Source organism: Dermacentor albipictus, chromosome 7 (assembly GCF_038994185.2).
Source record: "Dermacentor albipictus isolate Rhodes 1998 colony chromosome 7, USDA_Dalb.pri_finalv2, whole genome shotgun sequence".
NCBI lineage: Eukaryota > Metazoa > Arthropoda > Arachnida > Ixodida > Ixodidae > Dermacentor > Dermacentor albipictus.
The window spans coordinates 65,030,160-65,102,248 of NC_091827.1; the positions used below are offsets into that span (position 1 = coordinate 65,030,160).

At 48.6% G+C, this 72,089-nt stretch overlaps 1 long non-coding RNA gene across 1 annotated transcript; it reads left to right on the forward strand.

Moving 5' to 3' along the window:
- The first annotated feature begins 333 nt into the window (after positions 1 to 333).
- LOC135904764 (uncharacterized) lies at positions 334 to 15,538 on the forward strand. The gene is made up of 2 exons (XR_010565203.1): positions 334 to 1,363; positions 15,078 to 15,538. It is a non-coding gene; the product is annotated as an uncharacterized lncRNA (long non-coding RNA).
- Positions 15,539 to 72,089: the final 56,551 nt, after the last annotated feature.

Genomic DNA, 72,089 nt, shown 5'->3' on the forward strand with positions numbered 1-72,089 from the left:
GTATCTGGGCATGCGGCACTTATCGCGTGACGGTGCAAATGCTTGCTGCTGGCCGAGCGCTGCGGCCCTTGTTCAATAAAGAACAAGCTCGAAACAAGTTCGTCCATCGCACACTTGAGAGCAACACAATAACAGTGCGCAGGCGCCCCGTCACGTGGTACTTTTCTTCATATCTCGCGGCGTTGCTTTGGCACGCAAAAAAAAAAAAAAAGACCACGTGAGATATGTCGTGTTGGAAACAATTTATTGAGAGGTTTCTCAAGACGCTGTACAACTTTGCGTATCACGCTTCGGGTCTGCAGCTAATACTTCGACAGTTGATTAATTTAACATTACTAATCCCTTAGCTAAGGGGAAAATAAATAATAGTCTGAGTAACTCTAGACCAGTGCCAACATTATGCATTCGTTTCAGCTGGCGTCCAGAGTGCCTTTCATGTTTAAAACTTTGACTCGAATTAAGTGGGGCAACCTGTATCTCTCTTACAGAACGACTAATGTGAACGCGATACTATGGCGTTTCGACATGCGATCACTTGTATCCGGCATTCAGTTCACAAAATGAGGGTACGCATGCACTTCACAATGCTTTTATTAGGTCTAACATAAAGAAACACTAACGTCCCCGTAAAATTAAACAATAAAAATCACTACAATATTCACAACCGCTGGCATGCGCTATGTCACGCTGACCCGTGGTTCGCGAATTCGTCACCTGTGCGGCGCGCGCCTGCCTCTGCAGACGCTGCCGGCAACCGGCCCACCGTATATCTGCATCCATCCATGTTTTGAACTGAAACGCCTATTGGCTTCGGCGGGTGCCTGGCGCTGCCGTGCTTCGCCCAGAGAACGGCCGTTGGAGGGCGAATCTGTCGCGCGTCACAAGACGCACTCTCGCCCCGGGTCCCTCACGGCTTTAAATACCAGCCGCAGCTGGTCGCAGGCGTCAGAACCCACGCTGAATTCCTCCGGAAACAGTGGCAGACGACAGTGGCAGCAGACGACAACAACCCTGGCGTCCAACCACCTCCAAGCGTTCCGGTACCGCCTGCAGTCTGGGAGGCCCCGTGGTGCTGGCTTGCTCCGTGCCGCCTGATAACCTGGCTTGGCAAGGCAGTGACGCGTCCGGCTGATTCGGTGACTCGCTCGGAGCTGCGCGTTTTCTGCGAGAGGGTGGCGTCGAACACCTCCGCCTTGGCATCGCATCTGAGCGACTCGGAGGGCCTGGTTACGACGCAGCGTGTGCGGCAGGTGCTCGAAGTGACGGGTGGCCTCGGACGAGAAGCAGCCTGCAGTGACGGTGACAGCGAAGCGAAATGGAACGTCTCGTGGCTCGTTCTACCGCACCATCAGGAGAGAATGAGGTAAGTGCAGATTACGATTATGCTAGTTCGCCGCGTAAAGGAAAATGAAATGAGTGATTCATAAGTAGTGCTCTCAAGGAGGCAGATTGAGAGCTTGGAATGCTGATAGTTCTCGTAAAAATATTTGTTCATACATGGTAGACAAAATAAAAAGTGCATGTAGTGCAAACCTCAATAGGGTATCTTAGAGACAGATAACCAATTTTCATGGCACCCATTTTCTTTAGTGCAACGGAAAGTTTATTGATCAGAGTGTCTAGTCATGTAGTGCTCACGCGGAAAATGCCATGGAACATTTTTTTGTAGGAGGTGGTGGTGGTGATAAACTTTATGAAAGGGGGAAGGGTAAAGAGGGACGTGGCTGAGGGTTAGGGCTAAAGTAAGGCCCCGGGCCTGCTTGGCCTTTTCCGCCCAGTCCACCAGTTCAAGTTGTCGGTCGACGTCCCCGGAACTGAGCCAGGCTGTCCAGTCAGTCTCGCTGCTGACGGGGGGATGAGAGAACGGGAGCGAGGTGCATTCCCACATTATGTGTGTGTGTTCCTGTTTCCGAACAGAGCCTACATTTGCCGCTTTCCCTGCCCCCTGTGATTTTGTTAATGTATTTTGGGTGTGGGTATGTGTTTGTCTGAAGTCGCCGAAACGAGACCGCTTGCGTTTTGTCGAGTTGCTTGGCCGGTGGTGGGAGCGCGCGACGCCTCAAGCGATACCGATTTTTCGAACTGCACTAAGGATGTAGTCGTTCTCCGGAAGCATGCTGAAAACAGCGATAGGTCAGCGCGGTAGCGATTATACCGGCATTAGCATCGAGAAAGGAAAATACTAGGAGGGAGCGGGACATGACAATTTTGAAGCCTAATGCCGCGTTCAGACTAGTCGCATCCGCTATAAGTGGCGTGTTTATTGCAATTTGCGCAACTGCTGGAACGACTGTTTACGCAGCTCGCAACCGCCTATGTTCACATAGCGCCTTTCGATAAGCTACGTTTTTTTTTTACGACAGGCCAATCACCGTTCTGGGACAGCCGTGTTTCGTATTTTTCAACATGGCGCCAATCAGCAAGTGGTTGTTAGCGCAGGTCGAGGCTCTTCAAGCCCAAAGTTTTCAGGCGCTGGTCATAGAGTATCGGCCTCTGTCGCACTTCTTCAATTAGCAATTCATCGCTGCACAGCGAAGAAGCTTCCGCACGTAGCATCATCACTAGCCACGGGCAGTGCACACAACACAATGAGACCGGAAAACCGCACTGCACTCAGGGAAACCGCGCTCGTTCGGCGCGAACCCCGGAAAACGCGGATGGCGTCGGCAGCAGCAGCAAGGAACAGCGTTGCAACGCCGGATGGCTGGGATGGCGGTCAGGCAGAGGCTTCCGAAGCTGGCATAATCGCCAGCCACGAGCACACAGCACAATAATAATAACTTCTTTATTTCCATCAGTGATGGAGGAGTGATAAGAGCGTCAAACCGCATAGACACACAAAGAATAACGGTGCTACGTCGGATTGCTGGGATGGCGGTCAGGCAGAGGCTTCCGAAGCTGGTATAATCGCCAGCCACGAGCACACACAGCACAATAATAATAATAACTTCTTTATTTCCATCAGTGATGGAGGAGTGGTAAGAGCGTCAAACCGCATAGACACACAAAGAATAACGGTGCTACGTCGGATTGCTGGGATGGCGGTCAGGCAGAGGCTTCTGAAGCTGGTATAATCGCCAGCCACGAGCACACACAGCACAATAATAATAATAACTTCTTTATTTCCATCAGTGATGGAGGAGTGATAAGAGCGTCAAACCGCATAGACACACAAAGAATAACGGTGCAACGTCGGATTGCTGGGATGGCGGTCAGGCAGAGGCTTCCGAAGCTGGTATAATCGCCAGCCACGAGCACACACAGCACAATAATAATAATAATAACTTCTTTATTTCCATCAGTGATGGAGGAGTGATAAGAGCGTCAAACCGCATAGACACACAAAGAATAACGGTGCAACGTCGGATTGCTGGGATGGCGGGCACCGGATGAAAACGCGTAATGTGGGGAGGCCGGAAGCTCGGTGACCGGAAGATGCAAGCCGAAACTGCTTCGTGCATTGGCGGCGTCGTAACAGGCGTATCTGCGCCTGTCGTAAAAGTAGCGGGTACTCCAACATTTACGCCCAGGCTGGTTGCGACTGTTGCGTACATTCCGCTCAATGCAACAGTATAGTGTGAACAAACTAGTTGCGCTTTTAGCGCTTACGATCCGTACGTAGCGCACGTAGTCTGAACGCGGACGTAGTCTGAAGGCTCTGTTCTCCGCACGCATGGCGGCTGCACGGCCGCCATGTTGACTCTGATTGGCTGTCGATAGTTCACGTGTCGTGTAATTTCTGCCGGGAAACGAAAGTTTTGCAAAATTCAATTATGCGTTTTCATCAAGATGACGAAACGTGACGTAGAGCTGCAAATTTTATCGACTAATTTCTTTTATGTCCTTGGCACATATATTGCGACGCTGGCGCTTCAAAAAGAAAGTGAGCGGTAGTGTACAAAAGCCAGTGGAATGCATGTGCAATTTCGCGAATATGTGGTGGCGATGGAAGATAGGCGCCATGCCAGCTTGCTGATTGGCTGAAAGAATATGCCGTGGGGAACGTCACAGGGAGGGCCGTTTCGTAAACGTCAATTTGGCGCTGCATGACTTGCGCTGGGCCGCCATTGCAGAAATCTTCCGCCATAATTTGTGGTGCGACGAGTCGGGCGAATTGTGCTAATGCGCAGCCATATGCAATGGCATCCGAGAGCAATGCGTATCGTCACATTTCCCCCCGTCATTTGGCGCCATGAAAAGCTCTTGTTCATAACGCGTGCTCATAGTATGTGCCGCTCTCGGGTGGTGCTGGCATTTGTTTGGCAGGACCGTCATATTTTTTTTTTTTTTAGAGAACGCGTTTATATGAAATAATATTGGTTGAACATAGCAAACTTTCTGCAACGTTGTCCACTTTTCACTGCTGCGTTTGTATTGTAATCAAGATTAATGTCTTTTCGCACAATCAGAATTTATGACAACGCCGTGTGTACGTATAAGGCGGCAGCTTGAATTTTCCTCGCGCGGTACGAGTAACCAGCGAAGTGAACAAGCGGATATCCCTGGCGCGCTACTCTATCCGTGATATTCGGCCTTTATCAGCCAGTCGAGTCGGGCTAATTCACTTGCGTTTCACGATATAGCGATAACGTGGTCTAGAACTAGTACACTATACCTAGAACGTGCGCGCGTCACCACTGGTAGGCCGCGTATGTTGTCTCGAGGCCGAAAACAAGCGCGTACGTTGGCGCCGACATACGATGACTCATTCCGTTTCCCGGGGACACGCATCCTTGCTGCTGAAGCAGACGACGGCTTGTACGCTGCAGACGACGGAAGCGTTTTTGACGGAATAATCGTGCGCTTTGAGCTAGCTGCTTTATTTTTTACGGCGGAAGAAAACTGTTTTGCTTTACCAAGGACCTTGGGTTCATGCCTTTATTTCAGTTTCTTAGGCAAAACGTGAAGTTTGCGTCACGTTACGAAAGCAAAATAGGGCCACCAGCGCCACGTTATACGCTTCGCGTCTAAGTCCAGCATCGAAGAAAATGGCGGTATGTCCAGAACAGAGCCCTTGGTCATAAAAAAAAAAAAGGAATGGGATGATGTTGGTCATACAAGAATTAGAGGAATGGGATTTTGTTCTGCCTCAGTCACCATGTCTTTCTCTAATGAGCAGAAGGTATAGACATGCTCTTTGCCTTGGGATCTGCAAATGGCAAGAAGAGAAAGGCCGCAAATATACATATATCAGTCATGGAAGTTTGGCGGTAGACCAAACGCTTCGGCTATTATCAGAAGTTATGAAAACCTGAAACAAAGCGGCAGCTTCAAGGAACAGCGGTGGAGGATTCCATCTTTGAGCCCTATAGCCTACGCACGGATGTTCTAGCATTTATGGCCTCAAACCCTCATGCTAGCATGCGGGGCGTGGCCGCCCAGGTACCGATTTCCAAGTCATCAGTTTGGAAGATTCTAAATGACGGCCTTTCACCCGTACCACCTCAAACTGCACCAATGCTTGAAAGATGGGGCCCTGTGGAATTGTATAGATTTCTCGAATTGGGGTCAACTGATGAGTCACCAGACGGTTTGAGCAGTATCATGTGCACAAATTAAGTCAATTTGCGCAGAAACGTCCAGATAAACTTAAATAATGCACACTATTGGAGGGACTAAAATCCACACTGGGTAAAGCGCAATCGGCACCAGTATACCAGTGGTCGCTCAATGTGTGGTTGGGAAGTTACGCCGGTGCCATAATCGGTCCCAGCTTCTTCGATCACACTCTGACTGGACAACGTTAGGTGAACGAAAGCCTTGGAGTGGTGGATGAGTTTCTCAGCGTAGTCCCGCTGTCAGATCTTTCGATTCTGTGATATCAGCAAAATAAGGCACCAGAACACAACAGCAGCCGAGCACGAAACTGGCTGGATGCGATTTTTCATGCGCAATAGATTGGAAGGCACTGGTTTGTAAATTGGCCGGCTAGGTCACATGACCTCTCTCCACTCGATTGCTTTCTTTGGGATTTGGGATTTCTTTGGATGACTCCCGTAGAATTCCTGCATCGGTCATCAAGAAAGCCAGTGAAGATGATAAAACGGACACAGTACTGCGTAGCTGCAAAATGAGACCCGTTCGAACACGTTCTCTAGGCTGGTCTTCAATGGAGCTTACGAATTCGTAGCTAATAAGGGCACACTGAAACCTGAGAAATTTTTTTGTCTTTTTGTTGTGCAAACATGATTACCAATTCGGCTCACTTAGAGTAGAGTATATTTACTTTCTCGAACGCATCGGTTTTGCATTTTCTCTACACGTTGGTCGCTTCGCGATCTGCTTATGTCGCTTTTATTTTTCGACTTGAACCTGTTTTTGCAGCACGTATACACTTTCATGAAAAATAAAACGGTCACTTTAATTCGGCTTTGGTCCGAAGCAAGTTTCTGGCGCGAAATATGGCTTCGCGCGCGCAATTTCGATGCGGTGCGAGCAAAGCCGGGATTTTTGAAACAGTTCATGACTATTACATTGCTTTTCACATTTATACGTAGTCAGAGCGGCGCTTCGGCCGCATTATCAAGGGGCTTTTGTTATCAATTTTATCCGTCGGCCTTCAGAGACGGATTATATAGCGTGACGTAGGAATGAAAGGAAGGAATAGCTGCGAAGCCTGCTGTTGGTGCTCCTTCCGTGCCATTATCAAGGCGATGCCGCTGTCCTCGGGTTTGCAACAGGGAATGCAACTGCTTTCAATCAACTTATTTGAAGGCGCTGCTTTATGGATGCGGGTGGAAGCGTACTCAAGTGGTATTTCTCATATTTCGTGATTTTTTTTTTGCCAGTCGGAAAAAACTGTTCGCAATTCGTACGTCGCTGAAAACACCGCAGTTGGATGCCGTTCTGGGGTGCCTACAAATGCCTCAATGACGCTTTGAAAATTAGTCGTGGACGTCGAAGTCATAGTAACGTTGGTGCACCAGCTCGATGCTGCGGCAACATTCCGGGTCACCAATGTTGGAACGCGCTTCTCGGCAGAGCAAGGCGAGTGAACATCACGCGTCCCAAACATTGCAACAACTGAACTTTCGTTCACTGCGATCCTCTCGAAGATAACTAGGATTGTTCTAGCGCATGCGCTTTCGGCACTACCCCCAAAGCGCCCTTCTGAGTCGCCACAAAGCGAACGACGCCCGTGCTAGCAGAAACCCACGCGTTATACTTCTGACGCGCCACCGTGCCTTTGATGGCAGGTGCCACTAATCGTTACCACGTACCAAACGAACACCAATGGTCTGGCAACAATGTGGGCCTATTCCTGCCCAAAAGGCACCGCGCACATACAAGGCCCCGGCGAGCGGGAGGGGCGGCGTCAGAAAAGGTTGGCTTGCCGAGGCTATCAGAATTACTTGACGCTCCCTCCTAGTTTTTTCCCCTTCCTCCATGGACATTACCATGGGGGAAGGAAACTGGGCATTAGTGGGAGGCAGACGACAGGTGTGGCCGTGCGGTAACAAAGTGTGATTCTGTTTACCAAATCTGTCCCTGTTCACGTTTTCCCAATTGTTAAATGATTTTCGCGATAATAGTTACGTGCTTTCTTGGTTTCCTGTCCAACTGCTTTGGTATTTAAGCAGTCAAAACGGAACCAATTGGATCGAAAACGAAACGACGCCTTTGCGCGTAATACGGAGTTCTTCGTGCTGCCGTAACCACGCGTGCGTCTTTGATTTCCAAAGCATAGAATAATGCACGATTGTCTAATATAGCAACTGGAATTTTAAGCGATAATTACGATGTACTTAATAACAGTGAACTTACGTACAGTAATCGCATGGAATAATCCGAAGTACCAAGATTTCACCGCCACGTCTCGCCACTTACTGGTTCTTGAGTCTTTCTTTGCCAATTTCAGATTATACTACTTAAATTGCGAACGGCGTGCTCGATTATATCACTATAAATCATGGTCATTTCATTTCCATCGACGTGTCGCAACACATTTCTGGCCAGTGGTCAGTCCCTTTAAAGAGACCCTGAACCACTTTGTATCGAATAAGTGGAGAAAGGCATTTCAAGTAAAAACAGGCTATTTCAGGGATTCTATGCCTCAAAAAGCATTTCAGTGCGTTCAGCCGAAGCGGAGTTATCAATAATCAAGCACAGCCCCCGCTGTGCTCCCGTTCCTTCTTCGATGCCCTGCACTGCGACGGCTACGGCGCAGTGGGGCGTGCCCTCAACGCCCCGCCTTTTAATTGTCACCGTGACGCCCAGTTCAAATTTCACTTCGGATGTTACCGTAGATGCTACGACTTCCGCCTTTGGTGCCGATGACGCGCTAAACGTAAGCCAAACGCGGTTGCCCTTAGCGAGCCACAGTGCTCTTAGCCAGTGGACTCGTGGCAGCACCCCGCGGTGGCCATGGTACCCACGCTCTTCGAAGTTAGTTTGTACTTGAATGCAAGATGGAATATGGGATGATATAGCCAGAAGAACACCGCCTCCTAGACGCTCAGTTCGATCGGAACGGTATACTGCAAAATGATTAGCGTCCTGAAAAATTTCAGGGTCGTGCACGTGGGCCGAAAGCCGTGTTTCGGTAAGTGCTATAATATGTGCACAGCACGTGTCAATAGCAGAAGAGAGTGAGTCATGTTTATTAAGTACACTTCTCATGTTAGTGAATAGTACAGTTACGCGGCATGGTGAAGTACGGCCACTACCCCTCATTAACTTCTATCTTGAAGAGGCTTGTGCAGCGTTATCACCCGTAGCGGTGCCAAAGCGTTGCAGCTTAACCTCTTCAATTTTGTCTGCCTGCGTATTGTGGCAAAAAACATATATTTTTTTATTTATAACTTGTATCGGAGCTGGAATTTCGGTGCGTTTGGTTGAGCTTTGCCAAATTCAAGTAGCCTTTTGCGAGCAGTACGAGTTGAGCCGCAGAAGTCTTTGACTACGGTGATGTCTTGTTTTTTTGTTAGGCGGTTACGACAAGCTATTTTTTTTTGAAGTTTGCAAATTTGGCTATTACCGGGTGACACTTACTCGGTTAAAATTGGCCTAGGCGATGGGCGCACTGAATTGATTCCGCCGGGAGCGTATCAAGTGCAGTCGTAAGTAAGCTTGTTAACTTCGATCCTGTTTCGTCCCAGGTCTCCCTGCTGTCTGAAAGGCCATAAAAAATTAAATTGTCCCGCCGCGACCTATCTTCAAAATCATCGAGACGTGACTGCAGGGAGGCATCCGGACGTGGCAGTTTCTTAACCGTATTTTGCATGGATGCCCCTTCGTCAGTAACACTGTCCAGCTTCTCGCGCTTATCTTCCAAAGTTTTGATTCCAGTGATCTTTAAATCCATTTTCGATAGCATTGACGCCGGAAGCCAGATCGGCCTGAGCTTTGGAGCTTCGCACGGCGGCCCGTTCACGCACGTCTTTGAGCAAATGAAAAAAAAAAGCTCGTTTGCTCAGCAGGGTCATCTGGCAGGGATTCAAGCAAGATAGAACGTGTACCGGGCCCCGGGTTCGCCTCAACGTCTCCCGAGCACAAGAGCAAGATTAACATAGAAAAACACTGGGAAACAATCTTGCAGAGCACCCGTGGGCACGCGAGAAGCAGTAAACATCGATCGTCCGATTTCTTCGTGCAAGGAAAGCTTGTTATACACACCTGCACAGAGAAGAAACGCAGATTTGCGGTAATTCTGGTAGGACTGCTCCCGTGCCCACTGAAGCGGACGTGCTGGTCATTTAAAAGCTTGGCGGAAGACGGATGTCGTCGTCGTCGGCTGGGCTGGCCGCTGACAGACGAGTTGCATCGACGGTCGCGTGTGCATCTTTCGGCGGGGCGATCCATCCGTGCTCAGGCGGTGTTGACAGGCGCATGTTCATTGGTTGCGCACAATCATGAAATAGCTCTCCAGGCACCCGCGAAGCCGCCAGTACAGGCACCGTGTGACCCGCTGTCAGATTGCCATATTGCGACTGTCGCTATCAGGACCCAAACGGCGCCTTCCTCGGATTGAACAGGATAAGCGGGCTAGTTGGTGGTCGTTATTGGAATGCATCATGTAACCGCACAAAGACAAGGGACAGGAACACACAAGACAGGCGTGGAATTTCAACAGTTGAAGTTCCGCGCCTGTGTGCTCCTTCTTTGTCCCTTGTCTTTGTGCGGTTACATGATGCATTCCAATAACTTTCTCGGACACTTCACGTGGCAGTCCACACTTCGCTTCGAATTCCTTTCGTGCATACATAGATGGCATCATGCAGCAGGCGTTTCCGTGTGGTCGCGGTGTCGGTACGGGGTACGGATTCTTTCCTCCGATAGCGTTCGAAATCGCGCAGCCACGCATATAGGTAAGAGGAGCTGATATTACGTACGCTACGTACTTTATCGTTGCAGTGTTTACTCCGTCATATCGAGCAACACGACTATCCTTGATTTTGTTATCAATTTCTTCAATTTAGTGACATGTGATAGGGTTTAGTATAATGGTGTTGGGAATGCTCAATGGTGTTGGAAATTTAACAACATATGTGGTTCATCTCCGTCACAGACATCATTGCAATCGCAGCTAGTCACAAAGTAATTGTTCATTATCGTTGGTGCACTGTGGCCGCTGAGGACACCCGTTTCTGCCTCTACAGTGGTTATACCGTTGTGCGTTTTCTGTCCCAACTATCCTCTAACCTCGTCCCAGGCTTTTCTGTGGTCATTGCTTATTCTGCCGAAAACATATTCGTAATTATTCATTTTCGCGTATTTCAACTCTGGGCTAAGCTGGTTTCTAAACTTCTTGAGCTCTATCAGTATGCCGATGTCACGTGATTTTATAAATGCATAGAAGACGCCATTTTTTTTCGTTATTTTTTTATGTAAAGCATTTGTAATCCATTGCTTCCTTATATTTCTTTACACAGAAAATTTATTACCACCTCCGAGAAAGCGAGAGCGTAACATTTTTTTTAAGGCTTGCGATCAATAGGTTATTTGCCAAGATTGGGTCAAATTCCTCAAATATGCATTCCCAGCTGTGCAGATTTTTGGGCTAGTTGGTTCGTTGCGCCAATTCAAGTCATAGCGCTGGATTGACACGCACAAGAAAGACGGCAGGACGTGCGCTAACTATCGAATTTTAGTTCGGAAAAGCATCGTATTTATACCGGTTCACACGAGTGAAAATCGTCGCATGCGCAACCCAGCATTTTCCAGATTTCCTTTCCGCTCAGCGTCGCAAATCGATGGAGCGCTGACACAGTTTGCACCTTCTTTTGCAATCACGCATGCTTCTAAAATCTCCCTCGTATATTTATCGGCATTTCTAAACACGACTACACAATCATTAAACAGCGGTTTACACCCGCAATCATCACTCAACGCATGGAGACATGTCCATCTCGATAAGTTTGATTTTTGCTTGTGTTCCCTTAGCCTGTCATTGAGGCATCCGCCTGTCTGCCCATGTGCACTTTGCAGCAAGAGAAAGGGAAGCGATATACGACATCTTGCGCGCAGTGCAGAAACGGCGTCCGATGGTTGTTCGCGCAGCCTCGGCGCATCTTTCTCAAGGGATCGATGGCCTTACATATGCTTGATAGCTTTTGTGGAGCTGAACATACGACGACCACTTCCGCTTTTTGGGCCACCTCCTTTAAACCATGTCATGTCCGATGCGTGTACGGTACAACCGCCTTATTTCTTCTTCCGTGGCTGCGCTTGCGCTTGTGACCCGGTTCAGCTAGCTTTTTCAGCGCATTTCAGTGTAGTGTCTACCTAGTTATTTTTATCACTTGAGGGCGATGTGCTCCTGCGTAGATGTTGCGTGATGCAGCGATCGTCTTGCTCAATGCGAGTTTCTTGAAGAGTCGCCGGTATTGGCGGCTGTAGAAGCGGCGCATGACTCGGTCGTTCTTAGGATCCCACGATCCAAGTGCCCCGATGATGACCGCCTCCACGGTTACCTTCTGGTATTTCCGCAGCAGGCGCTGTCGGACAGGCTTGTATTTCTCCTCCTTCCCCTGGCAGGCCGCGCCGCGTTCAGGGCTGCAGGCCGGTTCTCGAGCGGCCAGGTTACATTCACGATGATTTTTTGTTCTTGTCTTTCCTTTGTTTCCGCAAAAATGGAAGAAATTGTTTTTGTGACAGTGTTTGCCGAGGTGTGCATTGCGGTATGTTTTGTGTGACACATTTGATTTCATATATGTATGGTGTGCATTGGTAATTAGCGCTAATTCTTTCGGTTTTAATTGTACGTGAGTGCTATATGTACTGCATATACATTCTGTTTCACTTAAATCATTTTTACACTTGTATCTATGTATGTGTTCTACATGTGCATTATGCCTGACACTCGTGATCTAGCTTAATATGTAGTGCCTGGCCCTATGCGCTGTCACTGCTTGTTAGGAGGGGCTGCGGACCTTGTCAAGCCATAAAAGGCTTTTTGTTCGCGGTCCTCAACATTGTGGTGTTGAAATAAAGTGAATTGAATTGAATTGATTGCCTCCTCGCCCCTGCAAAGCACAAGGTCAGGACGGAGATCAGTATTACCTGTACTGGTATATTCTCGTGGTTGACAGCGAACTTGTTGGAGGCAGCGTCTTTCACTCGGTTCGCGATCTAGTTGTGACGGTGTGTGTATGCTTGACTGTGAGTCATGCAGTGACACGGGGCATGCGGCAGGGTCTCGGGTTGAGCGCCGCAAGTCCTTCACCGTTGGTAGTCGGCCGTAGCTCAAGGCCTCGCTGCGTTAAGGGGACGACGTTGAGTGGGGCTCGGTGACCGAAGTGCCAGTCGGCAAACCTTGTGAATTGGCCGGTACGCAGAAAATGGGAACTGCTCTGGTCGGCGGTAACGCACTCCATAACTTTCCCCTGAGTGGTCTTTTGGTGGAAATCGCGATTTGGTGCGTTCGCGAGTGCCGTCCTGAGTGTCCTCACCACCTTAGTGCTTTTCCTCGGACCAGGTGTTATGTCACCCCTAGAGATGCGGGGCCCTACTTCTTCGAACTCCTAGGTGACACGAAGACGCCGACAAGCCTTGCGAGCAGCTCAGTCCACACGGACTGGAGCTGCGCAGCCATGGCTTGGAAGTCGCCCTCCATGTCGGCGCTCAGGGGCCATGTGACCAGGTTCTGTGGGGCCTCGCAGCCTATTGCTTGTTACCACAATCAGCGCCTGCAGTGCTAGGTTCCTGAATTTCCGTCCCTGTAGAGGAGAAAAGTTTGAATGCTTTATCAACTCTCCCGATGCTGCTGAGTTCTGCCGCCGCAGGAATGCCAATCACGCCAGCCACGGAGCTACCGTAAACATGGACGTTAGCAGCGTTGGTAGGCAGGTAGAGCGTCCCTTTGAGTGGGCGAAGCGTTGTGTCAAGGCGAGACTACACTGCCTTACCAAGAGAGCAACACCTCATGGCAAAGTTGAGTGCCGGAAATACCAATGTTTTAACGGTGTCCTATCACTGCCACGGAGGAGCATCGAGGTCATCCGGCGGCGACCCACGTTGACGGCTTCTTGCACGGTAGCTCGGTCCGGTAGTACAACCCCACAGGCCGCCCGACGGTGTGTGCCTCGAAGTCACTGATTGAGTGAAATGGTGTGCCGTAGACCGTAAAGGTCGTGGGTCTTGTCCCCACGGGCGTCTTCCCAGAGAGGTGCAGTGACTTGCACTTCGCGGGGTTTAGACGTATCGCGAGCTGGCTCAACAAAGCTACCACTACGTTAATGCGGCTCTGTAGCGTATCCGGCTCGTCAGCCAGCGGCGCTAGATCATCAGTGTAGGCAAGCACGCTGTGCTGCTATAGTCGCTAGTCTGAAGCGCACGCACCAGTGGGTCGAGCAACAGGTTGAACAGGAGGCCGACCCTCAGTGGGCAACCCTGACGTATGCCAGCAGATATTTCGATCGGTCAGGTCATCCCTGCTACTGCGATGACGTTGGTCCTGCTGTCCCCGTAAATATGAACAATGATGTAACAAAACTTATCACCCGCGCCAGCTTCATGCCGTGCGTCAATGAGGGCGTGTGGGGAACAGAGCGAAATGCGTTGGCGAAGTCGAGTTGTACCGCGTACAGGTCCCCATGGCCGGCTCTTGCCGCGTCCAGGTGCTCCTGCAGTACGAAGTTGTGTTAGTACACATCACCGTATGGCAGGAACCCCTTCTGACAACGGAAGAACACTGTCTGAGAGGCGCGATCCACTCCTCCGCGTACAGTTTTGAAATCGTGCTCCCTAAGGTTGGTGCTCCCTGGGCGCCAGTTCCCAGCATCTCCAAGGTCTCCCTTCCTGCAGGTCAGCACAATCCGTGATTTCTTCCTGGCAGCAGGCATCGTCTGGTACTTTAAGCAGACCTTGAACACTGCGGTGAGAAAAACAGCCTCGGGATCAGTGCAGCGCCAGTGTTGGTAGGCGAGGCGGTCACTTCCGGGGGTGGTTTTCTCGCTCTTGCAGAGACGGGAAACTACCTCGCCGTCAGTGAACTGGGCAAGGCTGATTTCAGCCATGTCGCTTCGCTTCATCTTACTCAGAAGTTGAGCGGTATCGGCTTCACGCGGTCCCCAAGCCTCGCTGAAGTGTTCCTCCAGCTTGTAAAGGAGGACCGGGCAGAGCTGGGACCCTCCACGATCAGCCTTATTGCATGTCGGCGATTTCGTCTGTGTAGTGTCTGAATCTGCTGAGCATTCCCATGATTCAGAGGGCGGTGTCTTCCTGTTTGCGGATGCTACGGGAAGGTTTACCGCCTCGCATACTACCTGTATGGCCCCTTCCAAGATTACCGTAAACTGCTCCCATCCAATGTCCGAGACTCGCCCGCGTTGCAGCAGCCTCAGAAGTTTGGCGTAAACAGCAACTCTACACACCTCGGACCAGTGAATGTCCCAAGAATAGGGGCATAACCGATCTTTTAATTTATGCTATTTGCATACATCATAATGAGGCTTAGCAGAACCAAGGAAGAAAACGGAATTTAAGTGTTTAAAAGCTATAAATGTAAACAAATGGCTATAAAACACCGATTGGTGGTGTTAGTAATATAAAAGGCTAAAACTATAAATGTGTAATATCGCTTCTCTGAAAACATAAAATAGCTTAAGATAGCCTAATTTACCCTTTGTATATGCAAGGGAAAGCGCGGACTGTTACCGATGTACGGGCTTCATCGTTTCAAGTACTGCCTACGGGAGAGCCTGTGCATAACACGGTCGTTCCCGGGAACCCACGTGCCCAAGCATCCGACGACGATCGCGTCCACCGTCACGGGCTGGAACGCCGGAGGAGATGCTGCTGTACGGAGGCCTACATCTCTTCCTTCGCCTTCCGGGTGTCAGGAAACGCCTGTAACCTGTTATCGAAGGGACAGCAGACGTCCAGGATAAGTGCCTCCTCTCCACAGGCCGCACCAGGTCGTGCTTCAGAGGTGTGGTGCCGATGACCTCGTTCTCTGCAAGGAATGCACCTCCCCAAGGCAGCCTTTTTATTCGTTTGACGATGGCTTTTCGCCCCGGAGATAACGCCCTATCAGGGTCGTTAGTCTATTGGTGACGAACCTGGGCATCTCAGCTACTCTCGCCACGTAGAATGCAGGGACACACAATTTCGATTTAATCGATTCTGCTTTCTCGACCAGACTCGCTGGCCGGGTCCACGTTTCTTCCACAAAGTGAGCTGCTTTCTTGAGGGGTTCTTCTCAACTTTTTGCTGCAATGTCGCTTGCTTCAAACCAGATGTCTAAATCTTTAACAACTTGCACGATTTGTGTGTCTCTCAATGTATGTCTCTCAACAGAGTTTTTTATTGTGCTATAACATAACATCAAAACATGGGTGTTACAGAACCAAGGAAAAAACGGAAGAAAAGCGTACAATCTAAAAGGCAAACAAATGTCTAAAAATACTAGTTAGTGGTCTTAGTAATATAAAAGGCTAAAACTGTAAAGGTGGAAAGGGGGCAAAAACGCTTCTCTAAAAACATGAGAACACTAAGAGGTGCCTGTGTGGGCTTTAAAAATTATTGTGGAGCCGTTGATCGTGTCCCTGATGCATAGGAGTTTCATAGTTTGTAGGTGATGCCTACTACACAGCCTACGCATCACAAGATCGTTCCCCTGATACCAGGTGCCAAGGCAGCCGACGACAACCGCGTCCACCGTCACGCGTTGGAACAGCTGGAGGAGATGCCGCTGTACGGGGGCGTACTTCTCCTCCTTAGCCTTCAGGGCGTCCTGGAACGCCTGCAGCCTGTTCTTGAAAGGTCAGCGCACGTCCACAATAAGTTCCTCCTCTCCACGGGCCAGTACCAGGTGGGGCTTCAGTGATGTAGTGCCGACGACCTGGTTCTCTGCGATGACAGTAAACCTCCCCAAGGCAGCTTTTTTTATCCTTGGGACGATGTCGTTGTGATGCTCCGTCATAGCTCGTTTCTGCCGCATGCAATGGCAGAGTACACGCGGCAGCGTCTCCACCCCGTACCCGCAGCACCTGCATCGTTTGTCGGCTGCAGGTGCCCAGACTCTTCTGGAATTGAGGGGGAGGAGGTTTAGCCTGGCTCGATGGACGAAGCGCCAATCGATGAAGCGAGTGTAGCGGCCGGGCCTCATGAAGTGCGAGTTTGCCGGGTCGGCCGCTGCACACACCATCGCCTTGCCTCGGTTTTGCCTTTCATGCAGAGATCTGTCCCGTTCGGTGCACAGAAGTGCCCGGATGGTGTTGACCAGCTTGTGGCGGTTCCTCGCTGACATGGAGGCCTCTCCGGAGGTGATGCGGGCCCCATGGTCGAAAATCTCCCAAGCGACGGAGAGGCGAGGGGAGGCTTTCCGGGCCTCCGTCCACACAAACTGCACCTGTGTGGACGTTTTTCGGTAGTTGCCCTCTCGCCCAAGAGGTACGTCTCCATGTCCTCGGTGCTTGCGGGTCGTCTTACCCGCCTGGACACCACACGCTCCAGGTCCCCTGCTGCTCGCTCTCGGGCTCCCACGTCGGTCGACGTCAGGAGCTTGAAGGCCCTCGTCCTACTGGCAGCGCACGCGCAGACGGTGCATGCGCAGGTACCGTGGCTCGAAGTGCTAGAGGGTACCAATGCTTGTCTCCCTAGTCTAAAACTCTCTATTAAGGCTGTACACTTCCTCCGGTGCAGAGAAGTCTTGCCGCAGTTCGCCATTCAGGATACCGGAAAGCTCCGTCACGGAGTTGAAGGCCCATGTAACAAATCGTGAAAACCGAGATTTTCAAAGCACACCGCTTCTGCTATGCGTCGGCTGTTAAACAAGGGCGGTCGTATCCTCCAGACGTAGCTGCTTGCATGAAGCAAAGGCAATTGCGATATTTAGCTGTTTCCGAATGTTTTATAAAGTCTGTGGTGGGCCCGCACTTCTAAGGAGCAGTATTTGCATGTCACACACTGTCCAATGTTCTCGGAAGGCGCGATCCAATCCTAAACCAAACAGTGCAAACGTTTGGTTTCTCGCTCAGTTGTCCGCTTTCGTTCTGTAGTGTCCTCGTTTATGCTAACCAAGGTGGAGCCCGTCTCCGAGGACACCACAGACGGAATGTCTGATTTCATAACTCATAATTGTCAACTTCATTTATCTCGTCAGCACTTCTATGCAGCAGTTCACTTTTGCTACCCTGGTAATTTTTTTTTCACCCACTTGACCGTTTCTTGATCTTTTCCATTCGCCATTTCATCCTCAGGTTCATCTTACATCCATCAGTCCCAGTCTACCATGGGAGACAAAGAGACAAGGTCAACCACGTTATCTATCGAGAACCGTCCACTCCGAAAGCCGGTCATAGCGTCAGGCTATATTTCGTTACGCTCGAGGTACCACCCTAGGCCAGTCAGTACCATCCTCTCCATCACCTTTCCAAAACATCTGGCAAGTGCGATGGGGCGATAGGAGGCCAGGCCCAGGGGAGATTTCCCTGATTTGAGCAGAGGAACGAGGCGGCTGGGCTTCCACGAGGGAGGAACCAATGCGTTGCACCAGTTTTCCAGTGAGCTTCACGTAGGACGCAGCAATCGAGGCGCCATGGGCCTCGAGGTGACGGAGTCCCTCAGGGCAACTCTAACACTAGCTCGAAGGGACGGTCGCTTACGTATACTGGCGAATCTGGGAGTGGGCGCACCTCATCGAAATGGACGTAACCAGTCAGACGTCACGGTACATGGGGTTTGTCTAATTTACTCGACGATACCCCGCGACGCCATGTCCAAACGTAGTACGTAGTACCGCGAAGCCGTTCATACGCATCAAGAAGCGCGAAATGCTGCACCAGACGACCTAGCTCCCTAGCGTTGCCGCTTGGCCTGCCCCTGCCAGGGCCCTGGACATCTGCATCCGAATCGAGTAGGCAATTTAAATCTCCCAGAATCACTGGACGCGAATCTGGAAAATGTACATCGAATGATTTGAAAAAGCTATTAGAATTTTCACTGTGCCGGACCATGAATACACAGTAATCGAATGCGTACAGAGTGAAATGTGCAGTCGAACGCGTCCGAGCGCGTCGAAGGTTACGTGATAGGAGCGCAACACATTTCAGGTAAAAACAAGCACTCCAACACCCCTCCAACACGTGGTGGCGTACGAAATGAACCAAGCAATAGAATGTTTTAGTTCAGCGTGTTCACGCTCCGCTAAGCGGAGCGGAAGCGCGAATGCGCATGCGCCGTCCGCTTAGCCGTAAGTGGGCTAGCGGAGCGAGGAACACGGTCCGCTGAGAAGCTGCCTGAGCGGAGCGTGCTGCGCAGCGCTCTGGCTAGCGTTGGCGTCAGAAAGGATTGGATTCAGAAAGCAAGCGCACTGGTTATCACGTGGCGTTCCCAAAGACGGCGCTTTATATTCCATTGGGTAAAATAGACCGGTAACGCATCACAAGCGCACGTCTAGATACTTCGTGAAAAAATAAGTTATATATACACATATACGTTTTACTGTATCAAACTGATCAATAGGTGTTTTTATTTTCTTTCATTACCCTGAATTTGGCCAGAGGGCGCTGCAACTACGAAAGGTCCGCTCCGCTACGCTAGACGTATAGCTAAACCGTGCAAATCGCCCGTCGCTCTGCTTTGGCTTAGCGGGGCCATTCTGAGCGGAGCGTACCGTAAAGACGCTCAACTAAAACACTCTAATAGAAGATGCGCGCTTGATCCTCAAGACATCGTTTAATTAGTTTCTCTCTTGCAGGAAGAGGTCGCAAGCCGAGAAACGGGCAAAGGCCCGTTTGGGCGCTACGGAAACCGTGCACATTAAAGGTGGTCGCTCGGAGGTGAAGATGCGTATTGCTAGAAGGGTTTCAAAGTACGCTGAATTGTCAAGAGCGAGTTCAATTGCGCCTATACCGGCGCGTAATGTCTCAATTTTTCTTCGCTGGCCACCCGGCAGAAGCACGAGGCTTATGGTGCTCGGGAGGAAGCCCTCAATGGGCTACTTAGTGTCACGGGACGGAATGTCTGAGTCGCTGGCCCAACCGTAGTGCCTTTTCGTGCCAGCGTTGGTGAGGGAGGGTGGCACGAAAATGTCCGGGCTGCCGCCGCTCAAGTCAATATAGGGGTACTGTCCACATCGATTCTTGTCGACGACGCACACGAAGAGCTGGTAGATGCATCGCACACGGACGCCGCGTCGTCTTCCTGGCCTGGCGTCCCATCAATCGCAAGATGGCACGCCACAGAGTCCACGGACAAACAAGGCGACAATGTGGCCTTCGCATGTATCTAGTCCACAGCTGTGGGAGGCTGCTTTGGCCTGCTCGGAGCCGGTTGTCTAGTTGTGGCTAACGATCTGGGCAGCGGAAGTCGCCGCCAGGCGTGATCTGGTGACCACGACCGGCAGCCTAAAGGCCACCCACGGAACGGCGACATCTTGGTTATCTTTTCATTTTTTTTGGCCTTCGCTAAATAAAGTTTGTGCCACCACCGTGTGGCCTCAGGAGCGTTGTCTTCTGTGGGCTCTCGCGATGCAAGGAGCTCGATGCAGCGTTCGACGGCTATCTCCTGGGGACGCGGTGTTTCGGCCAGTTCCGGAACACTTTCGTCTTACTCGGGTTCGGGGCGCGTGGGGGGACGCTGCCGGCGTTTCAGCTGGTGCCAATTGTAGCACATCTTCCTGAGTGAAAGTTAACGCGGCTGGCGAATCGGTCGGATGGTCAGGTGATCGAGCGCGTACTCGACTGAAGCGGCGGAAAGTTCATCGGCGCTGCCTCCGAGCAGGTTGGCCACAGGGAACAGGGGACTGTTGTGTGCTGCTCCCCGCAGCTCTGGCACGGTAGAACGCAGCCCTTGCCGATGTGGCCACAGATGCCGCACCTTGCGCAGAAAGGCGACGTGAGATTCTGGCCCGAAGACCCACAACGCCGGCAGACCCGATGCATTCCTTTGTAGTCGCGGTTCACTTGGTGGCATGCCATTTTCAGGTAGTTGGGTACTGGCGAGCTGCACTTCATATCAATCAAATATGGAATTACAGCTTGTCAGCTATGTGACTTCTTATGAGGTGTATGTTATTTAACTCAGATTTTACATTGAATAAGGCTTCCTCACCCCCATAGGTTTCCGTTTCGTTTCCACGGCAAATGAATTGTTTTGTACAGATAGAATCCATGTGTACATTCCAATACACATATTTTATATGAAGTGCACTTTATACGTATAATAATTGGGACAAATTGGAAACTAGTTACCATAATCTGTTATTGTAGGTACATTCGTGACATGAACATTCTTTTACATTTCTCGTGGCTGCGTTGCTCCTATCCAGTTATACAATTGCTAGTTATGCGTTTTTTTTCGCGATACTGTTCAGCTTGTCAGTGTCGGTCATTGATTTTTTTCTCTCATACCGTGGCTCTTTCCAAGCCTAGTATAGCCGGCAGGGAGCGTACAAGATGCCCATCATTCCGTATTGACCATCTGTGTCCATCCTTGCTAGCGAAAATCTCGTGTGCCAGTTTTTCAAGAATGCTATGGCATTTCTTGTAAGTTCCTTGTTTAAGATTTCGCACATAACTGTTATTATTTTCTTTAATACAGGGTATGCTGCTTCTTGTAGTTTTTGCCTCACTTCAGCTAATCGTCTGTTTCCACAGGGAAAACATCATCCTTAATGTCAATAATTTTTCGAAGCGCGTTTTTTCCTTTCTGGTTTTTCTAGCCTTGTTTTGCAATTGCTAGAGGCCACCCTCCACACTGCTTTAGCTGGAGGGCAGTCATTGATTGCATGACTTTGTGTTTCGATTTTATAACAGTTGGCGCACCGTTGTTTTGGTGTAATTCCAAATTTTGCCAGGCGCATTCTTGTCGGTAGGATGCCCTACCGTCTCTTCCCCTCGCAATCATTAATTTCGCAGGGAAGTTTGCTTTCATTCCAAAACTTCCATTTCTGCGAAGTGCTGTTGTTGATTTCCCGTTTTAAGTTCTTCAATCGTCATGACGGTGCTGACGTCTCTTCATTTGACTTCCACAATAATATGGTGGTGTCAGGGCAGATTTCTTTTATCGCTTTTTTTGTGTTCATCGCTTCTTTGTAGAATTTCAATGGAAATTCAGTTCCTGGACAGTACCACTTGTCGCTTGCCACATGCCGATCGAGCGTGCTCAACAAGTATATTAGTGCCGCTCTTCCGCTGAGGTGCGTCGCGTTCGCGAATGCGACAACCGCCTTGGCCGCTAGTGTTCTTGCCGTGAGTGCCACGTTGCGTACACCCAGGCCTCCTCTTGAGGGTGGTGTTCTGGTGATTATTCACGTCGCAGGTGCTCGCTTTGTTCCCCAGATATAGCGCCCTATCAGGGTGGTCTAACCTGTTGATAACGAGCCGGGGCATTCTCGCCACATATAGAATGCGGGGCCGCACAATCTCGTTTCTAATCCCTTCCGATTTCTCCAATAAACTCGATTGCTGGCTCGATGCTTTTTCGATAAAATGGGCTTCTTTTCTAAGGGGTTGTTCCCAACTTGGGGTTGGGAACAACCCCAAGTTTCCAAGGGGTTGTTCCCAATGCCGTGTGGCACTAGCATTTTCTTCCCAGATCTCGACGCACTTGGTGCTTCCATCCTGGTCCTGCGACTCTGCTGTACCTGTACCTCTACTGTCCTGCATGGAAGCGGGTTCTACAGACTCTGAGAATGGTCCTCCTGGGCTGCCTCGGTTGGACAGCAGCAATCCCCTGATGGGACTGGCGTCCACTGGACAGTACCACTTGTCGCTTGCCACATGCCGATCGAGCGTGCTCAACAAGTATATTAGTGCCGCTCTTCCGCTGAGGTGCGTCGCATTCGCGAATGCGACAACCGCCTTGGCCGCTAGTGTTCTTGCCGTGAGTGCCACGTTGCGTACACCCAGGCCTCCTCTTGAGGGTGGTGTTCTGGTGATTATTCACGTCGCAGGTGCTCGCTTTGTTCCCCAGATATAGCGCCCTATCAGGGTGGTCTAACCTGTTGATAACGAGCCGGGGCATTCTCGCCACATATAGAATGCGGGGCCGCACAATCTCGTTTCTAATCCCTTCCGATTTCTCCAATAAACTCGATTGCTGGCTCGATTCTTTTTCGATAAAATGGGCTTCTTTTCTAAGGGGTTGCTCCCAACTTGGGGTTGGGAACAACCCCAAGTTTCCAAGGGGTTGTTCCCAATGCCGTGTGGCACTAGCATTTTCTTCCCAGATCTCGACGCACTTGGTGCTTCCATCCTGGTCCTGCGACTCTGCTGTACCTGTACCTCTACTGTCCTGCATGGAAGCGGGTTCTACTGACTCTGAGATAGGTCCTCCTGGGCTGCCTCGGTTGGACAGCAGCAATTCCCTGATGGGACTGGCGTCCACTGGACAGTACCACTTGTCGCTTGCCACATGCCGATCGAGCGTGCTCAACAAGTATATTAGTGCCGCTCTTCCGCTGAGGTGCGTCGCGAATGCGACAACCGCCTTGGCCGCTAGTGTTCTTGCCGTGAGTGCCACGTTGCGTACACCCAGGCCTCCTCTTGAGGGTGGTATTCTGGTGATTATTCACGTCGCAGGTGCTCGCTTTGTTGCCCAGATATAGCGCCCTATCAGGGTGGTCTAACCTGTTGATAACGAGCCGGGGCATCCTCGCCACTCTCGCCACATATAGAATGCGGGGCCGCACAATCTCGTTTCTAATCCCTTCCGATTTCTCCAATAAACTCGATTGCTGGCTCGATGCTTTTTCGATAAACTGGGCTTCTTTTCTAAGGGGTTGTTCCCAACTTGGGGTTGGGAACAACCCCAAGTTTCTAAGGGGTTGTTCCCAATGCCGTGTGGCACTAGCATTTTCTTCCCAGATCTCGACGAACTTGGTGCTTCCATCCTGGTCCTGCGACTCTGCTGTACCTGTACCTCTACTGTCCTGCATGGAAGCGGGTTCTACAGACTCTGAGAATGGTCCTCCTGGGCTGCCTCGGTTGCACAGCAGCAATTCCCTGATGGGACTGGCGTCCACTGCAAGAGTGCCTCGGCCGGCTCGCCTTGGCTGCTTTGCTCGGGTGTTCCCATGAGGCGCCACAGGCGACGGCTCCAGGTCGGCGGCCTTCTCGGTGACTAGTGCTGGTATTCGGTAGGATCCTCAGCGGTACCCTCGATGCTGACCTGCTGTCCGTCGTCGTCCTGCTCCGACGCACCAGAGGTAGCACCAGTGGCGAGACTATCCCTGGCTGCTAATGAGGCCTCCCTCTTGTGCCACTGCTCGTGGTTGCTCAAGCCCCTACTTGTGGAGAAGGACATTGAGCAATGGGCGCACTGTTGTGGCTGGGCAGCAGGAGGAGCGGTCGTGTTGATTGCAGCCAGGCAAGCGTGGAAAGCTGGTCTCGGCCCCAGTGTCTCGTCGCAGATGGTGCATACATGGATGGTGAGCCGGATTCTGGTGCCGTGCTCTAGTTGAAGGTGCCGCTAGAGAAACGGCCGCCGCGTTGTCCATTTGGGTGTGGCGTAGGCAGGTCGGCATCCCTCCTCGCAGCACCGTACCGTGGGGCACAGGGAAGTACACCGTGAGGGTGCCATGGATTCACGGCTCGGTTGGCGTTCCTGCTGAGGGGTGTTGTCAGGATCGCCATCGTCCTTGGTGTGTTCATCGGCCGTGTAGCCGTGGCCCCCAGGACCCATCAGATAGCGTCACCTTTCGGACCCGGAGGCTCTCCTTGAAGGAGGCCAGGTCCCGAGGATAGGGGGTCACCAGGAAGGGCAGCGAGAAGGCTAGGCCCATAATTGATGATGGCGAGAGCAGGGGCAAGCCGGTTCTGCCCCAACACAGCACCAGGTGAGACATCAGGATCGGCAGGCACCCCGCAGGCACCCCGCAGGCAGCACCGGGTGAGGGTTCCAGGCAGTGGCCAGACCGCAGGGTCGTGCAGGGCAGGAGTCTCCACGAGGCAGCAGGCAGCCCCAGGCGGCGGCAGGGCCGGGTGGGTCGTCCAGGGTTCACCAGGGGGCAGCAAAAAGGCCTGTCCTGGTGGCAGTGCAGCAGATGTCCTTCAGCCGAGAAAGAGAGGGCTGCGTCAGGGGAAATAAGACACTGCTGTAACCGGGCAAGTTCCGGGCGCCTCTGCAAGTCAAAGGTAGTAAGGGCCGGGCAAGCCAGCTGCTGTACTACACGAAGAGAAGTTTATTGGCTTGCACACCGTCATCTGTCACAAAAAGCAAATATCATCTGTCACAAAAAGCAAATGCCACAAATTCCAGAATGCACTAATACAATAAAACAATACAGCACTACTTCACTATGTGTTTACACAATCAATACTTCATTTGCTGGCTTGAGTCTTCACATATAGGTCCACTTTCTATTTACAAGACTACTGAACTGCCCTGTATCTTACATCATAGGGCAGGAAAGCAAAAAAAATCGCAACAGGACGCACCTGGCCGTTTGCTACAATGTTTGCACTGCGGCGTCACTTTCTGAGGCAAGGGGGGTGGGGCAGGAGGAGGCTTCCCTCGTGTTAATACGGAGTGATCGGCGTTTCAAGTTTATTGAGCTTCATGATCCAAAAGCGGGTATGCCACCTTCTAAGAACCGTTCTAAGCTGTTTGTAGCTCGCTCCTCGTTTAATATAGCGCTCATCCTGATCCTGCGTATCTTAATACCGGATACACTGCCTTCTGCGGTTTCCTCCTTGCCTCCGCCAGCCCTCTCCTCTTCCAGAGGCTAAACACAATTATTAAAGTTAGGAGCTTCTCAAAGTTGGTTTGCTGTTCCTCGGGTTTCAAGAGTTTCATCGTAAAATTCGCTACAGCTATTCTCCGTACTGTCTTTGTCGATGTAAATTTGTGCACAGCATGTTGTTGGGCCTCCGCATTTCGGCAATTGGAGCACTAATCCTTCGGTGATATGCTGAAACGTGCGAAGCGCGTCTTCGTTGGCAGGACCCCCATATTCTTCTCCATTCGAAATCGCTGATGTCGTTTGGTAGTTGACTTTGTGCACAAAATTTCCATTTTTGTGTCGCGCCCTTCCTTAGTTCTTGTGGGTCTAAAGCATTGATCGCCCTTGTTGCACTTGGTTCTGCCGATTTTATTTCGCCGAGATCTGCCAATGGGCTAGTTCTGCCAACGCTCTTTTTGTTCTAATCATTTCCTTGTAAAATTTTGAGGGTTCTTCCGCGCGTGCTCCTTGCCATTGTTCTGTCGTTACGAACCTATCTAGTGTGCTTAGCCAGTATCTGAGTGCGCGTTTCCCACGTAGACTTTCATGTTTATTAGTGTGTCTAGTGCTTTGGCGTCCGAGGTACGTGCTGACAAGGTCACATTTGTTATGCCGAGTCCCCCACCCCGTTTGCTACTGCTAGTCTTTAAATGGGTTTTGTTACCAGTGCTGGCTTGTTGTCCCACAGGTATTGGTATATGAATGAAATAGGTTTGTTTACTCCGAAACGGGGCATGCTTGCAATTCTTGCCACGTAAAGGGCCGGGTCACAGAGCCTGGTTTTGATCACTTCTGCTTTGTCTCGTAAACTGTAATTTGGGCGTATGGGCTATCTCAGTATTTGTCTGGCTTTTTGGAGGGGTTCATCCCAACTTTTGCGCGACACTTTTCCTGGTTCGAATCATACCCCGAGCACTTTGACTGCCTGTACAAACTCCATATCTTTAATTTGTTCTTTTTGGAATGTGCCAAAGCTAAGGACTTTGCACTTTTTTTTTATTTCTGCCCCCCCCCCCTATGGCTCCAAATTGGTTGAAAATTTTTAGGAAGGTCCAGTAGCTTGATTCGTGTTATAGGAAAAGCGAGATGTCGTCTGCAAGGGCGGGAATTTTGATTTCTGCTTGGCCGTACAGGGGGAAACCCCTTGTGTATCAGGACAAACAACCCTGGCGACAGTCCGCATCCTTGGTGAACTCCCTTCCGTGACTTGAAAGTTATTCGTGACTGAGTTATTAATTTTTATTTCATTTGTGGTACCATGATATGTTTCGAAAATTTCTATTAAATCTTGCAGAAATCGGAAGTGTTGCAGCGTGTTATATGAATACGTGTGGTTTACATTATCAAAGCCCTTTTCCTGATCTGTTGTGACAAAAAGGCCATTCGCCTGTTTTTATTGTGCATAGTCGAAGGTGTCTCTTGTTAGCGCCAATGCTGCGAAGATAGACCTTCCAGGCGTTGTTGGGGCTTGATATTACGATATTGTTGCGGGCAAGACTCTGCTTAACCTTTGTGCTAAAACTGTCGCTGTTGTTTTGTAATCGGTGTCCAACAGAGTGATCGGTCTCGAAGAGCTTACTTCTAGTAAGTCACTGTTTGATTTGGTACTACACGCAGAGAAGCTTATTGACATGGAATCTTATAAGTCAATCGCGTATGTACACTTTTCCAATGCACAAAACAAAGGAACAGTGATACATTCACTGAACAGGTTGACAATGATATTTACATCGGACACTCTACAGTGGAAAGTTTTGGACATGTCTTCTCGTGTCGATTTCCCCTATACGGTTCTTCTAACGTACAAAACCACATAGAAGGCATAATAAATACGGTGTAGTAATCCTATTACAGGGTTATCTCTTACTTACATGATTATCGGACGAAGATTGGCAAAATCTTTACTTTTGATATTTTTTTGGTACGCCATCACTTTGCAACAGACTAGTTGGTGTCTTAGATACGGGTGTATACCTAACATACTCAGTTGCACTTTACGCTATAGTCTTCTGTACATTGTTTTGTACTTACGAATCGTCGCTACTGAATTGGAGAGGAGTATTAAAGAAAAATAGGGGGATATGGTTCATGGTTTAATATTGACTAATGGCAGCTATGATCTGGTTGTCTCCTAATTTCCAGAACCGAGTGTGCCACAACCTTAAGAAGTGGTCCACCCCATTTCTTCTTAGCATTTGTGTCAATATTCCTTTAATCAAAATTTGTGTACGCTTGAGAACTGGGTATACAGCTGTTTGGGGTTTTCTTCTCAATTCCGCCATCTCTCTCCTTTTCCATAAGCAATACATGATTATTAGCGCTAACAGTTCATAGAACAGGTTTTTCTTTTTCCACGGTTGGAGTAATCTAGATTTGAAAGTGTTGCTCGCCACTCTACACACCACTTTGGCTGCTACAGCACTCTTTTAGTGCATGTCTCTGCAATTCCGGCTGTAGACAAGGCATCGGTCTGTCACAGAAATTCCGAAGCGCGCCAACCGCATCTTTGTTGGCAGGACTCCCCCCTTCTTTCCCACTCAATATCTTTGATTTCGCCCGGCGGATTTGTTTTATCCCACAATTTCCACTTTTCTGTTGCACTTTTCTTGATTTAACCCGGTTCTAGTTCCCGCATTGCCAATTCGGTATTCACTTCCGCTGGTTTGACTTCGATTGTCAAGGCGTTTGGACACAATTCATCAATTCCCTTTTTGGTGTTGGCTGCATCCTTGTAAAAAACCATTGGTCTTTCTGCTCGTGGGCCATGCCATTTTTCTGTTACACAAAGGGAAGGTTTATTGAACCCCAAGCTGTTTTCAGTCTGAGAATGTGACTGTACACATCTCATACTTTCAGTTTACACATATTGACGGTACAATTTTTGGGCACTTCCCAGTACTTTCACATGCAGGCAGGCTGCTTTACAGTAAGATCGTTACATTGCTTTATACAATGTTCAGCGTAGTCAGGTAAATTAAAACAGTCGGTAATACAAGAAAGGAAAACAGCAACCGTCTTGTACACTTAGTGCTTGTACACCTATATACATGTTTATGCTAATTGACAGTTACATCGTCAGAGAAGGCGCTTCACACTATATGATGCTATAACATTTGCTCGAGCTCAGAGTGGTGCGTTGATGGGAGAGTGTTTAGTATGGTGTGATAGGGTACGAGAGTTGCCCGTTTTTAACGATGTAGAATTCAGTGTGCCAGCGCTGGAAGAAACTTGTTTCTCCGGTTGCTTCAAGCTCTTCCGTAGATAACTCCACAGGAGAAGACTGAACTTCTGAAGAGTTGAGTATACGGCTCTCACCGGCCTTCTTCTTACCTCCGCGAGGCATCTTCTTTTCCATATCGTGTACATTGTACTAATACCAAATTGGCGAAGGCGCCTATATTTTTCCTTCGCGTCGGTGGAACGTGTATTTTGAAAGTTCTTGAGCCTAGGCGCCAAGCAATTTTTGCCGCGGCGCATTCAAATAGAGCGTGAGTGACAGATTCAATCTGGTTGCAATTTGGTCACCGGTCGCTCGGTACTATGCCCAGTCTGAACAGCCGCTGTCGTGTAGGGAATACTTGTCATTTTTTCTTAAAGTCGAAATCGTGCATTCCCCGTGGGAGTCTCATGTTCTTTAGTTGATACTTCTTTATGGCGTTCATCTTTGCTTTGTCTTCAGGTAATAACTGGTGTGCTGTAATGGTTTCAATGATTCGCGCAGGTGTATCGGTGCCTATTTCGGCTTCCGGGGCTTCCTTATCTACTAACATGTACTTGGTAATGGCTGCCGTCTTATAGAAATTGTAGGGGGACTCATCCTGTGGGCCTGCATGCCTGCTGTAGTCTAAGAAACTACGATTGGTGCTGCTCCACTATAACATGAGTCCCCTTCCTACATAGTCTGCTGAGTTATTTATATGCCGTTCCGTCTTCAGGTCAAGCAGTTGGGAAGCCGTTTTTATTTATTTATTTATTTATTTATTTATTTATTTATTTATTTATCACAGTACCCACAGCGCCAGTTTGGCATTACTGTGGTGGGGGGGGGGGAGAAGTACATATATCATTGACAAACAGCAGTTAATATAGAATACATGAAAAAAAAAAGATGCAGATCAGGGCAAATCGCCGACACTACAAAAAGAAGAAACAAAGAAGCAGAGCATAACCGTACATGCGCGAAGTGAAACAAAGCGGTTCTGTTGACGCAAGCACAAAGTACAGAGAAAAAAAAAATTGCAAGTCTTACGGCTGAAGCAAAGGCATCACTTGAAGATAGCGATACAACATCGCTGGGCAACCTGTTCCACTCACTGACCGTCTTGGCAAAAAATGACATCTTGAAAAGCTCCGTTCTACATCTATACTCTTTAATTTTAAGTGGGTGATCGCGCCTGCCAGAAGTGTACTCCGGTGGCCTTATGGAGCTGTCACGACTGGGGCCGGTTTTAGCATGATATATATTGTGCAAAGCTTTGTCTGAATGTTTTTCTACGATATTGAAGTGTATTCCAGCCTAATGTTTCCTTTGTTTGGGATGCGCTAAAATACCGAGTATAATTTTCAACCACGAAATGGGCGGCTGAGCTTTGTACTCTTTCTAGTTTCTTCATGTCTGACGCAGTCCACGGGTCCCAGATATTACAAGCATATTCCAGTATTGGTCTTATGTTAGTCTTGTCAAGCAGGTTCCTTGTTTCTGAAGGAAAACATTTCGCATTTCTACGTAGCATAGCGAGAACTCTATACGCCTTAGCAATTATATAGTTAACATGACGGTGCCAACCCGCCGTGGTTGCTCAGTGGCTATGGTGTTGGGCTGCTGAGCACGAGGTCGCGGGATCGAATCCCGGCTACGGCGGCCGCATTTCGATGGGGGCGAAATGCGAAAACACCCGTGTGCTTAGATTTAGGTGCACGTTAAAGAACCCCAGGTGGTCAAAATTTCCGGAGTCCTCCACTACGGCGTGCCTCATAATCAGAAAGTGGTTTTGGCACGTAAAACCCCAAATATTATTATTATTATGACGGTGCCAGCATAGTTGAGGGGTCAAGTACACCCCAATGTATTCATATTCACACACGGATACAAGATGTGTCCCGTTAATGCTATGTGTATATACACTTGGTGACCTTTGTCTCGTAAAGCACATCTGCACACTTTTATCAAGATTCATACTGGATATTTATGCTGGTTGGAGGAGGCCAAGGCCTCCGCTTGTGGTTGCTAATTGTAAGATTCTTTTTTAGTGGAGGAGGCTTGTTATCCCATAAGAAAGCTGTTATGAGTTTATTAAGCTGGTTTATTACCTTACTTGGCATTACGCTAATGCGGCTTGCATAACTAACAAACCGCATGCCGTACTCCTTATCGCAATATCTTTTTCCTTTAGGGTTAGTTCCGATTGCTGCAGGCGGAAAAAGCTTGGTTGGCTTTCGCAATGGCAACCTGCCAGGTGGTTTGCGCCACTCCTGTTTTTGTAAAGCATATTCCTGGAATTTTCGCCTTGTCTACTCTTTGTATATTTCCTAGTGGCGCCTGGTGGAAAGGAGCCGAAAAGGGGCGCTTTGCTCTTCGTTTATCGCTGCGCCGGATAGCGCTGCATATTCGGCAAAGATTGTCTGAACGTGGCGTAGGCTTGTTTCGTTTTTGACAAAAACGGAAAAGTCATCAGCATAGGCCATTACCTTTATTTCTTCTTGGCCCGTCATCGGGAAACCTCGAATGCATGTTTCTCCCACTAAGCTTGTTATTAACGGTTCAATTGACAGTACGAAAAAGGTTGGCCCTAAAGGGCATCCTTGTCCGATTCCACATCTGAGGCGCTCGATTGGGGGAATGCTAGGATTGTTTTAGCGCACTGCTTCTAGTTTAGTCTTGCAACGTTATCTAATGAATAAATTAGAATAACAGACGCGAGGTTAAATATGCGCGTGCAGATAGTCTCGACAGCACGGTGACGCAAGACAGCATAACAGTCGACAATGTCAAGTCCCATATAGAGGCGAAAAAGCAAGCACCTTTTTCTTCCATATTATAATTTCTTCGACAAAAACCTAGACATAGCCAAGTAGAAGGTTACTTTAGTAGTAGAAAGGTTACTTTTTTTGTGCCCTTTTTCGAGAAGACCTTGGCATTCCGCTTGCTCCTAGATTTTCACTGTCTGATGGTTCTCGTACAGTGATTACAGCTACATCATTTGTGTGCGACGGCCTTGTCCTGTAAAAGAATCCCCCCTCTGGCCGCATATTGGTTGCAAATTTTCAGGAAGGCCCAGTAGCTTGATTCGTCTTTAAAAAAAAAAGCAAGATATCGTCTGCAAAAGCAGGAATTTCGATTTCTATTTGGTCAGGCGGTGGGAAACCTCTCACTTGTGTACTTTCTTTGATTTCTCTTAGCAAGGGGTCGACTGTCAGGACAAACAACCTTGGCGACAGTCCGCATCCTTGGCAAACTCCCTACCGTGACTTGAAAATTGTTCGTGACTGAGTTATTAATTTGGATTTCACTTGTAGCCCCTTGATATAGTTTCGATAATTTATATGAAATCTTGCGGAAATCCGAAGTGTTTCATTGTGTTATACAAATGTGTGGTTTACATTATCAAATGCCTTTTCCTGATCTATTGTGACAAACAGGCCCTTCGCCTGTTTTTGTGTTGCATATTCAAAGGTGTCTTTTGTTAGCGTCAATGCTGCGAAGACAGACCTTTCAGGCGTTGCTGCGGCTTTATATTCCAATATTGTTGTGGGCAAGACTCTGCTTAACCGTTGTGCTAAAAGTGTCGCTGTTCATTTGTCATCGGTGTTCAACAGAGTGATCGGTCTCCAAGAGCTTCCTTCTAGTAAGTCAGTTTGATTTGGTACAACACAAGGAAAACTTTATTGACATGGAATACTATATCTCAATTGCTTATGCACACTTTTCCAATGCACAAAACGAAGGAACAGTGATACATTCACTGAACAGGTTGACAATAATATTGTCACCCAGCTATTGCAACTAAAACAGTTCACAACCGACATATTGGGAAAAAACGTCTGCCTTCAGCGATGGCTGGTCCTCGGAGAGCCCGCGCGCAACCACCAACTTCGTCGTTATCGCCTTAAGGGTCCCGTGACAAGTTTTGGAGATGTCTTTTCGTGTCGATTTCCCATGTACAGTTCCAAGAGCTGTATATGGGTTCTTGCTTAGAACAAAGGGAATGTTTATTGAACCCCAAGCTGTTTTCAGTCGTGTGCAGTCAGATTGTCAATCTCGTACTTTCAGTTTACACATACTGACTGTACCATTTTTGGGCACTTCCCAGTACTTTCACATACAGGCAGGCTGCTTTACAGTAAGATCATTGGATTACTTTATGCAATGTTGAGCATAGTCAGGTAAAGTAAAACACTAAGTAATACAAGAAAGGGAAACAGCAAGCGTCTCGTAAACTTGGTACTTGTACACCTATATACATGTTTATGACAATTGACAAGCTTGCAGTCACCCTGAAGGTCCGCCGTGACCCCGACGTGACCTCCGGGATAACGATGTCGACCCGCAGGAATCTGTGCGCGGGGGCAGCAATCTTGGCCAAAAGGCCAAGAAGCTATAACCAGCATCGGACCAATGTCTGAACACACCGTTTAAAACCGAGGAGTAAACTCTAGTGTCCTCATAAACCCGTGCCAGTAAAACGCCCCTTCTACGGCACATCTGAGGCGCTCTATTTGGGGAATGCTAGGATTGTTTTAGCGCACTGCTTCTAGTTTAGTCTTGCAACGTTATCTAATTAATAAATTGGAATAACAGACGCGAGGTTAAATAATATGCGCGTGCAGATAATCTCGACAGCACGGTGACGCAAGACAGCATAACCGTCGACAATGTCAAGTCCCATATAGAGAGGCGAAAAAGCAAGCACCTTTTTCTTCCATATTATTTTTTCGACAAAAACCTAGACATAGCCAAGTAGAAGGTTGATGTCTTGTGACACAGGCTCGGCTCTTTCAAGTCTTCTTGGTAAAACAGCACCTTTTTCATGTGCTGTTCGACGTTGAAGCTGTATCGACTTTTGCGGTACTACGTGAGGTTAAATAATATGCGCGTGCAGATAATCTCGACAGCACGGTGACGCAAGACAGCATAACAGTCGACAATGTCAAGTCCCATATAGAGAGGCGAAAAAGCAAGCACCTTTTTCTTCCATATTATTTCTTCGACAAAAACCTAGACATAGCCAAGTAGAAGGTTGATGTCTTGTGACACAGGCTCGGCTCTTTCAAGTCTTCTTGGTAAAACAGCACCTTTTTCATGTGCTGTTCGACGTTGAAGCTGTATCGACTTTTGCGATACTACGTGAGGTTAAATAATATGCGCGTGCAGATAATCTCGACAGCACGGTGACGCAAGACAGCATAACAGTCGACAATGTCAAGTCCCATATAGAGAGGCGAAAAAGCAAGCACCTTTTTCTTCCATATTATTTCTTCGACAAAAACCTAGACATAGCCAAGTAGAAGGTTGATGTCTTGTGACACAGGCTCGGCTCTTTCAAGTCTTGGTAAAACAGCACCTTTTTCATGTGCTGTTCGACGTTGAAGCTGTATCGACTTTTGCGGTACTACGTGAGGTTAAATAATATGCGCGTGCAGATAATCTCGACAGCACGGTGACGCAAGACAGCATAACAGTCGACAATGTCAAGTCCCATATAGAGAGGCGAAAAAGCAAGCACCTTTTTCTTCCATATTATTTCTTCGACAAAAACCTAGACATAGCCAAGTAGAAGGTTGATGTCTTGTGACACAGGCTCGGCTCTTTCAAGTCTTCTTGGTAAAACAGCACCTTTTTCATGTGCTGTTCGACGTTGAAGCTGTATCGACTTTTGCGATACTACGTGAGGTTAAATAATATGCGCGTGCAGATAATCTCGACAGCACGGTGACGCAAGACAGCATAACAGTCGACAATGTCAAGTCCCATATAGAGAGGCGAAAAAGCAAGCACCTTTTTCTTCCATATTTCTTCGACAAAAACCTAGACATAGCCAAGTAGAAGGTTGATGTCTTGTGACACAGGCTCGGCTCTTTCAAGTCTTCTTGGTAAAACAGCACCTTTTTCATGTGCTGTTCGACGTTGAAGCTGTATCGACTTTTGCGATACTACGTGAGGTTAAATAATATGCGCGTGCAGATAATCTCGACAGCACGGTGACGCAAGACAGCATAACAGTCGACAATGTCAAGTCCCATATAGAGAGGCGAAAAAGCAAGCACCTTTTTCTTCCATATTATTTCTTCGACAAAAACCTAGACATAGCCAAGTAGAAGGTTGATGTCTTGTGACACAGGCTCGGCTCTTTCAAGTCTTCTTGGTAAAACAGCACCTTTTTCATGTGCTGTTCGACGTTGAAGCTGTATCGACTTTTGCGGTACTACGTGAGGTTAAATAATATGCGCGTGCAGATAATCTCGACAGCACGGTGACGCAAGACAGCATAACAGTCGACAATGTCAAGTCCCATATAGAGAGGCGAAAAAGCAAGCACCTTTTTCTTCCATATTTCTTCGACAAAAACCTAGACATAGCCAAGTAGAAGGTTGTCTGATGACACAGGCTCGGCTCTGTCAAGTCTTCTTGGTAAAACAGCACCTTTTTCATGTGCTGTTCGACGTTGAAGCTGTATCGACTTTTGCGATACTGCTTCATCATTGGTGTCAGGTGAGAAGTTACTTTTTTTTTTTTCGTGCCTTTCTTCGAAAAGCCCTTGGCATTCCGCTTGCTGCTAGATTTTCACTGTCTGATGATTCTAGTACAGTGATTACAGCTACATCATTTGTGTGCGACGGCCTTGTCTGGTAAAAGAATATAAATAGAACATAAATATAAAAATATGTAAAAAAGAATATAAAGCGAACACAACGGCTTATGTTTGGTTATGCAAAGAGGGAAAATGAGATGCATAAAGGCAAATGCTTTTTTGGTCTGGTCCTCACATTCCTATCGACATCAGTCACACGACGGGACAGAAATTTGACAATGTGCCGGTATGACAGTGATACTTGAAAAAGGTAAATGTGTAGTAGCTCAACATGACTCACTGCTGTAGATAAGCTTGCATAATATGTTAAGAAAGTGAGGACCATATCCTAATGCAATCTTTTCGATGGTTTAACCAAACATGGCAGCGTGCTTATAGTCAAACAAATAATCTATTTTTCTTTACACAGAAAAAACATCATTTTCTGCAGCAACCAGAGCAAACAATGTTTTCAAGTACAGTCAAGCCTCGAGAGAACGAAGTGGAACTTGCATAGAAAAACTTCATTAAATTGCGAATTAAGTGGAGGTTTCAATGTTTCAGCATTAAAAACAACTTCACCAATTTCCAGAGCATTCAGGTGGACACTGTCTTGTTAGTAAGCACTTGTAAACAAATCGCAAAGAGGACGGGCGATAATAGCGTGGCTATCTGTGGCGCACATCACACTGAGAGAAATGCATCGACATTGCTCACAGCGTCAGAGATTTGTGTGTCACGTTGCACAGCGCCTCTTGGATTCCAATGCTGACCGCCGCAGCTGGTGCCCACAAATTAAAAAGTGTGAAAAGGTGCGGATAGAACACCCGAGCCAAACATAAAATTAAAATAAAAGAAGAAAAGTCAGTTTCGCCAGAAAGGTGGAGCATTGATGGTGATAGCAGAGAGACTGCACGAAGTAGACTTCATAGTTTTATCGGAGTCGTGCGTGCTCAGGCAAACATTACCAGATCTCAATCGATGACCAGGAACTCGGTCACAACGCGAGCGAGCGCTTCGTACCATGTCTCGGAAACTTGAGATTACACGATCGCCAACACTAGAAGCATGGGAACAATAAAATGCACGTGAAGGCAGCATCTGTTTCGGCTTGCCATGGAGAGATTACCTCAAAGATTGATAGGGCGTATGGCCCGCACAAGGATGCGCGCTAGGAGGCGACGGCAGATAGGTGCACTTTCCTTCCTCCCCCAACCACTACTGCGAGTTCATTCCCTCTATCCCTACTGCGCAGAAGGAATCGTCGGCTCTCGTGTTTCTCCGAGTTATTTAACAACGCAACAAATGGCACCGCGGTGTTTCCCGCCCACCACATTCGTCCCTCATAAATAGTGAAATGTCATCTGCAAAGGCTGCAATTTTAATTGCATCTTTTCCTGGTAGGGAAAAACCCCTAACTCTGTTACTGTGTTAAACTGTTTTTAACAAGGGATCTAGGGTCACAACAAAGAGTCCTGGTAAAAGACCGCAGCCCTGTCGTACCCCTCTAGTGACTGCGAACTTATCTGCTACAATGTTGTTGATTTGTATTTCACTTGTCATACCTTTGTGTAGTGTTTTTATCATTTCTATGAATTCTGTAGGGAATCTAAATTGTTTCATTGTATTATGTATGTAATCATGTTTAACTGTCATATGCTTTTTCCTGATCTAGTGAGATAAAGATGCCTTTAATTTCTTTTTGTTCTGCTTAAGCAAAGGTGTCTCTGGTTGTTTCTAATGAAGCGAAAATTAATCTCCCAGGAACTGCTGCTGCTTGAAATTCGGATATGATGTCGGGTAATATTATGCTTAGTCTGTGTGATAGTAAGGTTCTCGCTACTTTATAATCTGTATTCAGTAATGTGATGGGTCTCCATCCATTTACACATAATGGGTCGTTCTTTGGTTTGGATAATAGAATAATCCATCCATTGGCAAACGACTGCGGTTTTCTGTGTTTTGAATAAGGTTGTTTAATGTCTTCACTAGTTCTGATCCGATGACAACAAAGAAAGGTAAAGTAGAATCCGGTTAGGATTCCATCTGGTCCGGGCGCTGATCATGCGTCATTTTCTTGATAATGTTTAGTACCTCTTGTGTTGTGGTTAGAGCACACAGTTGTTCTTTGTTTTCTGTATTGACTTGGGGGAAGTTTTCTAATAGCCCGGTAGTGCTGTTATCCTGAGTTGGAAGCAGTATTTTTTTAATGTGGTCAAGAAATTCCTCTTTAACGGTTTTATCATCTCTTGTAATTTGTCCATTGTTCATTCTTAGTGTTTCTATTCTTTTTCTGTCGCGGTTGCAATCTCGCGCGACATGTCCAAAATAATTGGTTCCAATGTATGATACCTAATTGGGTGCTCTCGACCTTTGGTTTTCTTCATACATCCGTCGTATCTGGAGCGCAGGCATTCCACATATTCTTGCATGCAGCAAGTCATTTCGCCTCCTCTTTCCATGATTCGGGTTCTTAAGATTTGGTTGAGTGCTCTGATGTGTCCTTTTTCCAGCTTCAATAAGTATTTCTTCCCCATTCTTCGTTTAGTTCATCCGAATTCGCGTTTTTGTTGTCTTCTAAACTTACGTTTTATCCGTATACATACGGTTTCTTTCTGATCATGTAATAATATCGGGTCCATGCGCCACAACCCTGTTATGAGCTGGCTCTTCTCTTCCCTTGAGTCTGAATGTGACAGGTTTGTGGTCACTAAATGGTATAGGTCCCTCTGGACCTTTTATCGTTTCAATGTCTATCAGGTCCTTTAATAAACAAGGTGCTATATAAACTCAATCCAGTCTGCTCTCAGTCCGACCACATGCTCTTGTTTTCAAACCTGTCACCATGAGACCAAACCCATGCGTCCAACGTGTTATGCTGTATTAGACATTTTTGTAGTTCTCTCACGCAGTAGGTTGATCTACCTCGTCCTTCGCAAGACTGGCTGGACAACACGGGGCAGTACGCCGCGTGTTGTCCTTCATCTACGGGTAATTATGACAATCAAGGCATGGAGGGCAGGTCGCTTCATCTCCGGGTAATTATCAGAATGTGACAGGTTTGTGGTCACTAAATGGCATAGGTCCCTCCGGACCTTTTATCGTTTCAATGCCTATCAGGTCCTTTCATAAACAAGGTGCTATATAAACTCTGTCCAGTCTGCTCTGTCTGACCACATGCTCTTGTTTTCAAACCTGTCACCATGAGACCAAACCCATGCGTGCAACGTGTTATGGTGTATTAGACATTTTTGTAGTTCTCGCATAGTAGGTTGATCTACCTGGTCCTCGTATATCTCTCTCGCTGTCTAGGACACAATTGAAATCTCCTGCTACTATACAGGGTGATTTATTGGGCATGTAGGCCCATAGGATTTGGAAGAATTCGTTCGTTAAGCCCCTCGTTACAGGGGCATATACATTAATTATGCTCGTTTTTCCACCTCCTAGGAAAATGTCTACATATACAATCCGTCCTTTTGTGTCACGTGCAAAACGCACCACCACGATATCTGTTGGAGACGAAAATAATACCTGTGCCGCACGATCTGTTGTGAGTGAAAGAAAACCGCCTACCCATGTAATTCTTTAAATGCAGCCACATCTTGTGGCGTTCGAAAGTTTGTTTCCTGAACGAAAATAATATCAATTTGTTTTTCTTGAGCAAACCTTAACTGTTTTCGTTTGTCTATATTCCGTAGGCCTCTGACGTTAAACGACGTGCATTGAAGACTGGCCATTTGCTTTTACATTCACTCTCGGGAATTTCGTGGTGTCCGCCACTGAAAATCGGTTACGACATCAAAGGAAATACAAAGCAGGTGTTCGATTCTTTCCGAATTTATAAAATCGGCTAAGCTACCGAGAGGAGAAAGGAGAGAGCAGAGGTTGCCATAGCACCCTGTTGTGCTTTAATCCGCCGTGGGATTATTCCTGCATGTCGTCTTCGCTTGAGGACGATCCTTCGGCCTGTTTCAGCGAATGAGTGCAAGGTTTTTTGGATTTAATTCTTCGACCTGCATAGCTGTCACTGCTCGTGTCAGCTATGCACCCGTGATGCTATGCTACCGTGATGTGTTTCAATGATTAGGATCTTCTTCTCCGGTTTTCTCTGTTCAAGCTGTGTTTGCCATCATTTCCCCTTCTGTTTGATCTTGAGCGGCGTCTTTCTTTGTTTTTCGCTCGTTCATCGGGCAATCTTCCAATGCCTGATTTGGCATTCAAGGTTTTCTCACTTCTTGCTTTTTCCTCAGTGGCTGGAGTTGCCTCGAGGATTGCGTAGTAGCCGCTGACCGTTATTGGCCGGTTATCACTGTGTTGAGGAGTGTTCGTTGTCTTGCCATTTAGCAGTACTTTTGATTCACTTTGGTCGTCACCTGGTTGTTAGGACAGAGACTGTGACGTCGACGTCGCGACTTCTGATGATCAGCTTTCTTTAGTTTGTATAGTTGAGGTGACTTCAGCATCTGTTGAAGTCGCATTGGCAAGCTCGTCGACTTTGTCACTGTCTGATGAGCCGCTCATAGAATCGCGTCTTTCCACGTTTTCGCTTTTCCCACCCCCGTCCCAATAGTTGGGTGTAGGTGTCGGCGTCCGCGTGGCGCGTGGATTTAACACTTCTAGCGAAGACTTCATAGGCTCGAGTTTGTGCAAAGGGGACTTCATAGGTTCATGGTTTGAACTTATAATGTTAGTAGATGGAGTTCCACGGGCCGCCGCAACATACGACTTTTTTTCGAAAGCAAGATTTTGTGGCATGGCGTCTACCACCCCGCTTGCATTCTTCACACTCTCGGTCTCGTGTCCAAAGGTGCCGCAACGCTTGCAATAAGAAGCTGTGCAAGCAGTTGCCATGTGCCCATCGTTCCCGCACCTTGCACAAACTCGACGCATGCCACAATATTGAAACATGACCCGGTGGCCCTGAATCCTCATGAAATTAGGTGCTGGCCTACTCATTTCCATTCGAGCCACTCGAACACCACTCAACTTATTGTGGTGGCTAAGCACACTTGAGTATGACACTCCTTTGACCTTCCCGTACGGTTGCACGGCAAAAAGTAGGGCATCATGATGAATGTAAAGTGGGAGCCTGTAAACGTTAACAAAAGTTTAACATGGTTCACACGGAAACCTTCTACAACCACGAGTTTAGTCGCCTGTGCGGCCGTACGCATGCATACTAAAAACTCAGTGCCTCCCATGTGCTGTAGGCCTAGAACACTGTAATCTCCTCCAGTTAGTTCTATGGCGCAATAAGATAATCTACTGACACGTCAACATCAGGTGCGTGGAACAAGAAACAGTTCTCCCTCAGGGGGATCTCACGGGTTGTGTTCATCTCGGAGGCCATTGCACCGAAAGCGCTGGTTGCCACCAAGACGGGTAGCTCGTGCCGGTTGACTGATGTGCAGTTGGCGCTAGGCGCCTCTACACTCTGGTAGGGCTGCGATTCAGCAGAAGAGGCTGGGTCCACAGCAGGCGAAGTGGATGCTGCGGTCTGTGCATCTTTCCCATCACTTGATCTTATTGCTGCCACGTAAGATTTTGGCAGAAAACAGTCCTTTGTTGAATGTTCTCTGCCACATCTACGGCATTTCCCCGTGCATTCCGAAAAGCTATGTCTATACCACTTGCAGCGATCTCAGTGCAGTGTTGTGCAGTTCGCTGCTACGTGTCCTTCATTTCACTTGCCGCATACGCGGCGCATGCCTCTCTATCCCAACATAGCTCTGTAGCCTTGGATGATTAGGAAATTTGGGGCTGGATTTGTCACTTCCAGTTTGGCAACGCGTGTGCCATTGAATACACCTTGTCTTGAATGCATGGCTGCGTATGTAACCTCTCGGACTTTTCCAAACGGCTGAAGTGCTGCTGTTACTGCTTCATGGGGGATGTACGGCGGAAGACGAAAAATGTTTTCTGACTCACACGGCGTTCCCACTGCTTCAATTGGAATTACATTTTCGATGATCTTCAAGCTGCCTTGAACAAGTAGCTATGTTGTTCAGGTGTCTTGACACACACGAGGAACTTAAACCCGCCAAGATGTTGCAAGAATGATACACCATCGGCGCCGGTAACTTCTTCTACGCTGTCAATAATTTCATCCACAGATGTGGTACAATCTGGTACCGTGAACAAGAAACACTGATCCTTGGGACGGGGTGGAATTTGACGGGAAGCCATTCTCTTCGGAAAGAAAAGCAGAGTGGGCGTACTCCACAGCCTTCTAATCTTGTCAAACTGGTAGTCTTGTGCTCACTGGGGTGATTCTTGTTATCTGCCTCGGCCAGCTGGACCCATCCAGGCTCGGCCGATGGCGCTGGCGTTCTTGACTGACTGGTTGCTCCGTTGCCGGGCAGATGGTGCTGATCAGGGCGCGTGGAATGGGCAGGAGATAACCGGCTTGTCGCCAGTCGTTCAAGATGCGGTGGTTCCCAAGGCTCAGCTAGAGGGCGCCAGGAGGGTGCGCAGCTGGTGCCGTTGTCTGCGAAGGTCTTGAGGGTCTCCTGGGCGTCTCCGTCTTGAGGGCGAGACCCCAGGCACCCGCAGATCACTCGTCGGAAACTTGTCTCGGCCCGGGGACACCTAGCCGGGATCTTTGCGCTTCTTGACGCGTACGAACTGCCTTTTGGCTAACTGTTGCACCAGCCGACCTAACTCCCTAGCGTTGCCGTTTGGCCTGTTCTGCAAGGGCCATGGACATCTGCATCCGAGTCAAGCACACAATTTAAGTCGCCCAAAAGAATTACTGGGTGCGAATCCAGGAAATATATATCTAATGATTTGAAAAAGGTGTTAGAATTTGCAGATTGCGTCCGACCATGGATACACAGGAATCGAATGCGTACAGACAACATAAAAGCAATCATACAATCAACACTATGTACAGTCGCAAAACAGAACTATACCCGTGAAACAGACATTTTACATGTATGGTGATAAGGAACGTTGTCTATAATACAAGGAAATGAAATTAGAAATAGTACCCTGAAGCTACAATATAAGTGGCATATTTATCGCCACTCCAGAGGGAAGACTATATGCACTCGGCCGCTCCGAACCCAAGCAAACGGGCACGACCAGTGGCGGAGAAACTCCTGTTCCCCGAGGAAGCACAGTTCGTCCGAGAGGAAAGGGAACACCTCTCGCCTCAAGCAGCCCATTATGGGCCAAATTGCTCCACGGCGACAGTTACCTGCCGCTGCTTCACAGCGATTACGCCAAAAGCTGAACAGGGCTGCCACGAGAAGGCCGGCGAAACGCCTGCGCGGAAACCTTCCGCTCGATACAAAATCCTGGACGCCCTGGACTCGAAACCCCGCATGGACGGCGCGCCAAAATACGCGTGCGACAACGCACTCGATTGTTGCGTGTCTGTTTGTCTCCACCGACGTGCAGTTTGGACATGTGGAGACACGCAACACGCCCCAGCGCTCTAGCCTCTCCCGGGGTGGGAGCAGTCCCGAGCCGAGTCTCCAAATAAAATCGCGAAGGTGGCCAGGCAGCGTAGCCGTGGCAGTGCGCTTCCATTGAAGACGATGCGCTATGGGACGCCGGTCAGGAGGCACCAAGGGAAGTAGGACAGTTCCCATTATTTCTACGACCCTATCAGAACAGAGGTCCACGTCCGGACACGTGGCTGAGAGACGTCTGCGGAAGGCTACGCTTGTCCTTTACACTGTAGGTGCATCTGCCGACTGCGGTCCACGATTCACGGGGCTCGTCGGAAGTAAAACCCGTAATGCAGTGCCAAGGAAGTACCTTGCAAGGGTCTGCGCGGGGAACCATCATTGGCCAGGGTCCGCATTAGAGTGCGCAGTAATTGTATGGATGCTGTCACTGAAACATTCGCAAAGGACAAACCGCCGCGATCGCGGGGCTGGGCCAACGCCGGTCGTGCCCACAGCTCAGTGCCACCCGCCCAGAAAAACGAGTTGGCACTGCTTTGCACACTCCTTACGACATGAGGGCTTAACACAAGGGGGCTTAACAACGTGGCACAAGTACCGAAAATTTCCTAAGAAGATAGACTGCAGAAGGTGACGCCGTTCGAGAAGAGGCAAGTCGAAATCACGGGCTGCCTCAACGTTCTTCTTTAATGTATTTATGACAGACACCCACATGCCATCCCAAATGCCTGATGTATCGAAAAACAAACCCAAAATCTTTATTTTAAGATGCCACTGTAATGTCGTGGCGATCTGGAGACGCGCCTTTGGGGAACCAATGAAAAAATATTTGCTTTTGGAATAATTTAGCCTCGCACCAAATATTGAACTGTAGCGCTGAAATGTGTTCAGGGCATAAGGAAGCGACTGTTCGTTGTGGACATACAGTGTAATGGTGTCCGCATATGCCGCTACATTGACGGATGAGCTACCGGGTAGCGGCAGGCCTCTAATGTGCGGATGACGTTCTAAGGCTATTAAGTATGATTCCAAGGATAAAATAAACAAAACTGGAGATAGAGGGCGACCCTGACGGACCCCTCTCATAACAGGGAAAGGCCTACTTTCGCGCGAATCTAAAACCAATGTGCTTTCTATATTGGTGTACATTGCTCTGATCAGATTAACCAAACTTGTGGGAAAACCGAGAAGTATATAGTCGTGTTCAAAGTAGTAGAATGTTTTTCCTGGTCCAGGGAGACCAACAGACCTTGACTGTGGCGACCGATCGAATTATGTCTCGGTCTCGATCGAACGACTCGGTCCCACCGCACTTGCTCCTTTCATTGCTTGCAACATCGCCGCAGGTAGTCTGTGGGCCTGGGTATCTGCTGTGATCTAAAACGCTTCGGTTTGTGCTGTTCCAGTACAGCACTAGTCCCTTGCCTATATAGTCAGCTGAATTGCTTAAGTGTCGTGCCGTCTTTAGGGCAAGAAGTCGGGGCGTCGTTTTGACATGGAGGCCGACCTCCGCTTGTTGTCGCTAATTGTAGAATGTTCCCATGGGACAACAAGCCCCCCCCCCCCCCATTTAATAGGAAGGCCGTTAAGTTTATTTAGTTGGTTGATTACTTGGCATTATGCCTATACGACTTGTATAACTCACAAAAGCGCATGCTGCAGTCCTTACTGGAAGGGCTTTTTCTCTCGGGGTTAAATCCACTTGCCGTAGGTGGCAAAATGCTTGATTGGCTTTTGCGATGGCAATCGGCCAGGTGGTTTGTGCCACTTTTTGTGTGAAGTAAATCCCGAGAACTTTCAGCGTCAACTCTCTGTATGTTTCCGATAGCGCTTGGCGGAAAGGAGCCGAAGAGGAACGCCTTACTTTTTTCTTCATTTATCGCAGCGCCGGACAGCGCTGCGTACTCGGTAAAGATTGATCGAAAGTAACATAAACTTGGTTCGTTTCGTACGAAGATGGAAATATCATCCATGACCTTCACTTCCTTTTGGCCCGTCATTGGGAACCCTCGGATGCGTGCCTCTCCGGTTATACTTTCGAACCGTGCCCACTCCTCAGCAGACTCGGGCAACCGGCTCAATACCCGCAGCTCTAACACGCATGCACTTCCCTCTAGCCGCGTAGTTCCAAGCATGTTCTTCCTTGGTCCCGAAGTCATGGGTGCTTCCCAATAGTGGCGGTTCGATTGAAACAACAAACAGGGTCGGTCCTAAGGGGCATCCTTGGCGGATTCCTCTCCTATAGTTAGAATTCTGTTTGGTGGCCTTATTTATCAGTATGTTACATGTCAGATCGCTATAAAGCAGCTTGACTATCTGAAGAAAATCTTTAGGAAAGGAGAAATGTTCCATTACTGTAAACAAATACTTATGATTCACCCTGTCGAAAGCTTTCGCTTGGTCGAGGGAAAGGAATGCACCGTTTCTTTTTTTTTCGTTGCGTATTCGAAAATGTCTCGTATTAGTGTCAAGTTCGCAAAAAGTGGTCTGCCCGAAAGTGAGCATATTTGATAGGGAGATATTACCTTTGGTAGGATGTGTTTCATTCTTTTTAGTACTGCCGCTGTGATCTTGTAGTCCGTGTTGAGTAACGTTATCGGTCGCCACGACTTGGCGTTGTTCGGTTGGGCGTCATTTTTTACGAAAAGTACAATCCGTCCTTTCCCAAAAGAGGGGGCTTCTTTTCCTCAAGGAGTAGCATAATAATATGAAGGAGCGCTTCGCCTACTTCTTCGTATAAGGTTGCATAAAACCCTGTGGTGATGCCGTCGCATCCTGGGGCTGACTCTAGCGTCATGCTTTGTACGGCGTTTTTTAGTTCTTCGATGGTGACGGTCATTACAAAAGTTGAACGTTTCCTCCTGGTCGAGATGCTGTAACTTTTCACACAGCCTATCAAAGTTCCCTGTGTCTGTAGTGGTGTCTGTTTGGTCTACTTCGAATTGTTTTCTGAAGTGGGATAAAAAGATGTTTTGTATTTCTGTTGGATCATTTGTGATTGTTCCGTGTTCTCTCATGGCTTCTGCTATTCCCTTAGAATCGTTGTTCCCTATACGATTGCTACTTTCCTCTGTAAGAGTTTGTAGCTTGTGTGATTCTTGCTGTACGTTCCTGGTTCTTTTTTCCAGGAGGCGGTCGTAACTTCGTTGCAGGATCTGTAGGTACGAGTCGGTGCAGGAGGTTATTGTTTCCGCCCTTTTAATAATCTGCATTCTTCGTAATAATTCCTTTAATTCAGCAGTATACCTCCTTTGTCGGGCCTTGCCTTCGTCTTGTAAGGCCGCCGTCCATTTCCGTTTCAGATCTTCCCAGGCTGACGGGCTCATTTGCGCAGTTTGCTCTAGAAGGATCGACATTTGGGCGAGTTGGTACTGGTTGAATATCTTGAAGGGGCAGCGCAAAAAGACGATGACAGAAGGCAGGAACACGCAGCACAGCGCTGAACTCACAACTAACTGTATTCGAAGGCATACATACACTTATGTACACAACCCAAAGCCACGTGCTCTCCCGTCTATGGCGTCATTATCAGTGCGAAGGCAAAAAAAAAACACGCAAAACCACTTAATCTAATGCTACGTACATTATGAAGCGGCTTAAAAATTCAAATTCACTATCATGCAAGTTTATCGATGGCATGCTTACACAACGCGGCCCTTTTTTCCGAGTTTGCTCGGTTGTTCCTCCGAGTTTGTTTTAGGTTATTCTTACTTGTCATCCTGTAATAGGGCAATGTCTAATCTCCAACTTCCGGGGTTCGCTGCCGGTCCTGGGTGACCCCTAATCATACAAATTACTAGAAGGTGGTTGGTTCTTTCCGTCAGTGGCGCCGGAAGTTTTCCAACTGCACAAGTCTCAAGCTTTGGGACGAGGTAGTCGGGGATGTAAATCCTGTCTAGTCTACTCGTTTTTGTAGAGGTGCGAGTGGGCTCAAACCGATCATCGTGAAGGAGAACCCACACGTCTGTTAGATATAGGTGGCGAAGGATTGTAAGTCGATCCCCCTTGCCCGGGACCTCCAATGTCCCTGATGGATTTATGACACAATTAGTGTCCTAAAAGGACGTGTGGGATTTTCTCAAGTAATAGTGGATGGAGTGCTTTGAAAAAGCCCTTTCTAAAAATCTTTTTTGCCATCTTTGGTTCGCTATCGCTGCTTGCCGTTTTCTTTGTGCTTCTGGGCTTGCGCGTTCGTTTTGGTGTTTTCCTTCGCTTCCTCTTCTATTTGATCGTGACCTATGCCTCTGAGGGGTTGTTGTCTGGACCTCTAGGGCCGGTGCTTTTGGAATTCGGCTGCCGCGTCCTTTTAATGTACTTTTCCCGGTTGTGCTTTCTTCATTCTTTCTCGGCTGTCCCATTGGGGGGGGGGGGGGGTAGGGCATTTCTGCACCTATTCTAACAGTGCTTGTTCCTTCATTCAGGCTTTTTTTTAGTTTCGAGAGGGGGCTTTTCCTTCTGCGTTTTGATCTCCGGAATATCACATCTCCCGCTACTCACTATTGGTGTGTCTTCATAGGCGCAACTTTGCCCAGGGACGCTTAGTTTGGGGCCGTATGTTTTTACCTCGCCGTCTTCGCTTCCTGATTCTACTGTCTTGAGTTACGGATTGCGGATCACTTGTTTCCCGTGGACTCTGTTTCCGTTGAGCTTGCGTCTAGGCTGGGTGGCGTTACGTCGTCAGTTGTGTTGTCGTAGCTATATCTTCTAGTGTTGCGCTTTGTGGCTGTTCTACAGTTGTCTCTTGCGCCACTTTCACTTTCTGGGGTCCTCTCTGCGCCTTGCCAGAAGTCATGTGTTTTCTTTTTGGTACTTAAGCTGCTGGGCTGGAGCACTTCGATTTTTCGGAGTGGAACTTTGCGCTATCGCCGGGAAATCCTGACTTGCTCTGTGGGCGTGTGTCGCCCAACTGCGCCTGCGTATGATTTTAGGTGCGCTTTCCCGCGGAAACAAGCCTTGGTTCCGTGGCGGCCTCCGCACTTACGACACTCCTCGTCGCAACCTTAGGTCTCGTGGCCAAAAATGCCACAGCGTTTGCAATGCGGAGTGGTCCACGCTGTGGCCTTGTGGCTGTCGGCGCCGCACCTTGCACACACGCGCCGCATTCCGCGATATTCACACACGATTCTGTGGCCTTGAGTCGTTAGGAAGTTGGTGGCGATTGGCCTGTTCATCTCTATGCGAACCACTCCAGACTCCGTGCAGTTAGCTTTGGCGGTTGGCTACCTTTGCGAAAGTAACGCTCTTGACTTTACCATATGGCTGCAGGGCAAAAGACAGGGTGTCTGCCGACATGTAAATAGGGTACCGGTAAGCGTTTACAAAGGTGACTGGCGGGCCGACAGCGTCTACTGGCACTTTAACATGGTTTACGCGGAACCCTTCCGCTACCATTAGCTTGGTTGCCTGTCTGGCGCACTTTTTAGTGTGCACTTTTAGTGCACACTAAAAATTTTGCGCCTCCCATGTGTTGCAATGCCAGCACGCTGTGGTCACCGGCAGTGGCCTCAATCGCGTCTATGAGGTCATCAATTGATACATCGCCCTCGGGGGCGTCAAACGTAAAAGTTTTCCCGCATTAAGGTCTCGCAGCTCCGTTCCATCGTGTGGAGGGAGTGGCTGCTGGGAGCGTGGCCTCCGAAACTGATGGTAGGACTCGGTGTGTCGAGCTGGCGCTGAACGCCGCTGTACCCTAGTCGCAGGGGAGTTCAGTAGGTAGTGCTGGCTTCGCTGTGGTTGAAAGGTTGGCCGGCATCTCGACAGGAGGCGCTGGAAGACCAGGTGACTGGTTAATAAAAAACATCTGATAATAAATTTAATAATAAATAAAAATTTGAACGTGGTGGCAACTGCCATCACCCCGTTTCAAAGGAGACGCTCCTACCTTCCATCCATCCGCTCCCGTTGTCACGGACATCGCTACTAGATACTTTCTAGTAAATCTAGTAACGTTGGTCATGGGCTGCTCGGCAGGCGCTGCGAGGGCCCACCGGGTTGCTACGCGGCTCGGCAGATGGCGCTCGGGCCGGACAGGCGGGCAGGCGAGTCGATCCTGGTCGGCGGGCGCTTGCAGTCTCCCTGGAGGTCCGCCGTAGCCCCGACGTGACCTCCGGAATAACGGTGTCAACTCGTGGAGAAACCTTCTTGGCCCGGGACACCAATCTTAGCCAAAAGGCCGCGAGAAGCGATGACCAGCATAGGACCGAGGTCTGAACACAGCGTTTAAAACTAAGCAGTAAACTCTAGTGTCTTCACAAACCCGTGCCAGTAAGACGCCCCTTTTACGGCACATCTCAAGCGCTCGTTTTGGGGAATGCTAGGGTCGTTTCGGCGCACTGTTTCTAGTTTAAAATGTAGCAATGTTATCTAATTTATTAATAAATGGGAATAACAGACGCGAGGTTCAGCAATACGCGTTCTGGTAACACAGCTTTAGCGTAGCCGGATAGCCTTACGACCAATGCGGAAACGCGTTGTTGCTAGCGTTGCTAGGCTTGCCTAGCGACACTCGACGTATGGTTGCAGTTACGGTAAAGTTACCGTGTTTTCGACACGGCAGTGCTAAAACTCCCTAATATCTGTATGTCAACACTAGCATGCAGCACGCATACCGATTCTTGATCGAGCCACAGTCGCAAAGTCGTCGAACCATAGTCTGAATATTACACGTATAATCGACCTGCAAGGCCGGCCATCTCGATCTGGATGTGTACGATAAGCAACTTCCATGACTGTACCTCGCAGCACTGTATGTGCGCGCTTTGAAACGCGGTACTTATGTTCGCGATCGTGTATCAACACGCAAAAAAACCACCGAACATTATCCGGTGCTTGACATCGCAGAATTGCACCCGTGTTTACAATATAATGAGAAGTTAGCACTTCGGCATTCTTCCAGTAGCAAGTTCCCAGTGCCACTTTAGCGCGTTTTTCTCCTGTCATTGCAACGTGCAGCAACATGAAAAAAAAACATACGTACCAGCTAATATTTCCAACGCGTGAGAAGGTGCACACATCGTTTTCGCTGTTGGCACACTCAACATCGTCGTTGCCGCCATCGTTTTCTGTATCGACTGTCGGTTCGAACATGTAAGGCGAAAATACAAGCTGTCCGAGACAGCGAGAGCGTTCCATAATGCTTACAACTCATCTGTGAAGCCAGACCAGAGCAGCATGCTGCGCTCTGAAACGGCTGCGCCAACCGGTGATCCCCGTGAATGACGTCACAGCGGTCCCGACCAATCACGGGCAACAGCGGCGTTCGCGCGATGCCCTGAGGTGCTGGTGCGAGTTTTCTTGAAAAAAAAAACAGCCGCTTGCGTTTGTTTCCGCCTTTTTTAAACCAGATATTCGTGTTCAATGAACTGAAAACTGTAGAATGCCGCAGGGAACTCATTTTTTTAAAAAAGTGTTTCAGCTCCCCTTTAATGTCAAGCCCCATCCAGAGAGGCAAAAAGCAAGCACATTTATCTCCCGAATTATAATTTCATCGTCAAATACCTACACATAGCCAAGTCGACAAAATCGACGAAAGATACTGGTAGCAGCAGACGACGACGACATCACATACAACATGGCTTCACCCATGACTTCCGCGTTCATGGCTTCCCCCTGTGCGCGTCGGCCTCCAACGCGACGAGTTCGTATCGCCAGCTTTATCGGCAATGTTTGTCACATCTAGCAGAGCCAGTTCCGAATGGGCGCACGCGTTATCGCCAAATTCTACGACTGCAGGAAAGAAATATTCTTTAGGAGGCAAGCGAGCCGTCGTGAAGCCGTGCGGCATATCAACACGCCCGCATGACCATCCACTGCTTGTTGCTGTGCAAGGGTTGCAGCTGCTTCCGACACCTCCAAGGTACCGCCACGCACTGCGATACCGCCGTCCTTTATTATTATGATACAGCTCGAGGTAATGACGCTGCCCAGCTGCTCCCAACCCCAATCATATTTTTCCTCGCAACAGTCGTTTCAGCGCCAACGTTTGCGTTACGCTACGATGAAGCGACGTTGTTTCGAGCTGACCGCTGAAGCCATGCAAGATTTCACTTGCTCATCGATCACAGCTCGACTTCGTGTGTGTGCGTGTGTATAGATCACTCGAACATCCTTCTACAGTATCATTCGAACAACCCTATGAACTTCACCTACCTTGGAGAAGTATAACTTTTTTAACCATATCGTATGCAAGGGAAGAGGAAAGGTCGCTACGAGTCTATGGATAGAATTTTAAGACAGCGCCGGAGCCGCGCGAGGTCTCATGCCCGTAACTCCGACTTCCCGTTTAAGAATGGCTGAAAAATTCTCAAAGCTAACTAGAACTGGTACCGCGAACATACACAGGAAGAAGCAAGCCGAGCCGGCCAGATAAACGAACACAGCGCTCTGTTCGTTTATCTGGCCGGCTCGGCTTGTTTTTTAGAGCGCAGCTCCTTGGCGTCCGTTCCTGGGTTTCGCGTCGTCGTCGGCGTTGTCGTCGGCCTCGTAACCAGCTCCGCCCCCCTTTCATCCCCCCAGCGCTAGCAGCGACCGACTGATACCGCTGGATGCCGCTGACGCCGCTAGTCAAGATAACGTGACTGCATAGAGCACCGTCGCCGCCATACAAAAAGAGGAGGAAAGGGTCCCCCCCCCCCCTGTTCTTGTGTGGCGGATAGGGTGCTCTTCAATTGCCGACGCGCCGGTTATTTCACGTAGGCCCCGGCACGTCGACGAATACGTGACCACCTTCCCACGGCTAGACCTGGTTCTTAGCGCTGCGGAAGCGAGGGTATCATATTGTTTGTGTCGGCATCGGCGGCGTTGTCCCTGAAACCAACTCCACAGCTGGGGTTGACTCGCTATCGGCGTCAGCGGCATCAGTCAGTCGCTGCTATCTCTTCCCTCCTCCCTTTATTGTGTTGTCCGCTTGCTGCGCGCGCTTCTGCCCCCATTGTTTGCCGCTGGGTGTACACGCCGCCCCCCTCTTCCTGCTAGTCTCTGGTTGTCAAACGCCGGCTCGAACTTAATTCCTTTCTTCGCTCCTCCTCCAATGCAACCCCTGTGCGGTGGCAATCAGAGCCAGATCGGTGGCGGCGGATCTGTATATGTGCACCGCCCGAGCCGAAATTGCCGCTGCCGTTCGCCCTGTGCGGTGGCTATTTTGCTGCGCTCAAATTTCGCATTAGGAAGTAACGTAATTGTCGGTAATTTTTTCTTTGTATGTTGCGCTGTACCAGTTCTAGAATGCAATACCAACTCGCCCAATCCTCAACCCTAGTGAATCTTAAAGCGAAGGAGCCGCTGAACCGGTGCGATCAAAGTTCTTCGAGACCGACAGTGAAAATCAAATTGTGCTGCCTTTGGTTGAATGACTTTCGGTTTCAATACCAATGTTCACAATATTGCACATACGCAAGTATCTATCAACAATGTGCAACTACGCATAATGCTTCAGCACTCGGCTATAATAAGAAATGATACTGACGTTAAGGTTACAACTGGTTGTGTTGTGTGTTAATATGTGATAAAATTTACATGCTGATAACAGAACTTACGTTGTACCCTCTCGGTTTCACCTCTGCCTTCACATGAATAACTCTGGTTTGAATGACAAACTACACTTAGTGCGTCAGCCTTGAATAGAAATAACTCTTCAGCCCACAACAAGAAATGGGCAATTAACACCAAGCTGTAATGGCATGTCAAAATATTTGTAATATTACAGTTTAGAACGAAACACTGTTGACCTCCAGATCAGTGTTGCCTTCCCTTCCCCATCTTCCCCATGACTACCTCTCAGTTTGCCAATATCAACTGCACTGCATTCCTTAAGTTGGCATGTCAAATGGAGCGGTAATAATGATTCAGTCCTCGGTCACAAAGGAAACAGCTTAAACATTGAGCTGCAACAGAGACTGCACAATGTGCAAAATAAAATGTGTTTACAATGAATCTAAATCCATTTTCAATTCCCCCTTACACGAATGACTGTGGTGTCACAGAAGATCTAAAGTGTGTTGAGTGGCGTCCGTGCCCTCGTCACTGGTTTGTTTGAGAGCCTGGAATGCTCTGGGCGGGTAATAGTACATCTGCTGGGTGGAAGACTTCAGCTGCCACCCTGAAGCACGCAGCTCGATTAGCTCCAGCAGGGCTTTGTGCGAGTGCGCCGATGTAGTTGATTCGATGGAGGCATCGCGCAGTCGACTCGTCAGCACAACCATCGGGTGTGGTTCAGCTTGCTCCATGGTCTTGCCGGCAACCGTCACTGCAGATTCAGGCACTCCATCTGTGGGCACAGGGCGAGGGTACAAATGGAGTACAGGCATTAAAAGATGCTATTGAACCCACCCCAACTTTCCTGACCATGGCTGCTGCTGTAATGTGGAACTGTTCGCAATTATAATAAAATAGATTCATTATCTGTCCAAACGTGGGACTGAAATGCGGTCGCCCAACAAAGCGGCCAGATGCTCTAACCATAAGGCCACAATCGCATGTATCGTGCCAACTAGCGTTTTGAGATAATCGCCGCATGTGTCGCATTGCATAGCACAAGTACGTGAAAGCACATGCACATGTGCCACTTTCCTTTGTGTCAAAGAGACGGGAATGAAACAGCCACTTTTATAGCATCCTATTAACTGTTTCATGAAAGCTTCACTTCACAGAGATACCAAGATGCGAGTTGGATCGGTACATGTTTTTGATACCGTATTTATTCTAATCCAGGTCAATAGCTTTTTCAAATAATTATATACCAAACTTCGGGTACCAAACCCGAACCTCGCGCGTAGAAGCGGGTTCAAGGCTGCAGCAGGCAGTTCCGGGGTCTCGTGCCGTGCAACGACCCGAGGCGTTCCCAGTCCCGAAGACGGACGCTCGGCCAGGTGAACCTCACCAGGAGATGTGGGTTCCGGAGGCCCGGTGGCCCTAGTCGCGCCGGCGTTCGAACGATCTCCGTTGCGCGAGAGCCTTTTTTATGCGCTGCACGAGCCTCCCTCGGCTTTCTTTTCCTCTTGTTAAGGACGGCCGCAATGTCGTCTGCTCTTGCGCTCAGTACTTTTTGTGTACTTCTTCACAACCCTGTTCTCGAAAGGGCAGCAGACGTCCAGGATCAGTGCCTCCTTTCCGGGGGCCGGTACCAGGTCGGGCTTCAGGGATGTAGTGCCGACGACCTGGTTCTCTGCGATGACAGTGAGCCTCCCCAAGGCAGCCTTTTTATTCTTGCGACGATGGCGCTGTGACGCTCCGTCATTGCCCGGCTCTGCCACATGCAATGGTGGAGGACGTGCGACCGTGTCTCCTCTCCGTACACGCAGCACCTGAACCGTTTGTCGGCGGCGGGTGCCCAGATACTTGTGGCGTTGGGGGCGGGGAGATTGAGCCGGGCTCGATGGACGAAGCGCCGAAGCGAGTGTAGCAGCCAGACCTCATGAATCGAGAGTTTGCCCGGTCGGTTACACAATCAAGGAAAAAACGGATAAAGAGGTGTCTATTCTAAAAGACAAACCAATGGGTAAAAATACTAGTCAGTGGCGTTAGTAATATATAAGGCTAAAACTGTAAAGGTGTCAAGGATGCCAAAACGCTTCTCTAAGAACATCAGGAAATGCCTATGCTGGCTTTGTAAATTATTGTGGAAGCGTGGATCGCGTCGCTGATGCACAGGCGTTTCTTGGTTTGTAGGTACTCCCTACTACACAGCCTGCCCATCGCACGATCGTTCCCCTGATCTTAGCCAAGAGGCCCAGAAGCGATAACCAATGGTTGGACCGAGGTCTGAGCACACCATTTAAAACCCGGAAATAAACTCTAGTGGCCTCATAAACCCGTGCCAGTAAACCAGCCCTTCTCCACATATTATCTGAGGAGCTCGCTTTTGGGAGTGCTAGGATTCTTTACCGCGCTGCTTGTAGTTTAAAATCTTGCAATGTTGTCTACCCGTACCTACTCGTAGGCGATTTTAATGGCCACAACACCATGTGCGGAAACGGGCGATGCGACGCGAGAGGTCGTTTTATTGAAATTTTTCTTCTGAACTCCGGTGCATTCCTCTTCATCAAGGAGCCAACGTATTTTAATATTCAGCGTAATTCATATTCGTCAATAGACCTGTCGATTGGCTCTGCTTGAGTTTTCCCTGATTTGCAACGGCACGTAACCAAAAATCCCTATGGAATTGACCACTTTCCTGTAACGTTAAATTTTATACATAAACATGAATGCAATCCACATACCCCCCCCCCCCCCCCCCCAATAAAGCTAGCCTCCGCGGAATGGAATCATTTTCAGGAATCAGCTTACTTATTACGACATGTTACCACCAATTTTAGCATAGGTGAAACATTAACCTATTTTACTTGTTTTGTACTCGAGGAATTCAATCCACAAACACAAGGACTCTCATGTAAAAGATGGGTTTCCTGGTGGAATGAACAGTGTAGACCGGCACGAAAGAAACAAAACAAAGCGTGGGGTTTGCTGCATCGCTCCCGACTGCAGAAAACCTGACAATTTAAACTGACAAAATTGCAAGGAAGGCGCACGCGGAGTCGCAAGGAGTGCTAGCTGGCAGAGGTATGTCATGGGCATCACTTCCCCGCAGGGCCGTCTGCATCAGCAGGCGTTTCGTGTGTTGTGACACCACGTACCCGAGCACACGAGGGTTGGACCCTCCTGCGTGTACCCGTGCGCGGCTTAGCCGTGTCCGGGAAGAGGGGGATCCTGGGGGTTGAGCCAATGCCGGCTGTTCGGACCTTTACGGCTCCTCGGCGGCGGCAACACACCCCTTTGGCCTCGGCTTCACGTAGACGGCGCCCTCGGACTGACCCACCCAGGGAAATCGGTAGTTGCCTTTTCCTGTCTTTCTCCCTCCAACCTTCGCGTTTCTCTCACTTTCCATCTTTCCTGTCTCCTTCTCATTTATTTAGTACTTCCGAGCTTCCTGGCAGCAAGGGTTAACCTTGTGTGTAGCAAACCTAGGTTATGTCATATTTGGCTATAGTGGCAACGTACAGCTGGCGTTTGCAGGCCCTGCAGCATCATCTTGTTGGACTCCATGGTGGGTGGCTGGCGTTGCTGTCGAAAACTGCACGTCTACGCATGGCTACTTCCTTCCCTCCACTACCTGATCGCCTTCACAAAAGAGGGTGCACCGCAGTTGTTTTTCACTTTTTCGGACGCCAAGTCCACAACTTCCCTCGGTTTCATGTAGTACACTAAAAAAAGAACAGGCAAACCAGTGTGAATCGTCTCACCATTCCTTGTTTCGAAGTCGTTAACTGAAGTTTTTGGTCCAGGATATAGGGCGCTGAGGATGGCAAGCGGTGATCTCCTCTTGGAGCTCCGCGATCAGAAGCAGTATTAGAAACTGCCAAAGCTAGTGTCATTTGTTGAAACCCAAGTAATCGTAACCCCGCACCGTACTATGAATACCACCCGTGGCGTAGTTTCAGGTGATGATCTTTTGTAGTTAACTGAAGCGGAACTCTTGGAGGGCTTAAGTGAACAGAATGTGATCAATGTTAAAAGAAATAAGATGAGACGAAATGGCAAAGGAATGCAAACCAAGCACTTGATAATTACCTTCGGCTCAAGTATCCTGCCCGAGTCAATCGAGGCAGGGTACATTAAGCTCCGTGTTAGGCCATACGTGCCAAAACCACTGAGATGTTTCAAATGCCAACGTTTCGGCCACAGTTCGCAGTGCTCCCGAGGCCGCCAAACCTTTGCGAAATGCAGTGGCAATGAACACACCTCTGAAGCTTGTGAGAACTCTCTCCACTGTGTAAAATGTGATGGGGAGCACGCCGCGTACTCGCGGTCGTGCCCATCCTGGAAAAGGAAATTTGTCACAATCAGTCAAAAGCCCACGGCACCAATGCAGTCACCAGGGAGGCTCCTTGGCCCGCAGTCCATGCCAGGCCAGTCCAGGTGCAGCCAGGGGCCACCGGAGGATGGGCCCGTCGGGTGAGCAGGCAAAGAGAATAGAAAAACCGCTGGCCCATCAATCACCAGAAAGGACCGGGCCCTGGGCTGGTTGAAGGTCCAGGAACGCCTGGAGGTCAGGCCGGGCAGTAGAATGGGACTAAGTCCAATGGCTCATACCCCCGCTGGGAATGCACACACCCTCAAATGGTGGGCTCCGGAGGTTGCGACCTGAAAAGAATCGTCGTGCAAGGTCCCTGCAGCATGTGGGAACAGTGGAGGTCCCAAGGGCAAGGTTAAGAACAGATACTACGATCTGATTCTTACCTACAATACCCTCTTAGCCGATAGGCCGAGAAGAGCAGCCATGTCCAGACCACGTATTTCCGTGAAGCAGTTCATACACGTTAAGACGATCTCGCTGCTGCACCAGATGACCTAGCTCCCTTGCGTTCCCGTTCGGTCGGCCCCTCCCAGGGCTCTAGGCATCTGCGTGTGAATCGAGCTCACAATTGAAATCGTCGAAAAAGATTACCTCACGCTGATCTAGAAAATATCCATCCAAGGATTTGAAAAGCTATTGGGACTTGTAGACCGTGCCGAACCATGAATACGCAGGAATCTTAGGTGTAGAGAGAAATACGCAGTTGAAATCCAGCACGTTTCCAAGGTGATAGGTGATGGTGGCGTACGTAAAGAAGCAATCAATATTAAAAGCTCGTTTAAACATCAAAACATCGCTTCATTTGAAAACGTTTGCCTCCTGCAGGAAGAGGAGTTCGCAGACTGATGAACTGGCAAAGGTGACTACCTCTGCCTGCGTTTGGACACTACGAAAGGCATGTGAATTAAAGGTGTTCACTATGTTTCTCATGCATAGTGCTAGAAAAAGCGAGAAGGTGCTCGTAACCGTTCAAGTTTTTTCGGTAACGCGCACAAGTATAACCTGCCCATCCTGAAATTGGAGGAGCTATGTCTTCCAGTGGGTGAGCTTTTCCAATATTGCAAGGGGGAGGGGCATATTTGTTGGGAAATTGTCCAGTTGTAGCGTTCTCAGTCTAAAAGGGCTTTCACATTAAGCACATGCGTGGTGCAGGCGTGTGCTGTCTGCGTATAGCTTAGAAAAAGCTATGCTACCATACACGTGCAAAAACCTCATCAAGCGGGGTGGTTGGTGCAGACACGATCGGAAGCCGTGTGCCGTGCCGCACGAGACATATTGTCCAAGCCAGCCAATACGTTGCAGGAAGGAAGGAAGCAGAAACGGAGGGCAAGACAAGGCATATTGGCCAGTTATCAGACCGGCTGGCTACACTGTGCTGGGGAAAGGGCGTAAAGGGAATCAGATTATCGGAGAGATGTTACGAAAAAGAGCAAAAAAGAAAGGAGAAAGGATAAGAGAATACGGTACTGCTTAAAGTCTGTCTCTCAGACCACTTTTCCGCAAAAAGTGTAACAACGCTTTCAAAGCCCTCTGTGCTGATAACGGTCTTTGCCACTGTCCCAGAACCCTTTACTACGACAAAGGGCATTTGTCAAGACTAACACTCTTGAAAGTTATTTGCAGGGCGCACTGAAGCGGTTACACTAACAAACAGGGTTCCCAGTTCAAACAAAGTAATCGGAAAGATCGGTAAACCTAGCCAAAAAGTTGGCAACTTGAGCCAAGGACAGTAAAAATAGCTAAGAGTAACGAGGCATGTGTGAAAACAGCTGCGACGTATTTATTTAAACGACTAAATTGTATTTTTTTCCCGAAAACGTCAGTAAAGCATGAACATTGGAAAATCACAACTGCTCGGATTCAATCCTAAATTGTTGACTTAAACAATAACTTTGTGCGGGATGACAAAGTGTCTTGCTCTCTCCCACTAAAATAAACTAATCATTCGTCGTACGTGGCTTTTCTTAAAATGACTAGAAGAGTGTCTTAATGACGTTAAAAGTCGCTACGGCATGAGTGCACTCAGCATCACATTTGCTGGGATTCAAGCATGAATTGTAATGTTCACTTTCGCAATCATTTCTTGCGGGATGACGAAGTCCGAGCAGTTAAGATTCCTGAGTCGCAGTCAGAACTTGGTCCCAAGAATTGACTCAAGCAATTCGTCGGGCGTTCGATTTTTAATGTCGTTCTTGATTAACGTTACGCTTGAGAATACTCGTTGAGCTTTAGCGTTAGAAATGGGTAAGACGAGCAATTTCGTTGCCCTTTGCGGCAAGGTGGGCCATAGGATTCGAGTCAGACGGGTCCTTGTAGGCGTATTCTTTGGTCGTAAAGAAGTGGTTGATATGAAGCGATTACTTTAAGCTGCTGCAGGTACCTTAGCTCTCGTTCGAGCTACTGTTTCGAGCACGCGAGAACTCCGGTCGGCAACTCTTGTAGGGATTCCATTGCGCATGGCCCGAGGATCGATTGCAGACTTATGGCTCTGAGCTTTCAGAGCAGCGAGGTGGAATTTGCCAACCGTTTCGGTCAATCACAGGCACAGGCTTGGTGGAGGCAAAACACCGGCGCTTCAAAGCTTGTTTCTCGTGGGCATCAAGGTGTGTTCTCTTGAGATCCTCGGAAAAAAGTCACTCCGAGGTGAGCATGTTTCAAACTAAAAAAAAGGCGATTCAAAGTTCATAAAATCAGTCGCTGTAGGTGCTACAGGCGGCTTAATAATCCTTGTCAGAAGGCTCTTGAAAAGCCTTTCCAACTCCAAACACGCCAAGCCAGTAGACATCCTGACCTTGGAAAAGTCCGTTCACTCTCGTTATACCTGCAAGCATGGGAACGAGAAACGTGAGATACGCCAGATTCCTTTCGTCCTGATACATCGTCTATCAGGGTCATCATGTTGTAGTTTCTGTCTGAAACTGTGGAGGAGTGAAGTCTCAGGGCCTCGCACTGGGAAACGATGCGGTCGATGCAGCCTGCGATGGCGAGCCATCGTGTTCCTGATGGAGCAAGAACTTTACGTGGTAGACTTTCCTCGTTACTTAACTTGCTCGCACGGTGAACATCCCTGTAGGCAGCTTGTCTCACGCTACTGTGAGCGAAATGTTTCTCTCACCATGTATAAAATGTTAGAGGGCACCGCATCCATGGCTTTTGCGGCGACAACCTCCAGGAAATGGCAAATGCACCTGAGAAGTTTAAATGACGGTTTATCATTTTCCATCCTTTTCCACAGCGAGTTATGCCGGCCGCCCGTTGCCACACCTAAACAGTCACGTGGATTGACAGAGTTCATGCGAAACACGGCCTTTTCCCTCTCGTACATCGACTCCGCTCGATTATCTGCAATCTCTTTCGTGTGGAGAAACGTGCTGACGATGTTCTTAATATCTCTGTAATAGCGCACTGATGTGCGTACCAGCTTATTGACAGATATGTCGGTCGCTTCCTCAACTAGCATGGCTGAAGTTTCAGTGAAGTACTGCGCGATCAGTTTCGTTATTAGAGAGTATTAGATTAGGGAGACGCAAGCGTTGGGCCCCCAATGCTTCTGTCCCCCTAATCTAAAGCTCCCTATTAACACAGTACACATCGTCCGATGCAGTGCAGTCTTGCCGCAGTTCGCCTTTGAGGATACCAGAAAGCTCATCCACGGAGTTGATGGCCATGTAACAAGCCTAGAAAGGCGACATTTTCACAAGCAAGCCGCTTCTGCTATGCGTCGACTGTTAAACATGGACGATTGTATCCTGCAGACGCTGCTGCTTGCCTGGCGCAAAACCATTACGATGTTTAGGTGTTTTCGAATGTTTTATCGCGTCTGTGTAGTGCACCCTCACTTCAAAGGAGCAGTAGTATTTGCATGTCACATGCTGTCCACTGTTCTCGGAAGGTGCTATGTAACCTGAAATGAAACAGTGCAAGCGTTCAGTTTCTGGCGCTGTTTGCAGCTTTCGTGCTGTAGTCTCCTCATTTATGCCAACCAAGGTGGAGCTCGTTTCCGAGGACACTACTGACGGAATGTCTGATTTCAATACTCATAATTCCCCGCAGGGGCGTCTGCGTCAGCAAGCGTTTGGTGTGTTGCGACACCACGTACCCGAGCACGCGAGGGTAGTACCCTACCGCGCGTGACCGTGCGCTGCTTAGCCGTGTCTGGGAAAAAGGTGATCCGATGGGTTGAGCCGATGCTGAGTGTTAGGACCTTTTAGGCCCCTCCGTGGAGGCAACACGCCCCTTTGGCTCGGCTTCACGTAGACGGAACCCTCGGACTGACCGGTAGTTGATTGGTAGGAAATCGGTAGTTCCCTTTTCCTGTCTCTCTCTCTCTCTCTCTCTCTCTCCCTCCAACCTTCGTATTTCTCTCACTTACCATATTTCCTTCCTTCGGCTGTCTTCCCCGTACTACCAATTTTTCCAGGCAGGAAGGGTTAACCTTGTGTGAATAGCCAAATTAGGTTATTTGATATATGGCTATAGTGCTAACGTACAGCTGGCGTTTGCAGGGCCAGTTTTTACGGGCCCTGCAACATCCCCTTGCACGGCTCCACGGTGGGAGGCTGGCGTTACTGTCGAAAATTAAACATTCATCTATGGCCTTCCCCCCACTCTTTGAGCTCCGTCAGAAAGCGCACCGATGAAGTGTTCCAGTTTTTTGGTCGCGAAGAAAAATGTGTCCCCCGTTACCATGCCATTCATTCCGAAAAACCACACAAACCAGTGGGAACAGTTTCACCATTCCTTGTTTCGAAGCCTCTTACCGAAGTTTCTCGTACAGGTTATATAGCATCGACGGTGGTAAACGGAGATCTCCTATAGTAGCGTGTTCAAGGCTGTACACCAAACAACTCACGGCCTCGGCCGCCTGTCTTGCACATCGGAGAAGTTATTTTTAACGAGGTGGAACTGATACTGAATTGCCGCCCAAGTCTGAGTCTCCAAATGAAACAAGGATGCCTTGGCAGAGACCTTCGCTCAAACGGCAAATTCTCAGAGTGGGGAGACGGCCGCTACAGTAGTGCTGAGCTGCGCGTGAGAAAGGCTTCCTTGGAAGGCGGCGCTTTCTCTATGGTTGGAAAGCGCTATTGGATCTGGAGGACAATCCCACCGCTGTCCACCAGTTATTGGATCTTGCTGTTGAGTGCGGGAATTGGCCGACGTTGAGGAGGATTTTGAAATGAAACGGAAGGTTTATTTACTATATTTACAGTAGAAGTAATTAAGTCATCAAGTCATTGATGGCTCGCAGCAAATCGGACGCTGCGGCCCGTAGCAAGAAGCCCGAAAGAGATGAATGGATGAAGGAATGCTCCTCTCCGCTCCCTGTCTCTGGCTTTTAACCCCTTCGGTGTTTCGGGGGTCGCGTCATTTTCGGCCAATCGTCGAGCCCGCTCAGGTGTCATTTTCGGCTCAGGGGGTCGCTCCAAGGGCTCCACTGTTAGAGGTACGACTTGCCACCGCTATTGCCTCCAGGTCTGCAACTGCCATCACAATCGGCAGTTGGTGTGGCTCCGAGGTCTTCAGGGTGACTTACAGCCGGCATTGCCTTGGTGTTGCATACCCGTCTGAAAGCGCTCAGCTGGAGAAGACGGGTTGTTTTCGAAAAAGCTTCCAGAGCTACAAAACAGCTTTGCTCGGGACCAGGATCAACTACCTGGAACCGTGCCAGGTTCCCGTTGCACTTTCGGGAAGAGTCAAGCAGTGGGACAATAGCCCCACGTGCGGCGCACGATCTGGGGGTCGCCAACTTGTCTGGACGTGCGACTCCTCGGGTTGGGGTCGCCCACTTGTCTTACAGGTTCGGGAACCGGGACGCACTTCTGCGCACTTTATTTGGGTGCGACAGCGATTCGATGTGGTCTGGTGAACTCGAAGGATGCCAGGAAAAGGATCCGTATCTAACAGCGCCTACACGTCGCCTCCAAGCTCCAGCGCATGCGTCAGCATTCAGTAGACATGGTTTGTACAGTTCGCGCGGGCAATCTATTGAAGTACTTATTACCGCCGCACTTGCAATACTTGTTGTGAATGCATGCTGGTGATCTTCTTGAGTACAAACGAAAACCCGCGAAAACTAATATAAGTGCGAATGTAGAGGAAATGTAGTAGTACAAAGCTGTAGCATAAAGCTGCAAAGGAAGCCCATACAGATTTCTCGGAAAGAAAGCTTCGCAGGTTATGAAATTCATCCTGGTCTGGGATTTGAGCCCGGGACCAGTGCCTTCCTCGGGAGGTCACTCTACCATCTGAGCTAACCAGGAGGATGGCAGATTGCAGCGTGAGGGCGAATGATTCGACGACTCTAAGCACAGGGACAATGAATATGGCAAATCAGTTCTGCAAAATCCTACAAGATGGAGAACCGTTCATCAAAGGAATAATTGTCATCCATCCGAACGTAGTGCGAAGCTACAAAGGAAACCCATACAGGTTTCTTAGAAAGAAACCTTTGCATTGATGAAAAATTAATCCTGGTCTGGGATTTAAACCGGGGACGAATGCCTTCCCAGGAGGGTCACTCTACCATCTGAGCTAACCAGGAGGATGGCAGATTGCAGCGTGAGGGTGAATCATTCGACAACTCGAAGCACAGGGACAGTGAATGTCGCAAATCAGTTCTGAAAAATCCTACAAGATGTAGAACCATTCCTGAACGGAATAGTTGTCATCCATCCGAACGTAGCGCGAAGCTACAAGGTAAACCCGTACAGGTTTCTCAGAAAGAAACCTTTACAGCCGAGGAAAACTTAGCCCTGGTCCGGTATTCGAACCTGGGAGGAACGCCTTTCCGGGGCAGGCGCTCTATCATCTGAGCTAACCAGGATGCTTGCATACTGTTCGTCTGATCCTTTTTTTTTCGGAATAAAAGGCAACAATGATCGTATTGCTACAATGATACACCATGCTTTACATGTCACACACAAGTTATCCCAGAGTGATGACTGGATGATGTTTCTACTGATGGGTCTGTCATCGCTTTCAGAAAATTTTAGTGCAGGTCTATGATACGTGTGCGTTTTTTATGGCACGTAATGTTCTTGATGTACAGTGAGACTATGCAATATGCCAGGTGGCTTACTTTTCATCATTAGGGGCTCATTCACACTGGCGACTTGGAGGCCGTGCAACCGATTGCGACTGGCCACCAAAAAGCAGTTCAAGGCGACCGATGTTCACACTGGCATGTACGTATGGCCTGTCAACACATCCAAATGCCTTGCATATGCCGTTGACACCATTCAGGTACATATACTCGCAATCCCATCGTCACGTAAAATAAGCTCCAGCATATACAGATGTCCTGTTTCTGCACATCTGATTGGTTCAGAGTTTTGCAACAGTGGTCACACGAGTGAAAAATTAGGCAGCGAGCGGCTGGCCCAATGTGGTAGATTTATTTGCGACTAACTTGGTCGCACAACTGCTGTCAGTCATTGGTGTGAAGGAGCCTTAACGGATTATGTACTTCTTGAAAACATTGTTTCCTCTGGTTACTGCAGAAAATGTTTTTTTTTCTGTGTAAAGAAAAGCAGATTATTTGTTTGACTATAAGCACGCTGCCATGTTTGGTTGAACCCTCCAAAAGATTGCATTAGGATATGGTCCTCACTTTCTTAACATATAATGCAAGCTTATCTACAGCAGTGAGTCATGTTGAGCTACCACACATTTAACTCTCAGGTATCACTGACATACCGGCACATTGTCAAACTTCTCTCCCGTCGTGTGACTGATGTCGATAGGAATGTGAGGACCAGACCATAAAAGCATTTGCCTTTATGCATCTCATTTTCCCTCTTTGCATAACCAAACATAAGCCGTTGTGTTCGCTTTATATTCTTTTTTTACATATTTTTATATTTATATTCTATTTATCTTCTTTTACAGGACAAGGCCGTCGCACACAAATGATGTAGCTGCAATCACTGTACGAGAACCATCAGACAGTGAAAATCGAGCAGCAAGCGGATTGCCAAGGTCTTCTCGAAAAAAGGCACAAAAAAAGTAAAGCTACATCATTTGTGTAAAGTAGAAAGGTTAATCACTGATCGAGAACCTTCAGAGATAGAAAATCAAGCAGCAAGCGAAATGGCAAGGTCTTTTCGAAGAAAGGCACGAAAAAAAAGTAACCTTTCACCTTGACACCAATGATGAAGCTGTATCGCAAAAGTCGATACAGTTTCAACGTCGAACAGCACCTGAAAAAGGTGCTCTTTTACCAAGAATTGACAGAGCCGAGCCTTTGTCATCAGACATCAACAATGTAAGTGACTTTTGTTCTATATGTGACGTAATAGTTCTGTGGAAACCTGCAAGGTGGAAAGAAGTAATTATTAAAGGGAAAATCAGACATCCACCCATTTGTAGCAATTGCTACAAAGGAAACCCATATGGGTTCCTCGAAAGAATAGCCTCGCATTTGAAGAAAAATTTGTCTTGATTCGGGACTCGCACTCGGCACCACCGGCTTTCCGGGGCAACCGCTCTACCGTCTGAGCTAACCAGACAGCTAGCAGATGGCAGAGCAAAGTCGAATTTGTCAACAGCTCGAAGCAAAGGCAAGAATTTGACGTAATAGTTATGCAGCAACCCGCAAGGTGGAGAGAAGTAATAATTAAAGGGAAATTCAGACCTTCATTTGTTCTGTATATGCACATGTCGTCATCTAGGCTCTTCGAAACAATTTAGCTGCAACTTGGGCTCTTCAGCTGCATGTTTTTGTGCTGCGAGATGTTAAACTTTGTGCTATTTAAGTTCAAAATTAAGGTTTCTGCATGTAACTGCTACGGTTCAACAAGCATGTGCTTATGATTATCTGAAAAGGTCTTTCGAGGAAGCCAGGGCTCCTTTAGCTGTTACTACAGCATTTTGCTTGTCCGTTCCCAACAATTCCCCCTAGGATAATTTTTGTTATTATTATTATTATTATTATTATTATTATTATTATTATTATTATTATTATTATTATTATTATTTTGATACATTACATGGGGTTTATTCTCACAAAGAAGGCACAATCCCTGAAGTAATCTACAGGTATTTGTATTACTGTGAATTGTTCGCTAAGCTTCAAAATACTTAAGTTGTGAAGATAAGCACCGACTAATGAACATGCGATATTATTGATGCTTTGGAAGACTCGATACGTTGCTTTGTCGGTGTAGTTAGGTTTGTTAGGTGTAGTGGAGGGAAAAGCGAATACTGGTAAGTGGTCACTTAGGTCGAGTGAAAGTTGGCCTGAAGCAATCTTTTTTTGTTGGCCCGTATTTGATGCAAACGTCCAGCAGTGTGGTGTTAGATATGGAGCTGTTTCCGGTGCCTACTTCGAGTTCTTATCTACTTATCTGAATTTACAGATAAGAGTGTGACTGAAGTTTTAATATCGGGCACGTAAGTTCATGTTAAACGGTTGCTTTTTGGTTTTCCTGTATAAGTTATCCTGTTTACGCAAAGCTGTTAAAAGCTGCTGCGAGATCCATGGATTGTGAGAAAATGCTAGTTTTGCGCAGTGTGGAAGGATATTCATTTGCTGTTTTATACAAGTCCGGTCGTTTGCACAAGGGCACGGACTGCTTCTCCCGTCATCCTGTCAACCGCCCTGAATATGATGCACATGACACCGGCCCTTGCGTCCTATTCATTTCTGATCTGCACGACATCTGCATTGAGCAGCGTGATGACTGCTTACGTGTTCTCATCGACCATCTCAATTCTGGACATTTGCAGCGCACACTGCGCATGTTTGTACTCCGCAACCACATTCTCTACCGTCACAGCTTATGCCCTGAAGGACCAGAATTTTCATTTGTACCGCACCATCTCAGTGTTTCACGTACTTACGACTGTGTACGTGAAACACCTCATATTTCAATTCTATGCAAGGTAACTTTCTAATTGTCACCATGGTTTGCTTAGATGTGACAATGACTATATTGTCAGTCTGACAGCTGGCCACCCTGTACAGTGACATGTACCATTCAAATATGTTGAGTGCCGAGTGCTGAAAATTAATGTGATAAGCCATGAACAGAAGTCATTTGTGCTTGCTAGGATACGCACTCGCGGTATCATTTTCCGTGCTCTAGCAAGACTTTGTTTAGGCAAGTTGCTTAATTGCTAACTGGTGAGAATGCAGCACAAAAGGGACAGAGAAAACAGCACACAGGACGAGGGCTGTTGCAGAAGAAACGCATTCGAGCACGACTTTAATTTGGGCAAGTTGGTTCACAGCTGCATTCTCACCAGTTAGCCACGATCCAACTTCGCTGCATCAAAGTGCTGTTTATTGGGCGAGTTCGCATTGTATATTGGTCTGGGTTGCGCTTTTTAAGACAGACACAGGAAAGGACACGGATAGACAGATGGGAGCGCTGAAACTGTTGCTCTGCTGTCTGTTGTGAAATGCAATCTTTGTCGCATCTAATTGTCAACCTTGTTTTCTTCAAACAGCCTAATAGCACTGAAGATGGCAATGGCGGAGATGACAAGGCAACGATGGGCCCACTTTCTGAGAAGTCGTTCATGCCCTGCTGATGAATGTTTCCAGAAGATGGAGCGACCTGGTGTGCCCAGCTGACAGCAGCACAGACATAGAAGACAGAGCCGTGCTACATATGTAGCACGTCTCTGTGCTACAACGAAGACACCGAGGGGAATATTCCCCTCGGTGTCTTCGTTGAGCAACCAACCATCGAATATGAAAAGCGGCGCGGGCTTTGCCGGTAGCTATATAAACTGATATACCCCTGAAGTCAAAATTGTCGTTGAGACTACCTGCGGCGATGTTGAGAGCAATGAAAAGAGCCAGTGCGATGTGACTGAGCAGCAGCATGCCTAGTCGTTCGTCGAGATCTTGGACGAAAACAAGAAAGCAATCAACTTTTACTCAAGTATTACTTTCTTGCAAAACAAGGAGCAAGACACAGAAAGAACATGGACCAACTATGAGAGCACTTTTGAGAAGTCCTCCATGCCTTGGTTGTCATAATTACCCGGAGATGAAGCGACCTCGTGTGCCCAGCAGCTCACAGCAGCACAGACGCACACGACAGAGTCGTGCTACATTCCCCTCGGTGTCTTGGTTAACCAAGCAATCCAAATGTTTTCGCGCACCGCCAAGGTCGTGCAAAGAATGGCAAAGCTTCAGCGGAGCCCTCGAAGAAGACGCGGGACCCTGCTGTATAGTCGCCTGCTGGCCTTCTGCTACCGTCCGAAAATTTGGTAAGTGTGCGTTGCAAGCGTTGAGTTGTCAACAGACGGCAGTATTCAAGAGCGTCGTTTTCCTACGAAATTGCAGGTTTGAAAAGAAGAAATAGCAGGAGGCTAATTATTTGTCGGAAATAAAGGCTACCATCCCAGAAAATGTGTTCATTTACTTGGCGGTCTTGCTCGCGCAGACGGCCAGTTTGCCTGTGTTTGTACATGAACGAAGATCATCACAGCCATGCCTGCGCGTCAAATTACCATTCGGCAGGAGGAAATTATAGTAAATATTATGGAAAGTAACCCCCGGCTTGCTAGTAGGTTGGGAGAATTCGGTGGAGAATTTTCGGCGGCAAAAAGGCAGGATTTGTGGAAGCAACTGGCGGCACTTCTCAATGCAGAAGGGCCGCCAGTTAAGACAGAGCGAGAGTGGAGGCTGTGGTGGTGCAAGTTTGTGTACAGATGCAGGCGTGACGCGGGGAATCTTTCGGCCGAGCAAAGGTGAGTGAAAAGTAGGCTTTAATGAATGCGGTTCGTATTCTTACGAGCGCACTGTTTCCTTGCAGGGCAACCGGCGGCGGCCGACTGGGCGGCATCCGCGGCCGCGTCCTTCAGCTTGTTGGGAGCGGTGCCACCAGAGGCCTTCGAGAGCCCTTCTTCATGTCGACCAGCAGCTCGGAGGTGAGGATACTGTTTTGCAGGTGTACCCTTGCGTTTTGCTTCTCGATGGTGATGCCAGTGCCTAAGGTCAGAGAAGTGCACCGTGGTTGCACTTAGCAGGAAATACACAGCAGCCTGAGGTGTGCACATTATGCCATCGTGGTGGACAACACATGCCCTGCGTAGTGCCGTTTAGATCCTCTTAACTACGCGACCAATGAAGTGTTAGTGCAGGGTGAAGCAACTCGACCCTGTGTTGAAATTGAAATTGTGTTGTCTGTAGCTGTACACTTTCCAAGAGAGGGTGCTGGTGTGACACAGTGCAAAGTAGTAGCATATCGCATCTGAAAGGCAGTGTACAGGTGTTATGTCTACTTCCTTATGTTGGCATATTACTAGGCCAGCCAAACACCACCCGTGGCGCCGGTGAGCACAGCTGTAGAGCCGCAGCCGGGCCCCAGTGGGGCTACAGGGAGGCGCGCCTCATCAAGACCCGCCCGGCCACGAAGGTCGAGGCCCAGCGAGGGTAAGCCACTATATGTATCACCTGTGGACACATGCAATGAGCACAACAAGCATAGGTGTCGTATGCATTTTTTTTTTGCCAGGCCACGCCGTAGGGTGCGGTTTCGCGAGAGGAGAGCTTATGGTGATGTCCGCACAATGCGTTACACGAAATGTACGCACAGTGTCCTGCGTGCTCCAGCAGTGCTTGATGCCGGCAGCCACGACTAACAGCTGCATTGTTTGGAGGAAAAGCCTGAAAGGGTAGTAATGTTGAGGAAGTTAAAATGATGCAAAAGGTTTTGCTTGAGCAATACGTCTAGTTGTTGTCCACTGTCCAAGTTGAGGTAGGTGCAAACCGAAGAGTGCACACAAAGTATAAATTGGAAGCGTTTAAAAGAATGGACATGACATCCAACGGCTCATACTGGTGCTGCTCACATCGTGATAATCTGTTAAGTGCAAAAAATGAAGTCTTGTATAGTGTACATTGTGTAGCGTGGAACTGGTGTCTTCAGAAACGCTTCAATATTACACACTGGTAATTGCAACAACGCAGACATTCTAGGGAGGAGTAACTGTTGGGGTAACCTGAGCTTCGTTAGCTTTGCACAACCACCACTTAATGCAAGAACCTGTATAGCAGTGCAAATGACACAATTTGCTGGATACAGAGCAATGTGCAGGAACTGCCGCTGTTGATTACATTTTCGCTTTCCGACCGCCTGGACAGGCTAGAAAGAAGTTCAGTTATTGTATACACTCTTGTGGTAGGGAACTATACTGCCTACATACAGCAACGGACTACTGAGCCGAGGCACAAAATGATTCGCTGGTGTCGCGCTTGCAGTAGAAGTAATGCACATCGACAGTTGCAAGGATTATATGTCCTGTCACTGTGAGTCTCTGATGCAGGCGTTTGGTGTGTTGCGACACCACGTACCCGAGCACACGAGGGTTGGACCCTCCCGCGTGTAGTCGTGCGCGGCTTAGCCGTGTCCGGGGAAAGGGGGATCCTGGAGATTGAGCCGATGCCGGGTGATATAGACCTTTAAGGCCCCCCGGCGGAGGCAACACACCTCTTTGGCCTCTGCTTCACGTAGACGGCACCCCCGGGCTGACCCACGCGGGGGAAATCGGTAGTCGCCTCTTCCTGTCTCTCTCTTCTCAAACCTTCGTCTTTATCTCTCACTTTACACCTTTCCTGTCTTCTTCTCTCTTCCATTTACTTCCTTTCTCCACGGCGGCAAGGGTTAACCTTGTGTGGATATCCTACCTTGGGTACACCATATTGGGTTATAGTGATAGCGTACGGCTGGCGTCGTGCAGGCTTGTACACAAGCTGTGCCGCGTCCCCTCGTTGGGCTCCGTGGTGGGCGGTCGGCGCTGTTGCCGAACATGCACTTTTTCCTATGGCAGCGCAAGCCTCTATTGTTTATGATCGGCGTCTGAAGAGATGCCGCACCGAAGTACCATTTCAATTTTCATTTCAAAGCAACGCCCCAACATTTCCAAAGTACTATGTAGTGCATAGTGAAAGCACCATTCCGGTAAGGAAACTCTCTCCTTTCCTGGTAGCGAAGTGTCTGAAAGACAAAATCGGACCAACATACAAAGCATCCAAAATGTCTAGCGGGGACCTCCTCCTAGAACTGTATAACAAAGATCAAGCAGATAAGCTCTCTGAACTTACCAGTATTGGCGACGCGACAGTGACTGTTTCAGCCCACAGAACACTTAATACAAGCAGGGGAGTAATATGTGAAGAAGACTTTATTGGCTTAAGTGACGAAGAACTGCTGGAAGGTTTCCAGGAACAAAATGTGACAAAGGTACAAAGAATAGTAATCCGTAGAAACGACCAAGAAATCCCCACCAAACATGTCATACTTACATTTGGCACAAGCGTAATGCCTACCTCTCTGGATACAGGGTACGTAAAAGTAAACGTCAGACCATATATCCCGAACCCAAGACGGTGTTTCAAGTGTCAAAGGTTCGGACATGCTTCACATGCATGCCGAGGCCAAACAACCTGTGCTAAATGCAGCTCAACTGATCATCAATCTGAAAACTGCACTTCTTCCCCACATTGTACTAACTGTAAAGGAGACCATCCAGCCTACTCGTGGTCTTGCCCATGCTGGAAAAAAGAAAAAGAAGTAATAGCACTAACTGTCAATGAAAAAATATCGTTCTTTGAAGCCCGAAAACGACTGTCGTACCTTTCGCGACGCAGTTATGCCGATGTGACGAAGGTGGGGGCATCGTCACAGAGGCCTGAGGAGTCCTGCGAGCCCACGCACAGTGGTCCCGTAGTGACGCCTCCCGCCCCAGTGGTGGTAGCAGCCAGTCCTGCTCCATCATCTTCGCAGACCCTGCAGACACCAGTCCCGCAGGGCCCTAAGATCAAGCGAACACCAAGGCCCGAGACACGTGTCTCGGCGCCAAGCTCTCGGTCCTCCAGCGCCTCAGAGAGAGCGATGAGGCGCTGGAGGACCGGAGCTGGAGGCTGGAGGACCCAAGGAGAAGCGCTCTCTGGAGCGCTTAAAGAGGGACAAGCTCCCAATAACTACCCTAAATAAGGAGGCGATAACCTAATGGGTTATCGCTCCATTGTATCTATTTTCTTCAGATCCATGTCACCTAACATCTTTCTCATCTCCTACTCACTCGTTAATATCATTTTTACCTTTCAATTTTATAATGCCTTTTATGATCCAATGGGGCTGTAGAGGTCTCTTAAATAACTTGGGTGACATCAAAGACATGTTAATAAACTTCTCTCCTGTGGCCCTGTGCCTACAGGAAACAAACCTAGGCGAAAAACACAAACATTTTAAAAGGTTTCACTGTTGTACGGCGCGACCGTACTCAGGCGAACCGGCTGTCAGGTGGTGTAGCCATTGTCCTGCCAGGTGGTATAGCAGCCAGAGAAGTTCCCATTAACACTCACATAGAAGCCGTTGCTGTCACCGTTTTAGCTCACAAAACCCCCCGCAGGGGCGTCTGCGCAAGCAGGCGTTTGGTGTGTTGCGACACCACGGACACGAGCACACGAGGGTTGGACCCTCCCGCGTGTAGCCGTGCGCGGCTTAGCCGTGTCCGGGGAAAAGGGGATCCTGGGGGTTGAGCCAATGCCGGGTGCTCGGACCTTTACGGCCCCTCGGCAGCGGCAACACACCCCTTTGGCCTCGGCTTCACGTAGACGGCACCCCCGGACTGACCCACCCGGGGGAAATCGGTAGTCGCCTTTTCCTGTCTCTCTCTTCTCAAACCTTCGTCTTTATCTCTCACTTTACATCTTTCCTGTCTTCTTCTCTCTTCTATTTACTTCCTTCTTGGCGGCAAGGGTTAACCCTGTGTGGCTATCCAATCTTGGGTACACCATATTTGGTTATAGTGGCGGCGTACGGCTGGCGTTGTGCAGACTTGCATGCAAGCTCTGCCGCGTCCCCTCGTTGGGCTCCGTGGTGGGTGGTCGGCGCTGCTGCCGAATTTTTTATACATTTTCATGGAAACTTCTTTCCCCAAACTTCCTGATCGCCCTCAGAAACGAGGGC